Source organism: Battus philenor, unplaced genomic scaffold, assembly GCF_028537555.1.
Source record: "Battus philenor isolate CCGP_79_NKW_IND1 unplaced genomic scaffold, ilBatPhil1.0.hap1 SCAF_2, whole genome shotgun sequence".
Lineage (NCBI taxonomy): Eukaryota > Metazoa > Arthropoda > Insecta > Lepidoptera > Papilionidae > Battus > Battus philenor.
In genome coordinates this window covers 614,035-686,123 of record NW_027181682.1, presented here as the reverse complement: position 1 = coordinate 686,123, position 72,089 = coordinate 614,035, and the positions used below count along the sequence as shown (strand labels likewise).

General features: G+C 36.7%; 2 protein-coding genes and 3 non-coding genes across 5 annotated transcripts; 4 read left to right on the top strand and 1 right to left on the bottom strand.

Annotated features, from left to right (window-relative positions):
* The first annotated feature begins 36,942 nt into the window (after positions 1 to 36,942).
* On the top strand, positions 36,943 to 38,077 carry LOC137922293 (carbonyl reductase [NADPH] 3-like). Its single transcript, XM_068765266.1, has one exon. It carries the CDS (start codon positions 37,040 to 37,042, stop codon positions 37,904 to 37,906), a length of 867 nt encoding a protein of 288 aa, XP_068621367.1. The 5' UTR covers positions 36,943 to 37,039; the 3' UTR covers positions 37,907 to 38,077.
* A 4,339-nt stretch (positions 38,078 to 42,416) lies between these two features.
* LOC137922511 (carbonyl reductase [NADPH] 3-like) lies at positions 42,417 to 53,603 on the bottom strand. The gene is given in 4 exon segments (XM_068765544.1): positions 42,417 to 42,871; positions 42,874 to 43,238; positions 48,970 to 49,199; positions 53,514 to 53,603. Coding segments are annotated over 4 exon segments (1,119 nt in total). The 3' UTR covers positions 42,417 to 42,437.
* Positions 53,604 to 56,241: 2,638 nt separating this feature from the next.
* Positions 56,242 to 56,313, top strand: TRNAW-CCA (transfer RNA tryptophan (anticodon CCA)). Its single transcript has one exon. It is a non-coding gene; the product is annotated as a tRNA-Trp (tRNA).
* Positions 56,314 to 69,419: 13,106 nt separating this feature from the next.
* TRNAL-CAG (transfer RNA leucine (anticodon CAG)) lies at positions 69,420 to 69,503 on the top strand. The gene has a single exon. It is a non-coding gene; the product is annotated as a tRNA-Leu (tRNA).
* Positions 69,504 to 69,658: 155 nt separating this feature from the next.
* TRNAW-CCA (transfer RNA tryptophan (anticodon CCA)) lies at positions 69,659 to 69,730 on the top strand. The gene has a single exon. It is a non-coding gene; the product is annotated as a tRNA-Trp (tRNA).
* Positions 69,731 to 72,089: the final 2,359 nt, after the last annotated feature.

Here is a 72,089-nt window from a genome sequence, read left to right as displayed (position 1 = left end):
GTTTTGTTGTTTTTTGAGCTCATAGATATATTTTAATAGTAATGATACTTTTATGGAACATCAATTTAATTTTACTTCTTGTCCAATTGGGCTCATCTAGCATCCTTCTCATTACCTACAAAAGTAATAGATACAGATTACCCCAAGTTTTGTATGCAATATGTATGTACCGCCAGCAGCGCACGATGTTTGCTCTGCGTCGTGCCGTGTGCAACGAACATACTCGCTACCGTACAAATGAAGGCATCTTTATTAACGTCCGAAGCGAATTCCCCGAGCCGGGTCGTCCCCTAGACGAGCGACTCTGCGATTGCAAATCCAAAGTATGCGGGTGCTTAGTCAGGGACAGCCAGTCACACCCTCGCATCGCAGGATGTTACACAGAGGCATCCCGCACACACTTTGATACAAATAATATGCCACAGAGACATTACTTCTCGGCATTCCATGAATTTACCCGTACGAATGTCGGCTCCATCGCGTTGCAAGCAAAAGGGACTAGACAACGCTCCGCGTACCAGACTACAGAAGGCCTTCTTGTACAACCTTCACTGATTGGAATCCTCTCCCTACTTTACCAGTAACGAGTTAAAATAAGAAGAAAAAATTGAAAGAATCAAGAAAGAAAAATTTCCCGCGTAATAACTTGAATAACTTTTACTTATTTTAAAAAGCGACCCATTCAAAAAAGGCAAACCTTATCGGGATAAAATTCTTCAAGCGCCATTTTAAGTTAATTTAAGAGGGAGGCAAGTTTTAACAACCGTAGATAAAAAGTTACATCGGCACGACGCCGGGGCACGGGACAGGTCATCTTAATTAAAACGAAAGTCGAAAGATTCCTTTTGACCGAAAGTAATTTTTGACGTGCGCCGCCCGCGACCATTGCCAGGGACACGGGGGAGGATTTGAAAAACATTCGTTGAAATACTTCGGGGCCCAGAAAAGAGTTCTGCCGTCTGTCGAGACCGACCAGCCTGACTTCGTAAGTATGATTTATTCGTTTTACTTTCTGTTTCGGATCATTCACAGCGTCACTTGTGTACGTTCAGGGTAAAATGTCAGACAGACAGAAGCACAATCGGATAGAAACTAAATGGAATTAAAAATAAATAAAAGTCGTAAAAATCTATAGAACTTTTCAGAGATTATACAGCTTCAGAATAAATTGCTCTAACAACTACGTTGAGAATATTTGTGAAGTTGATTACAAAAACTTAAGCAATTACTGAGATTGCAATTTTTTACATAGCTTTGAGTCGAATATATATAATCAGATTCCTTCCAAGATTCATATCGATACCCTGAGAAGAAGAGCTTAAATCAAAATCAGTCAGGTGTGTTTTTTGGGCGACCACGTTTATGAAAACTTTTTACAGGATTTAACGTGTGCATAGAGCCTTGAGCCTTTACCGCGAACATATAGCGACGACCCGTATTCAAGTCTTGTCAGAGAGTCTACTGTGGTAAACTTAAGCTACATTTGTCGAAGTTGCTAACGGCACATAAAAGATTGAAAACTAAGTTAATCGGAATCTCCATTTCAGACTTTCCGTCCAAAAAACTTAGTTATATATTAAGCAAGAGAAATAATAAAAATGCTATTTGCACGGGTTTAAGTACAAGTTTTCTTGAACCTAGAAACGCATTTTAATAAAAAAAAATTAAAATATCATGACATCGAAGCCTTCTGATTATAATTTCCATCAATTAAAATTTCTCGCTCTGCCGACTTGGAAAAAGAATAATTAATTCAGAATTAGACAAACTTCACAAGGCTGCGAAGTGACCGCGTGCGCCGAACGGTTCACGAACATTTTGCCGAGCACCGTACGGAACACATTCGTAGTTCATAGTCAAAGGTTACTTGGAGCATGTCGTCGAACAAATCATCTAGCATATTGCCGAACAATTCTTTTGTGCAATTTCTCCGAGTGCTTTTTTTAGTGTGATTACAAGAAAGTCTACTGAGCATTTTTCTTATTAATTCATGAAATACAATGAACTTTACACGGAGCAAAGTGCAGAGTGCATTGTCTTGCAAGTCGTCGAACGATTATGCTAAGCACTCCGTATGAGGTGCACTCATGCTTCGCCGGGTGTGTCTTTTAGCTCTTATATTGAGATTATCATCGGACGACTCGCCTGATCCGTATCGAGTATGACCGAGCTTCTGTTGGAGCTTTTTCTCCGTATACAGCTGCCGCAACTTTTCCCAGACTTAGCAGCGAGTGGTTCAAGATATTTATTTCGAACTATTTAAATTGTGTTTGATGTAGCGCTAAAATGGTTCTAACAACTGTTGTGTCACTTAATCGACGCTTAATTAATTGTCTTCCGGAGCGCTGGGCGGGCGGGGCGTGGGCGGGCGGGGGCTGCGGACGCAAACAATGGGCCGCGCCGCGCGTCGCTCCGGTAATTGCCGCCGCAGATTTAAATGCAACTTCCTGTTCTTTATCACTTCGCCTCAATATTTCACTAGTTTGTTAATATGTCAATGACACGGTATTTTTTTACTTATTTCATATCAAACACATTGTGAGATGTATATTAATCAGATAACAATTTCAAACAGAATATTCTGGAAAATTATTCGCTGTATCCATTTGGATATATACTATACTTTCTTGTATATCAAATATTTATGTGAAGGCTAACAAAAATTTTAAAAATGAAAATCTTCGGCGATACCGCTATTGACCGAGAGAATTAAAAATTGCGTTAGTATGGCACTCGTGTATTTTTACGTTTCAAAACGCATGAACACTTAATATAAAATCTTATAATCTTGTACTTGTCACCAATGGAAACTAATTAAAGCATTTCTGTTAAGTCTATTCATGAACAGACAATTTGTAGGTGTGCTTGTATTTATATATCCAATGATCGCAAATTAGCTGTGTTAGCGATCGTAACAAAGAGAAATTACGAGAGGTTACTTCTATACCGGCCTCACTGAAACAAAGTCACACCGCACCCGGCGCGCCGTCAGTCGGGCTCGGCTCGCGTACTGCGAATGTCACGCAAAAAAACGACCGCGCACGGTTCTCTTTTTTGTGTAGAGTATATGGTTGGAAAGTGAAACTACCTTTTGTTTTGTTATATTAATTAAGCCGAAACGCTACTACGCTATGCGATTAAGTTAATATTTATTCATAATTAATGTATTCTCTAACATATATCTCAAGTTATACACCAAGCGCTATGATTTTTATGTAACTTTACATAAAATCCTTATAATATTCCTTTCTTCGATACAACATATACTTAGCTCGAAGCGTGGAAATGGCTCACAATATACAAAGCAATTGCTTATAGGTGTATTAGTTTTAAAACTGTGGACGAATAACTTATATGTCAGCTAAAAGCTCTAAAGCTTTACAACTACTTCGAATGAACTTATCTAAGTAGTGTATGTGACATTAATTTATTTCTTCTATAAGAATGCGAAAGACCAATAACTTCTGGTAATACAAAATCTGCAGGAACAGATAATTATCAATATTTAAGTTTTTCTTATCACATTAAGTTTATGTTATTTGTTATTTCCGAAATCAAAATAACTAATCTTTATATACACGTATAAGTAATGATCCTGTATGTAGTTAGATCTTGAAGAATAGCTTTAAAAAATCTCCTGATACCAAACTATTAAAAGAGATCTAAAGTAAACGGATGTTCTATTGATCACTCGTACTAATTTCAAAGAGAATTTTAATCCGCGGCCGGGTCGAATCTTCCAGCGGGGCCACGGGAACAGCCCGGACCCCGGGGCGTCACGTGAGCGACCCGCGCCGAGGTCGCAGGTCGGGCACAATTAATGACAGTACAAACGATCCCTTTGTCTGTACAAACAGCCGACCTCAAATTATTTCATAATAACACAATCTCAAATTACTAATTGGCGCGTCTGCACCGCAAAGGACGAAGCCCCAGACGTCGGCCGCTGACTTGTTAATACAATACTATGTTTGTTGCTGCCGCGCCGCGGGACATTACACGGCCCCGGTGCTTTATAGCATTTTGTATGAACATTTACTATACTAACAAACATACGAAAATTGCAGAAAAAGTTAATTATTTAACAAACATTGCAGACGGACTGAACTGAAATTATACATGACTTCTATATATCAACACTCGTTGTGTTTTCGGTTGGACAAACAAATCCGAAGAACATTTTACCATGTCCCGAACAGACGATACGCTTCTGGGATATCGTTTGTTGCTCTGATATAAGACAGGACAATCGAACAGCTATAGATAAATATTATTGTAGCGACGACCGCAACGCAACCGCACCGCAACCGCTCGTTCACGCCGGGTCCAATTACCGCCGTCCCGGGATGACCGCGAAGGCGTGATGAACGATTAGAACGGGGACGGGCAGCTGTTCGCAGGGATCAAGCGCGACGTGACTAATGATGGTCCCCGAGCAGCGCAAAGCGCCCCCACTACTATGTATGAATATTTTAACTCTTCGTCGAAAATTTAACAATAAGACCTGTACGCTGCAGATGTAAACCAAGTACTACATCGTCTATCTGGAGCTACAGCAAACAATTATTAAAAAATAAAACTGGGTGAATGTATAGATCATTTGCCGTAAATTAATATGTGGTACATCATAAAATTATTGGTTTCAAATACAATAAATAAAGTAATAATAATATATTAAGAAACAGTGTATTCAAAGTCCGCATTACTACATATTAAAATTAATTATTATTTACTATCTGTCCCTGTACTGTAATGTTTCAAAGTTTTCTAGTAATTGCTTCTTTGTAAATTTTAAGCAATGATCCAAATAAATGAGGTGTTTTTAAAAATGAACAAGCAAACCGCCCGCCGTAAAAGCATTTTCATTTATTCGATGACTAAATTAGTCAAAGATATTAAACAAATTGGATTCAATAACTTTGTTTTATTGGATACATTACGGAGTTCTCGGTTCGCAGATGCGAGCGCGGGGAGGCGCCGGAATGAACCGAAGCATCCAAATAAAAATTACAGATTCAAGACAGAACAGTTACAGGTGAACAAATAAGTTTAGTTCTACCGGCGAGTCTGGTTTCGTGCATGTTTAATTCTACGCTCTCGAAACGTGGGCTACTAGCACTTGTATCGAGGATATTCACTTAAAAGCTATATGTGTGTTTAAAGCTATACTTTTGTATTACAAAAATTACTAGCTCTTCCGTCAGATTTTATAGTGCCATAAAATCATAGACCTATCGCAGTCCAATCCAGTAATAAGCAACTAAAACGTATGTTTCAGAAGGATGAATTTATTTATTCACTAATTCAATTATATGTTTTTATTATCATGCTTCATGGAATACGATATTATTTTTAGTTTCATTACGTTTTTTACAATTTTTCTAGATTTTATTTTTGTTATTTTTCTGTCCAAAAGAACATTCTTCACATCTTTACGTCTATCTCTCCAGCTTAAAAGTAGAGTACGTCACTCATATTCTTTCTCCGTCTCGGAACACTCGTGCAGAGCAGGTTCTAATCTCTGACGTGAATCACATTGTTGTACTGTTTGTTGGCTCTTGTAAGAAGTGCATTGCTACCATAATTTTATTTTAAACGGGGATTATTCAATAGCCGCGACTGTCTCTCGGGGTTGGCCGGTGCGCGGTTCCTAATAATCCGCGTAATGATCGAATTGATCGCGACGATTTCTACGTTTAAGCTTGTTTGAGAAAACTGGCTAATTTTTAATTTAAATTGAAAAGGTTTTTTTAATCAATTTTTGTTTACAATTGAGTTTACGGAATTGCCTACTTTGTCTATATATAAATGCAATTTTTGTACCATATCTATTATTTACCACTAGGGGCAGTGGTAGCCTAGCGATAGAGCACTGAGAATTGCAATAGTAGATTGCGGATTCAATTCCCAGTATACAATGTTATATAATTCAAACTTTTTACATTAATTATATAGGGTTGCCACTGCTCACTAACAAGTTTTTAGAGGATGGACAGCAGCGTCCTCTGAGTTCTATAACACCACACTGTGATCGCCAACCTGTAAGCGTAACAATTATGGTATGTCCCCACCCTCCCTTATTCAGCATATAGACATCCCCAAAGATATCTTTGGGGATGTTTCTGTGCTGAAATAATGACCGCCTATTATTTTATTAACATTTTTGTAGTTTTGTATAACCTCAGCAGTTTGTAAGGTACCATAATAGCCATCATCATTTCAACCGCAGCAGATCCACTGCTGGGCATAGACCATCCTTATAAATTTTCATTACCTTAACAAGGTCCTCCTTCTGAGTGGACATTCCTTCCTACACTTGTCGGTGCTCCTGTACTATAAACTAACTACATTTTGTTTTTGTTTTTTCAAGTGGATACCAATGATAGTGTCAATGAAACTCCTTGCGAGAAATTTTCTAATCTCTTCGGAATGGCTACAAAAGAGAAATAGCTTAAAGATTTACACATACGCACATGCGCACACATACACGCGAGAACACGTTCACGCACACATTTTTAGATAAAATGAAATGTAAAGAAATATACGAACGCTTTGTAATTTATTTTGGTGCGCTATAGCATGGAGTTTTTTTCACGATTTGCCATAACGAGGACCTCGCAGAAGGCGCGGGTGCCCGCAGAAACAGTAGGCGCCGCGCCGGAAGCGCGCTCTGCTTTCGACTTTTTAATTGCGCGGGTGCGCCGGCAAAGTCACTTCCGGCGTGACGTCACGCCCTTGTTTATTTTAACGACGACTGTTTCTACTTAAACGAGTTAACAGGAGGAAACTTTTCTTTTCCAGTTCCAGAAGCTCTGCGTGCTATTACACCTCACACGTACAGGCCAAGTGTCCTCCGACTCCAACTCCATCTTCCAAGTCACGGAGACGAGACCGATTATGTTATTTTTTACTCGTTATTTGATGATTTTTTTATTTCAGACTGTTCACTTTATTTACTTATTCAATGTCTTAAATAATTAACTATTATTCACTTAAAATATTTTAATTTTGTTATAAGAGTAGAGTGATTAAATTTTCACTATAATGCTTTAAGTTAAACAGGATGATATAGGATGTTAAATATTTGACAGCTAGCTGAACAGCGAACTTTCAACGTTAGCAAAAATATGAAAAAAAAAAGTGGAAATGGTCGTGCCGTTATCGAGTTTTGCGCTTAGCATCATACTAAACAATTCATATTTATAGATCAATTAGATAAACCTTTTATGTAAAACTTAACTAACAATGAGCATCGCGGGATGCGGCCCTGTCAAATTTTAAAGTATCGCATAAAACGTCAGCCGTCAGACTTATTTTGACATTGAAATAATTAGATTAAGGAAATATAATGGATTCAGATCGCCATCTGAATGGAATAATAATTATATTGTATAAAAATAATTAATTTAGATAAGTAGTGGAAGGTTTAGATAACTCGGTGCGGCAAGCGCGACATAAAGCTCCGTGTCTGATTTTCTCAACATACCGGAAACCAGAGCTTTCCTAATCCAGTAGCTTAATCCCTTATGAATATATAAAAATTTTATTTAATGTTTTACCAGGAAGATGAGTCGAAATACAAGTTAATATTTTTGTGGAAATAACTTACTCGTCGTATTGTCGCAACTTTGCCGTCGCGGGCCGGAAGTGTCGCCGCTTGCCGTCATTTTCTTTGACTTAATCGCTTAGATAACAGCGAGCGCACGACGCTCAACACCGCGGGATGTTGTTATAACAAGGTTTAAGGCTTCACAAATGCAACACATTTACAAAATTAAACACTATAATGGTACTATAATAGAAAATAGAAATAAAGTTTTTTAAAGGAATCGTAATAAATGAAATATGTACGAATGAGTGTGGGGGCGTGTGTGTTTTGCGCGTCTGGGTGCGTAGTAAGCAGGGCCAGCTTGTTATCTAATATTTATTAAATACACGTTACTGTATTTACACACTCTAATTTACTGAATGTCGAAAAATACTCATATAAATTTATTAAAATAATATTGGTGTTGTTAAGACAATGTATATTAGGCATTAAAAAAAGATCAATTACGTACACTTTATACATAATCTACTGGTGTATGTTAACACCATCATGCACAGACAGATTTAATGCCTAATCTGCTGGAGAACCCTAAACTATATGTATACATATAAATTAATCGCTATTTCCATTGGCAACGCACATAACTTGAGAACCACTTCACCAGTTACATTCCTCTTTTACAAAAGTTGTCAAGTACTTTTTAAAAGGATCTTTTAAAACAATATTAGCTTAAAAATAAAACACGGAAACCATGTAGGGCTTGCATTTTCAATGTCGATAAATAACTCGCGTTGAGTGTTGGCATCGATCTTGAGAATCCATATTATTCACACGACCATGTCGCCTATTCCCGTGTTAGAAAAGCACTAAAATATTTATTTCCAAATCAGAAAATAGAACTAACAATATTATCAAAAGAATTTCGGTAAACACAACAGTATAAGAAAACTTTTTTTATTTATTTAGTTCAATATTAAATATTCATAGTTGAGACAACGCCTGTCACGTTTAGAAAATTTCTCTCGGAACCAAAAACGGACATCGTCTTTCGGGTCAACTAATTAATAATTAAACAAATTCGTAAATACGTCCGGTAAACTCATAAAGAATAAAGATAAAATTCATTTATTCAACATTGAAACATTTATTTTGACTATTTGATCGTCAACCTTTTTTTTGTAATGTATTTTACTTCTAGCTCTACTCTCTTTGCATGGTATTATGGTTATGAATAAGAAGCAAGAAGAAACTCCACAGAAGCAGGAAGAAAATTCACTCTATAGATGTAAAGTTACTAAAAGCGCGAAGCGTCCTATAAGTTATTAATTAGAAACTGCTGTATGTGGACAGCCGGGATCTTTAGGGGTGGCATGTGCTTTGCACTGAACGTCTAGCAGGTGATATGAAAATGGTGATGAATTATAAACGCGATGACAATAACATAACATCGCTTTCCATCATAAAGTATGCCGCGCAGCTATACCTACAATATCCTTTAAAGTCCAGTTTTATTTACTTATTTGGGAACGATTTATAGTGTGCGCCTCAACACGAAGCCACTTACTTCGGACTAAATTATAAATAAGTTAATAATTTTTAAGAAATAAAAGCTACAATTTGACCTTTGAACGGTAGGTTTATATAAGTCATGTACATGGGCACAGTACGGGCAAATTGCTGGCGTATTCCGGGCCCTGTAGGTCAAGTGATACCAAATAGAAATACGCGACAACACGGGAATAAAAATGTACGGCTGCCTCTGATACGGGACGATTTATTGCGTATCTACAATGCCATGTATTGCCTTACGAGCGCTCACGCTTTCGCTGCGAATTATTTTTTCTATTTCTCCTTCTTATCTTATTTTACACTACTCACTTATATGATGTACTTTATTTTTTAAAATATTAATATTTCGGAGACATAGCATCAATACTGTTTTATAAAAGCGCTATCAGCTTTGATGACTAATTAATTTCTAAATACGCTCCGGAAGTTCACAAGGACAAGTGGATTGGATTACCGCTACTGCACCTTTTGCTTATTCCTCATCAACAGTATTTCCATATCGTGAACCCTGAACATTGAAATTTAATATTCAGAGAGTAAAATAGTATGTATGTTTGTATAATGTATAACCCGTTTTAATATTTTTAACATTCAAGCATTTTTACGTCGCAATGACGTCGATTAAAAAATTAGAAATAATTAATTTACTTCACTAAGGATAATTTAAAGTTTCAGTTTGTACGTCATAATAGAACTAGAATAGAATAAGACTCCATATAAGTACATTCGTGTACTTAAAATCAAGTTATTAGCCACGCGTTGTAAACGCTTATTGAAACGCATGGATGATTTCTATAAATCACTTTTTTAAATGCTTTACAAGTAGTTAAATTCATTCTCAAGCTGTATTATTACTTAAAAACAGCGAAATAGCTGCATGGGTCAGTATTTAGCGATCACAATTGATTTATTTATATCATATAAAGAAGGCAATCGCATACAAATATTTTACTTTATTTTTATTATTTTTCAATGCGATAACTGTCGGCAGTATAAAAACTGCTGGGACAAATGTTTCATTTTAAAACTGGTTATATCACTATCGTATTAGACATATAAAATTGCTATAGTTGATGCATATATCTAAACATGATAAGTTAAGATTAAAATACATTATTTTAAATCTTTTATAGGCAAAGCTGACAAGGTCTACGATGGTATATGCCTGCCTAGAAGAAACCTAATCACTCTTGTCTTTAAGACTACCAAGTTAAAATTGGCTGGAAACAACGACGTTGAGAGGTTGTTTCACATCTTGGCTGTTCGTACTATGGAAGTAGTAGCAAAAGCAAAAGTAAGTTTGTTCTCTTAGATGACTTAGTAAGATTGCTGCATATTCCGAGCTGTGAAGCGGATGTTACAAAAACAGCTCAGAAACACCTGAACTTTTTGTTTGTCCTTATCCTCGTTTGTAACTGTGGCCGGTGCGCCATGATTTATTTGTGCGGAATGGCCGCTAAGCGCGCGCTGACTTTGCGTTTGGGCGGCGACCGCCCGGGAAGTGAATGCAAAAAAAGCTCGCGGGCGCTGGGCGGCGATTAAGTGCCCTCGATCAATCACTGCGCCCCCGGGACGACGCGCGCGACACCCGGCCACGCTCGCAGCTTCAGAACGGCTCTCACGCTTCACCGGACTCTGCTTAAATGTGTGACTCATTTACAACCTTAACTACTAAGTCGCTATTTATGAAAACATACAACAACTTTCAGTACTGTTCAACGCTACACAACAATACAAAGTATTATTACAAATTTACCCTACAAAACAAGTTGTGCCTGAAGGGTGTTTTGATTATCTGTGAGCTTTATTGTAATTTCAAATGTTAGGGAATAATTAATCTCAGAAACCGCGACTAAAACACTACACTACTATTCAGTAATATGAGTATCGGCACGAAATTTTATGTTTGTTGTCTTAATTAAGTTCAATCTGTAAATATAACCAAAAGAGAGATACACGCTAATTAAAGACAAAAAATATAGTAAATTATATATCTTCACTCGTCGATCAATTCATTGCGATGCAAGTTTCTAGCGCTCTATTGTCTTTTATTGTCCTGTTTATTTCGGATTTTTATTATCTAGTCAGCAAGTTTAGTTTTTGTTAAGTTATTTACAGCGCTCTAATGTATTACGGATGCAGTTAGTATAAATATTAAGTATTTGACTACAACAGAGACATATTTAAATTTCAGTAATATTTTTAAAATTTGGGAAAATGTGTACAGCGTTTTACTGGTTGCATGCCTAAATAAACTAAATAAAAGTCGCCGGCGCCCGAGGACGGCAACCGGGTAGCGCGGGCAGAGCGAGAACGAGTTTCTGCTCGGTCAGTAAAACCATTTTTGTCTTGTTGTTGCTCGACGAACTCTTTGCACGATTTGTGAAACACTTTTCTCGGAAAGCGAATCTTTTTGAACACTCGTCTAACACCAGATTTCTGTCAAAATTTATAAAATCACTCCACTCTCTTCTCCCTACGTATCTCTCGTTACTGATGATTGACCCTCTTGGGCAAGATTGTAATTCCCTGACGCGTCGTCACGTTTGTCTTCGGCAGCATGCATTGCTTTGGCTGCTGTGACGTCGACCTTTAGTTATTAAGACCTTTAACATCTCTCCTTAAAAACGAATATTTCAACAATCATCTAAATTATCAATAAACATAATGGCGTGGGCGGTGTCACGGTGCAACGAATTAATGTCTCAGTAAACTCGAGCGCGGCACGAAGTTCGAGTTACTTCGTTTCCTAAATTGAATTTCTAATCTCGTTTCAAGTTTTCCGAGTGTTTCGATTGCGATATTTTCTGATTTAAACTTTAAATACGCCCGGCTAATTATAACAAGAATCACTCAGTAATTAGTTCGGTTTGTTCATCGGAATATTTTTTTAAATTTAGCTCTCCGGTTGCCGCTTGCCATTCAGGTACCGATCGACTAAAGCTTTAACTAATTAAGTATAACTTTAGGTTACTTGTCTACCGTTCCACTGTTTACGTATTGCTTGCGATCGCTTTGTAAGGTATTTTAGTTTGACCTAGAAGCGCAAATAAGATCCGGTCAAACAGACGAAGACTAAGAGAGCTTATTAAAAGTCGGATGATGATTTTAAAAGTTTAAGTACAGTGTTGCAAATTGCAGCTTACGAGTGATATGCGATCTAATTAAACATATTATCGTTACATACAAGTTAAATCGGTCTTTGAGTATTTCTCTTAGCGCGTATAATGCAGTCGGTTTTGTTAAAAAAACTTTTTTAAATTTATGGTAATTGGACGATCACATCATCCTGAGTTTTAAGCAGATTGTTAAGAGTGTTTTTTTTTTAGGAAAAAGACCAATATTTAGCCACTTCCGCACATGCAGTAGTAGTGAGAAACACAGAGTGACTAAGTGCCTCACTCTGTGTTTGACACTAATCGGTGTAACATAACTCCTGAAGATAACCCCGTGGAGGGGTGAAACACGTGTTGAGTGATTTGACGGTGGCAGTTATGTAATTCGCATTGTTTATTTATTAGCGGGCTGGCGGGCGGTGCACTTTGTTGCACGACTACCACTGCATGTGCGGAAGTGGCTAGATATTGGTCCTTTTCTTACTTATGATGGACTTCCGCAAGGTAACGCCTGATTCCATTAAATATTTAAAAGTGTTTTTTTGTTTGTTAGGTAGTATTATGATTGTATGATAACGTAAATATATTCAAACAACGAGGAAAATTATGAAGGAGACTAAAATATACAAAAGATGATATATATATATGTGTGTGAAATTGAGAAAGAAATTCCGTGTACTTTTAAAAATTGCTATGAGCCGTACACAATTATTTTAGCAGTGGAGTTTTTATTCACAGCTGATCGTCGGTCTGGTTCGTGAGCGCGATCCGAGCAGTAAGACAAGTCGTTTGGGTTCGGCTTCTGCACGAATGCGACGGCGGCGAGCGCCCCGAATCCTAGCGCACCAGCTCAAATTTATCGCTGATCCGGAGCGGGGCCGACGCCGGTGTAATTCAGGGTTTACGGCGCGAGCGCGGCCATTCCCGGTGATCATAAATAATTCAAGTTAATTGCTTCAGCGAAATTTTAACAGCTACGTCTCTTATGCACCGCCACCCGTAGCGGTGCAGACCCATGCGAATGATGTAAGCGGTGGAATAAAAAATCTTCTCTATAATAGTCATAACAATACAAGATATAAATATAAATAAACGATACAAGAATAAGCGTGTTCAACGAGATGACCTTCATGTTGGAATCGTTTCATATGCGGGAGTGACGAAGTTCCGGTATCGAGGCTGCACCATAACGGATGACAACACCAGAGAAGAGGAGATCGATATCCGTATCCAGAACTCTCTGAGATGCAGTGCAGCACTTCACAAGGTTCTAGTGTCTAGGCTCCTAAGCACAAGTACAAAAGTCCGTATCTACAAAACATTAATACGACCAATATTCATGTATGGCTGTGAAGCTTGGACGCTAACTTTGAAAGAGGAACAAAAACTGCTAGTGACGGAACGCAAAATCATGCGGAAGATCTTGGGACCAGCGAGAAATCAAGACGGATCTTGAAGGCTCCGAAAGAATGCCGAAATTGAGACTTTAGTAGCACAGCCAAATATCATTGGCGAATATAAAGCTCAACGAATCCGCTGGCTTGGTCACTTGGAGCGAATGGGATCGGATCGGAGCGTGAAGGTAGCGTACCTGGAAAAACCGAAGGGTCGAAGACCAGTGGGTAGACCCAGGTATCGCTGGATCGGTCGCGTTGAGGCAGACTTGCGCGAATTGAATGTCAACCAATGGCAGACGATGGCGCAAGATAGAGGAAAGTGGAAGTCCCCCGCCTCGGAGGCCAAGACCCACTTTGGGTCACTGAGCTAGCGGAGTAGTAGTAGTAGTAGTAGTATAATAGTCATGATTATATCAGATAGTTACTTTCAAATTAATATAAAGCAATTCGTTTTGTATAGTTTCTAATATCTTTACAATTTCTGTCATTTATAGTGAAACGTACATTTTATATTGGTCCCTCTCAACGCGGTCCGCGGTCAATCTGGCTGGCAAGGCGCTGTATGTTATGAATCGAAAGCGAAATGAAGTATCAGGAAATCGTTGGAATCAGATGACATGGGAGTTTATATTAATTTTCCCAGCGCATATTCCCTCGTCTAACTATTCTTATCATTTTGTAACAACTTAGTTTGCTTTAAATTATTGGTTTAAGAAAAAGATTTTGACAATTTTGAAGGTTCAATCTTGTAAAACTACGTTGGTGTCGGATTTGTTATTTGATACCTCCAGATAATAATATTTTTAATATTTACTACGACAACAATATATATCAATTAATAAATTTGTTTAGGATATGCCGGTTAGTTTGAAAAGTTTTCCATTACCTTTTGAGAATGTTACTTTATATAATTCAGACAAGTTATCGGGGATTGAACCCGAGACATTCGAATGTAAACTACAGTCTATGTTTACAAACGTTTTGTTGAGACAGAAGAATTTTAAAATGACTTCCTTCTAAATAAATAGAGACACGATTTCGTTGAGTTCAGCGATCACCTCTATAAAAGTGGATTGGGAATTCGGACGCCGGCAATGCTCTTCCTTAGAAACGTTCTTTTCGTCTTTCTTGAAGCACATATGAATACATATGAACATATCATGAAAAACTGTATTTCTTCTCAGAAAAAATAAATAAGCCTAAAAATAGATTTATTTGAAAGCACCAACGCTAGTATTTCAATCCGAACCTGTCACAATATTCATAAATATATTCCAATAAATACTCCAATAAATTCGTCGGTCTGTCGGCGCCTTTGATGTTTCGATACACGCGCCGGCAGATCTCTCTCAGATACAACTTTTGGAGTCGAACGAATGTTTGCCGCAAGAATATTGGATACAAATTGTGTCGCTGCTTTTGTGTTTGTGCCGCGCCGAGCCGCGGGTCGTTTTCATCTGCTTATTATGTTTCTTGACGTCGATTTGCTTGGAATTGGGCTCTTCTTATATTTACCATTCCGTCTCCTAAGCCAAATATACAATCACTGAGAAACAGATTTATAAATAGAAATATATTGAAAAATAAGATCAATGCAATAGATCCTTTAACACTAAACTCATAGCAAAAATGGATTTTTAAAATAGATTGCCCTGTTTTTGGGACCTATCGTACCCCTTTTATATTGAGATCAGAGACTAATTATAATTTTTTTCAGTTTATATATTCTTATCACTCTCCTCTTCTGTATTACACAATCTCTATTAGTCTTTCCAAGTCCTTTTAATACATCAATACTAAAATTGCTACAAACTCCACAGGTTGACAAACTATATATAGACACGTCGGAGTGAACTAAGGGGAAAAAGAGATACAGCTACAAGCGGACGGTAAAAATCCTTGAACGTCCCAAATATGCCTCGTGCCTGAACACAGGGCGTGATTTAAGATGAATGTCACGAGGGTATTGAATGCTGCAGAGTCGAGGACCAATGTAGGACTAATGCCTTGCAGTGAGCATCTAACGGCTGACATAATAATGATATTTAATGGAATCAGACGTTACCTTGCGGAAGTCCATCCTAAGTAAGAAAAGGACCAATATTTAGCCACTTCCGCACATGCAGTCGTAGTCGTGCAACAAATGCACCGCCCGCCAGCCCGCTGATAAATGCGTATGCGGCAAACAATGCGAATCACACAACTGCCACCGCCAAATCACTCAACACGTGTTTACCCCTCCACGGGGCATCTTCAGGAGTTATGTTACACCGATTAGTGACAAACACAGAGTCTATTTATATAATAATGATGTCGATTGTTAATCTACGCCAGAAGAAACAGCAATCACACAAAGAAGATTGTGATTCAGACATTACTTTGTGATATGAAAGAAGTAAAATCCACAAAAGTATTCTTCTGGACGACTTCTAATAAACTAACTTAGTTTCTTCATAAATGAATTGACATAAATGTTATAGTACACTTTTAATTTTTCGCGCTACCCCTCCCCCTGCCTATCGGCCTCCCTCCCCCGCACACATCTGTTGCAATGACTGAGGGATCACATTTATTCTTCGTCTGACAAATGGCTCGGCGATTTGTATTCGGGCACACGGGGAGAGGCCAATGCGTGCGTCGCCTTCACTTTGGATCGAGGTCTTCCTCACAAGTTGCATACGATTACACATACATTACACATAATTATATAAGTTACATAAGTTGATCATACTTACGCAACTTTAGATACAATTTTTAATCTTATTTTTAAGTTAGTTACCTCACAAAACTTAGTCTCGTCAATATAAGATAAGCAAGTGTAAAAATTTTAATTTCTTAACAAACATCTTTCGGGGAATCTCTAGCTTTTAAGTTAAATCGCATATTTCTTAAATTAAATAATAATTAAAAAAAATTGAGTCGCCTTGCCCTTGAATAAAATATTGTAATACAAAATCCTACTAAAATAAACATAATCTACGAGTGGAATCAAATTATTAGTCTCAATATTTTACACCTTTAATAAGCAAATGCATCAGAATGTTTAATTACATATAATCTATTACTGAAATTAGCTTGGTGTATTTGCATCTGGTCTGAGCAGTTATAGCCCAGCGGTAGGGCACTACGACTTGCGATAGCAGTTCTGAGATTCGCTTCCCGGGATACAATTTAATATAATTCACACATTGTGCATTAATTATATAGGGTTGCCACTAGGTGAAATAAAAAAATATGAAAACAATGAAGCTCTTTATTGAATCGAAAATGCTTAACTTGTGTCGTTTAGTTATCGCCTTTGGCGTCTGTTTGGTCTCATAATATATGAGAGCGAAGTTCTTGGAGGCTGTACAGAGCTCATCAAATATTGATGGCATGCGTTCATGTACCCGCGCTCCGGACATTTCGCGCTGCGCTTTGATTTTATGAAACACGGGCGGCCAGTTCACTCACACACTCCGCCCTGCGTCGCAACAATATCTTTTGTCATTCATATACTCCGAGCGGCAACCTTATTTCGGGAATCACTGCATAGTTATCATCATACGGGTATATACATGTATATGGCATTTTAACATGTCTACAAATATACTGTAAAATATAATTAAACTAGCCATGTACAAGTTTCTTTTGTTAATAAATATATTATAGCTCCAAATTACCACGTAGTAAATCAAAAAAAATTAATCAAGAAAAAACCAAATAAAAAATGCGACAATAAAATATTTTTTTTTTACAAATTGGAAATCACCTGAGTTCTTGGCCTAAAATATTCACCCTTTTTTTGAAGGTTGTATCAAGCTTTAATATAAACTGGCAGACGAACTAGAGTGATACTACACGGCGATATATTTTCGTTAATAGGAGGAGTCGTTTAAAAGCGTTGTCATTCAAAAAACTAAGCTGCCATCGACAGCTCCATTCTCACAAAACTTCGTAAAAGATACCAGCTGTGCCGCAGTAAAAGCTTCGACAAGTTATTTTAACCTCTTGCCGAAATCACAGACGTCATATACAGTAAAGAGGGGTTTGTTGTTTTTGTCTCAGAAGTTGCATTGTAAAATTTGTTGTGAGACGGACGCCAGTAAAATCACAACTCAGCGAGATAATGGCGAGTGGCAGCGAGACGACAATAAAATCTCACACACTTTTTGTAGAACAGTCATTGTGATAGGATGCGTTGTACGACCATCTTTACGGACTCCCGTCATAGTTCGCTCTCAGCGCCACTTCGCGCAAATTCAGAACGAAATTCATCAGAGCCCTTAACTGACTCGACGTTAAGTTGGTTCACCTCAGAATCTTGATCCATCCATTCAATAACAAGTTTCTCCAAAGCGTAATCTTTCTTTCGCGTAACGTTACCAAAGTACATTAAAATTATATTAGAGAACGATAGTCAAGAGGCGTTGTTTGTTCTGTTTTCCTGAAGAATGGAGATATTATAAATCATAGCGCATCATAGCCCTGAGTCCACGACATCCGCAACATTCTTATCGAGTGTACTAACGGTAATAAAGCAGCTACTCTAAATCGTCCATAAACTATGCCACCGGCCAGTGAAAGTTCTGGTAAATAATCAATGACGATTCGAAATGATTTATGATTTTCGATCAGCACCGCGCGCCTGTCGGGGGTAGATAAGGCTACCCCTCTCCCGTGCGCGCTCGAACCCGAATTACAGCTCGCGCTTGCCTATGGCGCGTACGAAAGAGCGTGTTTATTTGATATTACGCATTTATGAAAAATAACACAGAGATCAGTGATAGCGAAACAAAACCTTTGAATATTCGGGCTACCTAATTCACAAATTCTTTTCTCCAAAAAGCGTAAAACCGTTTCATCAAGTAAATAAAAATTGAAAAATCCGTACGCATGACCGCGCACGATTTAAAACTAAAAAAAAATAGTGTTCGTTTATTCGTGCTTTCTCACGTGAGTTAGGAAAGAAAAGCCTAATTTGACAGCAACTAGAATCAAATTAGCCTTTCACATAGACATCATACAACTTTAACGTATGAATATTCCAAGCGCGTGCGAACCTTATCGAAGCTCGTACCAGCCAGGTTTACTCACGAATGTCTTCAATTCAGTAATTAAAGTAAAAAATATATTATAACGTAAATTTCCTTTGTTTTCAAATTGATGAATGTTTTCCATTTTCCATAATTCTTACGCGTACACATAATTGCCAAAAATCTATAATACAGAAATTCATATATTTGATACAAATAATAATGGCTTTCAAACTTTAAGGGTTTATATCAATTCTTAACGACATGTGTCTATTTAAATTTAAACTCGCCTACGCATCCAAATAAGGGGAAATATATTTCTGAAGACATTCTACCGCCCCCTATCTGTCAACTCTATAGGCAGCTCTCCTCATTTAAACTGTTTTTGCAAATATTAATTACACATAACATTCTGTAGTGTAATTAATAAATAATGATTAATTATTTCCTATTATATTTTATATATTTCATATTTTTATGTGTTATTTGAATATAAAGAAGTAGTTAGTCTCGTACTAAAATAAACAACGTATAGAGCTGTATAAACTATACATAATACGAACAATTTTAATGTGATTATTTCACTTGACTTCACGTAAAATCTTGTCTGTCAAAGAAGATCACAATATAAATCACAAGTCGTTCCTCGCGCTTGCCATCGCAATAAGTAAAAGCGCAGCAAATTCAACAGCAATGAGAGCAGTGAATTTCATTTATGTATTGCAATAAAAATTCGCAGCATTTTTAGTGGTAATTTTGAATATAAGGTAAATAAAAAGGAAATGCTCTGTAGGAGTGCAAAGAGTGGAATGTCTTTTTAAAAAAATGTTCATTTATATGCTCGCGTGTACAGCGAACAGATCGATCTCCGCGGGACGCTCCGTCCTCACGGCGCTCGTTACGGACGACAAAAAATAATAATGATTGATGAAGCACGACTTTAAATATCGCCATTTTTGTACCGATGGCGGAAGCGTAGCAATACGCTACGGATGTAGAACCGTAGCGGCTACGAATGTAGAGCCGGCAAAACAGCGAAAGTAAACAGACTAACTCGTGTTATTCCTCTTACTTCACGTAGCACCATTTCTAATATTAAAACCGCTATCCATGTTTTTCATGACACAAAGCCTCCAAACGTACCGGTGAAGTATTTTGGTTAATAGCACCATTCATTTTAATAGCTTCTCAGAAGATTCAGAGGAATGGTACCTGAATATACATGAACCAAGCGACGTCCTCACAGATACAACTTACAAATCCTTACATCAACCCACACACTCTTCAGAACGTGTAAGTCGAGTCACAACACGTAGACATAGGCGATGTGAACATAAAACCGGTACGTTAGACGATATTTTTATAATAAGCTGTTTCATTTCTGCTTCTATTTGGAGCCGACACGAGCTCTAAATAGGATCAGGTTGTTTGCACTAACTATTAAAGTTGCTCTAAGTTCGGTTAAAAGAAGCTTTTATGACGTACAGTTGTGAAGGACCCGCGGGCCCGGCTTCTTTTATAAACGACAGCACCTGCCGCGATCGGGCTAGACGGCTTATTCCGAGGCGGGGATCTCCGGGGAGAGCTTTTGTAAAGTCTTTGAGAAAGCATTTTAAACTCCGAACTTTTCCGCGTCGCGCCCGCACGATAAGGTCCGCACTCTAAGCCTTTTTGTTAAAATTTTCTCCAATTGTTTTCAATGAAGATTACTGTCTGTATAGAGTATAAGATAACACCTGAAAGTTTTTTATGTATTTAGTATTTATACATATATAAACGTTGTGTGTATGTTAATATGTATCATAATCATAGATTTAAGAAAAGTTTGGATGTTCACAAGATAAGCGCTTTAAAAAAAGAGGCCTGTTGTTTGGTTGCGTTGGCTTTCTTTGGTTGCCATTAGCCTATCTAACACAACTTAAAAGAAACTCTGCGATTGTGTAAACGATAACCACCAAAAAGACTAAAGTGATCTCAAGAGCCAGTTGCAATTTGCTGTCGAAGTAGAAAAGGTTGTAAAGATGCAACATGATAAAATTATTGGATTATATATTTAAATTACGTTTGTCGGGTGCAAAAAATTTATGTAAGACGTATGCATGAATAAAGTCAAGTTTTGCGAAACGTTATCAAACAATTATCTTTGTGCATCTTGCGAGTCTGAAAACTCATTTCTTTTTGCCTAATTGAACATTGGGCGGACGGCGAGAAAGGCTTTAAAGTTTTGAAGAAGTGGATCACCTCGCTGCGGCGGGAAGTCGGCCGGCGCTGAGTGGTCGGGAGGCAGCGCCGCGGGCGCGCCGGCCGCGCGGCTGCAGTCGCGGTCGCCGCGGCCACAATGCCGACTGCGGCCGAGCGCGGACAATGCCGCGGCGACCGCCTTTTAAAAATCTTTGTTTCATTCATTTAGCAAACGATGAATTGGATTCTATTTCAGAACAATGAGCGCTTGGCCGACGGGGCCGTGCGGCAGCATTCCGTTTTTTCGAGAACGACGGTATGCCGCGGCGCACCGCAGCTCGCGAAATAACCGAGCTCCGAGCTATTGGTTTACCGCGTGCGTCAATTACGCTGTAGTGAAGTCCGCCTCATTATGAAAATACAAAACTGGCGCACAAAACAGAGAAAAGTTTTACAGAGTCCTGAACATGGAACACCAAGAATTATGACCCAAGTGCTGAAGGTTGAAAACTGACTACGGACTGCTGAGCATCGCACGGCATCACAGCTCAAAGATACCGTAATCTGCAGTTCACGTTTAATACCATGTCTGTACGTTTTCTGTCTGTATATTTTTTAAGTTAAAAATATTTCGTTCATTTATATAAGGAACAATAAGCCAATACTTTCTGCGTATAAACTTAATTAGGTTTATATTTAAAAAAAATTATAACATTCATCTAAAGCTAGCTGAGCTGGCGATAGACCCTGTTAACTTTGAGAATTGTACTTTGAGAGAAAGATGTGTGGATGTGACCTGTAGTCTTCGTTGCACGGTATTTATGTACAAAGTTTTTAATGCTTATATTATACAGCGTCCGGAACGCTATGACTTCGAGCAACCCCCAACATCACTTCTTTCGACACAATACTATGAGTTCACTTTTTATTCCAACTCTCTACCCCATGTTTCCAAAATTCATAACAAGGTGTGATCACCACCCTTTTGCATTAAGCCCACAACGTAAAGTCTTGGATCCAAGTAGTAAGAAAAATTATATGCACACCGTTCGAGGTTAACCAGCACATAACCTATGCTACCCGAATCGCTTATTTACTCAACACCCGTGCTTACCGGAAAACACATGTAACGCTTCATCGGCTAAATCCGCATCTTAGCAATAACAATTTATGTGCAATTGAACTTACACTGAACTGTCTACTTATAAGTGTGTGTAGCCCTTTTAAATTTATTAAATTTTTTCAAGTAATTTTCTGCTTTTTGTGTTCACAACATCGTCTCAATTCTGTGTCTATTATTTATATTTAACAAATTATTTCTGGTTCCCCTAATCACGGCAAAAGTTTAGAACGACTTTATGAATTCGATCCAGATTTTTCATAAGTTCCTTAATACTTTATTAAAAGTTCTCAAAGGATTTTTTTATTTAAATTACTTTCGCAGAAACTTGAAAAATTAGCTAAAATAATGATTTTTGAGCATTTGCTGTGCTGTGAAGTTCGCGCGTTTTCTTCGCGGACAGTTCACGCGTTGCTATTTGTTTGATTATTAAAAGCTATATCGTATCGTCATATGTATCAGCAACAAAATTCATATCATAAATTTATTTTAAATTTATAAACAAAGTGATGCCTTTGTAACTTTACGTGAGTTTATTAGGAAAGCGACAGGTCAATAACTTCTGACAGTACAAATTCTGTCGGGACAGCTAGAAAATGAATAAAGCAATGAATATTTATCAAAGTAAAAAAATGACAGCCGCTCGGTTAAATGAGTGCTCGTATGATATCATCCTTTCATAAAAATTCATCTCGGCCCGAACACATTTGTTTATTATGTTAATTTGTTCTGTCTCTCGGCGTCTGAAATATATAAGGTTCGCTGTGTCGACGCGTCGCTGCTGCGATTATGAATATTTAATTTCTCCGGCGGCCGATAGCGAGCGACGAGCGCTGTCAAAACGTAACCTTCTCGAGAACTCCTCAAAAATATCGGAGGCCGCGCCGCGCGGCGGGGACCTGCGCCGGTAACGAGCGCTCGCTTATGGCACTTCAAATATAATGTCCCGCTGTACCGCCTTTTGTACACGACACACGCCGCGCGCTATCAATTGGCATGAGCTCCGTACCGGATTTAACGGAAATGTTATTGTTTATGTTTCGACGACCTTTAGTTTCATTTTTCACAAATCTCGGACGATGCAACGACCACAATCTAGAATAAGAACAAATCACTTATCTACAAGAACACATCGTTCTCGCCAATACGGACGGTACACACTTATATACGCCACGCAATGCTGCAATTCCTTTTGTCACTGCTGAAGCATTCCAAAATGGTAGCCATACTCGTATCCCAGCTCAAGCAACTGCTCAGACTAGGGTTGGCCTTTTGGAAAACTCTTGAATCGGAAAGCTAAATGAGTATCGATTCCTAAACAAGGTCTCTTCCGGAGGCCCTTGCGCCTTGTCACTCCGCAAACCATCCGACAGTAAATATATATGTAAAGGTCTAAGAAAGGAGAACTTGTCCTTAGGAATCGTTCCATGAAAGATACGGAGTCACATTTATTATCACAAGTAGTAGCTTGCGAGAGCCTTTGATCCGATCGATGATGTGATGTAGCCAGGAACACGATCGTCAAGAAGTAGAAAACAACTGAATCTTCTATCGTTCAGGAAAGATTGAACGTACTACCGGTTTTTCAACTCCTCGATTCGGATTGAACTGTCTACAATTAGCAGTGCTTAAATATTACTGCGATTACCAAATCGTATATATAAAAGCGATGGACTTATTTTAAAACGTTCTTACGTTCCACCAGGTTTACTTTGCTTTAATCTGTTTATTAATTACTTTTAATTATTACTATTATTATCTGTTTAGGATCCTTTGTCTCTGACAGAAGAGCTCAATTTATTAGAAACTGGAAACAAATTGCGCTTCCCTATCATAGGGTCTTTCAATTTAAAGCTACGAAGTTGTCCGCTCTGATCACACAAGATCTCTCAACAAATGAAGATTATTATGCGACCCCTGACACAAGCACCGTAATACGAGTAAATAGACAAACATTCGTATATATTATTAACACTAAAAAATCTGTTCCGCTGATAAAGAATTTTTAAACAGTTTTTTTATTATTTCAAATTTGCATCGCTGGGGTGTTTTCTTTGAAAAATGTTTTCTCGCGTTTACTGAGCGCAGATAGTTGGAAGAGAGATTGAAGCTATTTGATGCGGATCTTTCTTCCCCCGGCTGCGAGTTCCGACAGCTTTTTTATAGGTAAATACAGTTAAAATATACTCGTATAATTATAATTTTTGATTTACTATTTTATACATTAGTTGATACATTATTTTATTTGAAGTCGCTGCCCAAGCACTACAGACCGTTAAATGCCTTAAGATTTAGGACAATGTGTCAGGCGAAATCGAAAGATTCTGCAGTAGATTTTTTCTTGAAGAGGTCCGGTAATTTGAACGGAACGGTGTCAAGATTTCCGCAAAGTGTAAGAATTTTCATTTAATAAACTTTTTGAAATGACAATATTTTAATTTTGAAATATTAGAAAGTGTATTGTAAAATTGAACAAAGTGGTTCAGAAAAGATAGACGGACTTATCTGTATTTCAGTGCTAATTTTGTGTACCTCGCTATTTATTTACATTTATCATTTCGTCCCGTGACCTCATTTGATAGCAAAGTATATAATTGAATGCACGAGAGTCATAATAAACACTTGATAGTTGTTAACGAGGAGTAAATTAAAAATAAAAACTTTATTAAAAACTTGAAATTTAATCTTCGGTTCGCTGAATACCCGCTGCCCGGAGTTGTGCTTCTGTTGGGCGGGCGGCGTAGCGCGGCGCGCTATTCGCTATTCGAGCTCTTCTACTTTCGTTCGGATCTGAAAACTTGAAACATTTCATATTATTTATGTCTCTTAAATCTGCGCTGAAAGTGGATTCATTCCGCGCCGATTAACATAAATCTGTTTTCTTGTAAGGAAAGGTTATTCCGAGCATAGTACGAACCGCAACGAATCTGTCTTGTTCTTATAAGGTGAACTTACTAACACAAAGCATAGGGTGCGCGCGTGTTTTTTGCATTTTATCTTCTGCTTTATTAAACGTACGATGAATTACATCCTTGATTAATGCCAAATAAAATAAAATACTACAGACTTGAGAACAACAAGAGAACAAAACTGACCGGGGCTTGAATCTCTAACCTATTCTTAATTAGTTGATATATATTCTTTGTTTTTATTGATATATAGTCTTCCAAAAGTTTTAAGCCGCTAGATTATACTAATGGGTACACTACACCTACCTGAGAACAGGGACCTATTTACAGTAAGTTCTACCTCCACCGTCTCCGCGAGCAGTACTCTTTAGGCGAGTAGCCCGTGTGCGAGCGCACTGCCTGACTCTCCAAGCAGGTGATAGAGTTGTAAGACCCGCTCAGTTCCCGTACGTCACCGAGAACGTACTAACGAGTCAGTCCTCGAGGCACTGTGTGTTGTTAAGAAATAATTCGATATTACATAATTTTGAACGCAAACACTTCAATCCCAAGGTGCGCTATGATCTTTGAACCTTTGAACCTTAGTACACAAACGTTTTTCGATTTTTTTTTAAATGAAGCTGTTGCAGCTTCGTATTCAATGGCATATTCAGAGGCATTATTCGAATGAAATACAGTAAACAAATACTCAGTTCGAAAGAATTAGTTTGATCATTAGTGCTGCCCCCATGGGATCCGCAGCATCTCTAATCATCTGTAATTCCCCTCAACTTATTACTACCTTGTGATGCTCACAACGCATCAATAAGCTTTCGTGTCATTACGTTTTTGCGGTGCCAGGTATTTGAGAAGTGCGCAGTTGAATCAGCGGAGTGGGCACGGTCTGTCAAAAGCTGTACCGAACGCGATGACACACGGAGCACACGCAGAGCACACGCAGCCGTTTAAGTGGCTCATGAATAATTCATCGCACAAGGAAACGTAATGGATAAAGAACAAGTTCACCTTTGTTTTCGCGCCCCCCCCTCCGCCCCGCCCCTCTCTCCGCCGCGCCCCGCAGACCTCATTAGCATTGCATGAGGGCTAAGGATTGATCTCACCTCATCCGGTTCATTCACGGGCCCGCGGGCGCGTGTACAGCGTATCGAATTTCATTGAAATCGAATCGAACGAATTAATGCCGGAGCAAATGGAAAAAACTCAAATGACATATGTAATAAAGCGACAAGAATATTGTGAGGAATGCCGTCTTCAATTCTGTGGAAGCGGAAACGAATAAAGGTTTTTATTGTTGGCTTATCTTAAAATTAATCACCAGTTTTTCTCTGGACGTCCTCTGTCAGACAAGGACTTCCGCTTTAGATTTAGTAAGTTTGAGGCTCATTTGCCTTTACAATAATACATGAAAGTTATTATGTAAGTACCAAAACAGGGTGCTTACTAAGCCATGTACCACAGTAGAATTTAATTGTTTGGTTATCAGTAAGAGGCTCGCACGCAGCGATAATCGGACAAAACAGGCACGCATCGGGAAGTGTTATTAATAGTTTAATATGTAAGGTGAGAGTGTCTTATGTGTGTTTAACAAGAAAGCCACGAGTAAATACAACAATAAAAAATAGTACAAGCAGCTTAACAAGGTCTTTATATTCTCATAAGCGCAGGACATGAACTATTCATTTAACTTTTTATATTAATTCAAATATATTTAACGGATTTTATTTACGTCATCATAAGACTACAAGTTTATAAAGTGAAAAGAAAATGGATACCATCTCATTAATTATTATCTATATATCGGAGAAAACGCTGGTGAATTTTATAAATAAGTGATGACAGCATCCACGTAATTTTGGTAAGTACATCACACGCCTAATACAATAAAGTTTCTAGAATATTCCTAATTTGAGTAACAGCGTGACGCGGGGTTGAGAAAACCAAACGCTGCGATAGTTGACATTTAGGAACGCTGGTTCGTTGTCACGTATACCCGTCAAGGAGACTGACGAATGTTCCTCTGCCGTAAACAAATAATTTTAATCGCTGTATATTACACGGCCGCGCTTTCGTTTACTATAAATCCTTAAATCAAGTGCTATAAAAATTTACAAAACTTCTATTCCATTGTAAAGGATTTTTAATTAATAATAAGGTTAAATGTCTGAATTATTATGTCAAATATAATTATTCTTCTTCTTTTCAGACGATGGAGGCTTTGCTAGTCTAAGGCCTTCCCAAAAAATCGCCGCAGCGACCGCCCTCGCGCTGCTCGCATCCAGCTAATGGATTGTATGATGTCTAATAATATAATTATATTTGCCCCGCCGTCATCGTTTCAGCTGAAATATATCTATAGAGAGATATACATAATCGCCACGCTTGGCAAGTGGATCCAGAGGATGCAGCTGCTGGTAGTGAATTTTGTAGCATGATAAATAACTTAACATTATTATCATTTTAATTGTATGAGGTTTTAAGGTTTTCAATAACACCTGTGGACAAGTAATTCGCGTCCAGTGTCTTTCGACAAGATCGTATATAACATTCGTTCTCTTACTGTTCTCCTCATTGATGATAAGATCTCGCAGGCTTTGTGATATTATTTCTGATGCTTATTAGAACAGGTAGGGAAATGATTTTTATTTTCTATAAGTAATGTATGTGGGAGTGAATCACGCAGGCGAATAATAGATGTAAATCTTTTTTCAAACACTTTAATTTTTTCACGTCTTACATAGTTCACATCAACCGCACGACCGCCATCTTACACGAGAATGCCCAAATCCATTCATACTCTTCATTCATTCATCAATCAACCGCTCACTTCCTTTACTCTTACGTTCCGTTCCCACACTCGGTCATCCTGACTCATTGACTGTCCTCAGTCAAACGTCTTACTCTTATACTATTACAAAAATAAATTTAACAAGTTACAGTATACATCTGCTAAAGTGTAAAAAACTAATCTTAAATTATACAACTTCTACAAAATAAATGAAAATAAATGATAACCATCAATGAGGTTACAATTAGATAATTGGCCACCTTTTCATAAAATCTGCAACGGAAAGAGTTTTATTTGGTCCTTCATCGGTAGTATTTATCTTTTCAACTTCGTATCTGTCTTTGCATATAACTCTTGATACACGATATGGCCCCAGAAACTTTGGTTTTAATTTCATAGCTGTTCCGAATTGTGTTCTCTTGATAGCTACTAAATCACCCTTCTTATAAATGATACTCTTCTTTCTCTTCTTATTAAAGTTTCTCCTGTTCTCTTCTTGAATTTGAAAAATTTGTTCCTTTGCCTTTTGTCTCTTTTCTTCTCTATTTTCCATAAAAATATCTCTTCCTTCTTGTAAAAGAAGTTCGCGAAGCTTTATATCTTCTTTGATTTTCATCCTACTTCCAATCATCAACTCGTACGGAGTGCATCCTATACTTCTCTGGAAGGTGCTGTTTAAGTAACGCTGCACTCTATTCACATGCCGATACCACAGGTCTGGTTGCTCAATGCACAACTTTGTGAGGACTGATATGATGGTTCTATGGATTCGCTCGACTTGGCCGTTTCCTCTTGGTACGCCTGTTGTAATCTTGATGTGCTCAATCCCCTCTTCTTCACAGTATTGTTCAAATTCCTGGCCTGTGAAAGCTGTACCACGGTCACTTATAATCCTACTAGGGTTGCCAAAATGCTGCTGATGGATTTTTAATTTGTCTATTGCCTCTTTGCTTGTCGTACTCTTTGTAGGAAAAATCCAGACAAATTTTGTGAAGGCATCCACAATAGTCAATAAATGGTTATACATCTTCTTAGTTTCCGTCATAGGTCCAACATGATCAATATGAATTGTATGTAGAGGTACATCTTCTTTTTCTATAGGATTCAAAAAACCTTCCTGCTTACCTTCCTTCCTGGTAGCCAGTATAGAAGGGATACATGTCACAATGTAGTCTTCAATTTTCTTGGGCAAGTCTTTAATATAATAGTCTTTATTAATCAAATCTGACATCTTTCTTTTACTAAAATGTCCAATTCCATGTACTCTTCTTAATATCTCTGTTTCCATATTCTTAGGTATTACAAGTAATCTTTGTGCAGTTTTGTAGAGTAAACCATTTTCTACGAAATAATCTGAATATGACTCCAGTTTCAGAATGTCCATGATAGCTTTTAGTCCTTCATCATTTTCTTGTGCTATTTTAATCTGTTCGTGCATCTGCCTTGTAATTATCCCTACATATGGTGGGTTTCGACTTAATGCATCAACGTGTCTCATTTGAGAGCCAGATCTATGCTCTACCGTGTAGTTGTATTCTTGGAGTAATAAAACCCATCGTGCCACTCGTGTCACCAAGTCCTTCTTACACAAAGTCATTTGAAAGGCTGCACAGTCAGTCACTATCTTAAAAGGTATACCAAATAAGTATTTTCTAAATTTTTTCACACCTTCAATGACTGCTAGTGCTTCCAGTTCATAACTTGTGTATTTCTTTTCACTCTCTGTTGTCTTTCTACTAGAATAATAAACAGGATGTAACTGTCCGTCATCTGAACTCCTCTGCATGAGTATAGCTGAGTGTGCATATTTAGATGCATCTGTGTGTAGTTCTGTAGGTAAATCCGGATGATAAATCTTTAGTACAGGTTGCTGACATAATCTTTGCTTCAGGATGCAAAAAGCTTCTCTCTCTATGTCGGTGAATTGGAATGTTTCATTTTTTCTCAGTAGATTCGTCAGAGGTGATGCTATTGCGGCATAGTCTTGAATGTACTTCCTGGAATATGAGGTTAAACCAACGAATGAATGCAGTTGTTTTAATGTTTTAGGCTCGGGGAAATTCATGACTGCGTCAACTTTATCAGACGTAGGTCTCACTGTCCCGTCTTCAATAGTGTGCCCCAGGTAGTCCACACATGTTGTCAACAACTCACATTTTTTCCAGTTAATTTCAAGCCCATATTCACTAGCTGTGTTAAGAACTTCTTTTAATCTTTGTAACCCTTCCTCGTTATTTTCCGATAATATTAATAGATCGTCAATAAATATTAATAAATGTCCTTTGGCAACCAAGTCTCGGAAAATTATATTAATATATCGTGTAAAATATTTGGGACAAATCGATAACCCAAATGGAGCCCTTAAAAATTCATATTGTCCTGCATGAGTGACAAAAGAAGTATACTTAATAGACTGCTCATCTACTTTTAGGTGAAAAAATGCATTCTTCAGATCAAGCTTTGAGAAAACTTTGGCCTTAGCTAGCTTATCGATGTGGTCATCTATTACAGGAAGTGGAAATTCATCTTTCACCATCTTACTGTTGATTTTACGGTAGTCTACACAAATCCTTACACCACCATCCTTTTTCTTTACAAGAACAAGTGGGCTACAGTATTCAGAGAAACTAGGTCGTATTATTCCATTATCTAACCACTCGCTAACTTGTTTGTCAACTTCTTTTTCCTCCATCAATGACAATCTTCTCGGACGCTGCGCCACAGGGATATCATCGGTTAATATGATTTTCATTTCGATTGGAGCTTCTTTCATTTTGGTCGGAACATAACTACTCACCAAATGCTCAACTTTTTTTTTCAACCGCGGATCTGTAACCAAACAATTAGGTTGCCCTATCTCGCTAATCGCACAAATTTTATTTAACCATGAATTACTATCAGGTGACATTACTAGTACTGATCCCTTATTGATGATTATCACTGCATTAGATAAAAAATCTTGACCTAAAAGTAAATCGTATGGCATAACGTCGTTAGGCACAATGTGAAACACAGTTTCAAAACGTTGTCCATCTAGTTCAATAATAGTAACAAATCTTCCGCACGAACTTACGCGCTTTTCACCAAGTCCAGTTAAAGTCACATTTTCACGCTGATACGTCGTTATTCCCAGATCAAAATATAGTTTTGAAGAAATTAAGTTTAAATCGCTACCACTATCAACTAAACAGTTTATATTTCTGCCGCAAATATTAACAATTTTAACAGATTTATTCCTCGTAGCGTTGTTGTTTACATTCGAGTTGACAGCTGTCATGACGTCACTAAACAATGTCTGCTCGTTGCCGCTCATAGGTTGTCGTTTACGGTCACCATTGTTGCTTAGATTGTTTCCGCCATACTCATTCATTTTCTGTGACGTCACGTAGAACTGTTTTCTAGAATGAGCGTTTGTTGCACCTGACCCGCTAGCGCCATTTTGCGTTTGCTGCTGCCTATTGCACTGCATACCTTTGTGCCCAAACTCGTTACAACGAAAACATTTTAGACCTTTGTTTCGATGAGGGCACGCATCAGACGTATGGTTCATTTCTCCACAGTTAAAACAACGCACAGGCCGCCTGTTCTGGGTCTTATCACGGTGATTCGCACTACTAGAACTTACACTGGATCTTCGGTGTAAATTCTCCTTGTATTTTTCATACAATTTAAGCTTCTCTTTTAATTCAGTATAAGTACTTACGCCGTATAACAAAATTTTGTTACTTTCGTGATCTGTGATGCCTTCTATTATGTATTGTATTGCGATATAATCCGCTAACTTTCCTCGTCTGCCTAATGCCTTCATTTCCAACATATAATCATAGCAATTTTCGTCTTTTTGCTTCTTACGTTTGCTCATGATTTCGTGAATTTCTTTTGCATTTATAGTTTCCGGAAATTCTTTTCCTATAGCCGTCTTGAGTTCATCGTATGTTTTAAATGTTTTCTCGGAGCGCAACCACGCCGCTGCAGTCGAGATCAACGTCCGTCTTGCTAATAGTAATTTTTGAGCCGATGTTAAATAAAAGATTTCTGCGTTGTCCTCGATGTCTTGCGTCCATTTTGAAACTGGGTAAGTTGGGTCGGTTCCCGAGAATTTCTTTATGGAATCTTCCATGTATAGCAGGTTATGCTGTAATTTGCCTCTGGAGTCTCCTTCGCTCCCGTCTTCGGATGTCATTCTTCTTTATATTTAAATGGGTCGTACTCGTGGTGATTTCTTCGTTATGGAAAATGCGTCGTGTATTAGTCGTCTTCGTGTGGATGATGTGTGGCTAACTGCTGCTCGTTACAAACCTCGTTGATGTCGTTATGCGATGGGGGTTGAGGAATAAAATACCGAAATATCGGCCGTCGTCGTCGTTAATATAACCTCAATCGCCTCGCCGTCGTTGAGTATTCTTACGCCGTACGCGCACTCCTGGTGTTTTTTTCTATCCCGGACGAGCCCCCAAATTGTGGGAGTGAATCACGCAGGCGAATAATAGATGTAAATCTTTTTTCAAACACTTTAATTTTTTCACGTCTTACATAGTTCACATCAACCGCACGACCGCCATCTTACACGAGAATGCCCAAATCCATTCATACTCTTCATTCATTCATCAATCAACCGCTCACTTCCTTTACTCTTACGTTCCGTTCCCACATGTATGATAAAATAAAGATGTTTTCATTATTTTTCTCTCAATTTTATTCTCCTTGCTCGTAGCTTAACGAAAATTTCCAGAAAATTCAACGGTTTTTTCAATCGAGTTTTGTGCTAAGCGACCTATTTGACGATTGTTTTTCTATGCAGATAAATGAGTATAAACAACAAAGATGCGTTGTTTGAGTCATTAAATTTTTAATTTACACAAAAATATATTTTAAATTTGAACAGTAGTCTCTTATTATCAGTTGATTTGCTATGCCAGTGGTCGTCAACCTTGTCAGCAAATAAAATTAATTCACGTATGTCTAGTATACAAATAATTTGTTCTGTCATTGACATCAATATGATATTTGTGTTGCAAAAGAGATCTGTTCGTGTATCCATCACTCACCGTCGCCATTAGCCAAATTTCATCCACTGTAAGGCCTATGCCTCCCCCATAAATTGCCACGATAAGCAGTCTTCCGCTACCCGCAGCGGCATATTAACTTTGTCGTCATATGCAAAAGTTTAATGATTGCATAAGTACCGACTAAATAATAAGAAGTTAATTTAAAAGTTTAAAGTCGTCCCTTAGTGAGAATTGCTATTAAAATTCTGTTAATAAATTTCCAGAAAAATAAAAAAGCTCACCACAAAACGAACAAATGATTACCATGTTATAGAAAGAAATAGCTGCGCTGATAGCATTGATACTGCAAGAAGTTATTAGACTGTTGCATTTCAATAAAAAAAATCTAAATACCTTTATTCAAGTAAGCAATTACATATGATTTTGAATTGTTGATTATTTTAACATTATAAGTAGAAAAACAACACCGACTTAGATCTTTGATTATTAAATATTTAAAGGCAAATAGCGACAGTTTAACAACCGCTGACCTGCACGAATGTATCTCTGGCAGCGTTATCGGGCGCGTGCCTCTCACGGACGTCATTTACTTCGATACACTGTTCCAATATAATATGAATACTCCCATTGTGTTAATATTGCCATAGTACTTATTTGTCCAGTAATCTTGTGTGTAATGAGATGTATTTCATTTTACTTAAAATTTAAATTGAGTCCGTTAATTTTGTTTACAGAGATATCTATTAAATTAGATTTGATAATAGTTATTTTAAAAATTTGACAAGAAAATAAATAATACTAAGATAAAAAATGTAACCTACAATGACTCGCAATTAAAGTTATAGATAAAAAATCAACATACTGATAAAACCGTGACAATTCACTAGATATAAGTCTTCACAGAGCTTTGTTCGAAGTTTCGCCGCGAGATCTAATTATAAATGAGGAGATCAGCAGAAGAACAAAGATCACAGACGCAGCTCAAAGACTTGCCCGTTTGAAGTGGCAGTGAGTGTAGCCGTCAGCTGCTAGAAGCGATAGGTTCTCGAGTGGCCACCGCGGCCCGGTAGACGCGACGTGGGCAGGTCCGCTACCAGATGGACCGACAATATAGTTATCATCGGGAGAAATCACTGCGTGTGGGCAGCGCAGAACCGGTCATAGTGGCGCTTTTCGGAAGTGGCCTTACAGTGGGCATCCATTGGGTGAATAGAAAAATACATCTTCACATATTTACTTATATATATGCCGGCATTCAGCGTCTTTCGACAACCTTAATAATGTTAAGTAAGGAAAGAACCAATATACGAGTATAGCTCCCTCCGCACATGCAATCGTAGTCGTGCAATAAAGTGCACCGCCTGCCAGCTCGCTGATAAATGTGCATGCGGCAAATATTGCGAATTACACAACTGCCACCGCTAAATCACTCAACACGTGTTTCACCCCTTCACGAGGCTCTTCAGGAGTAATGTTACACCGATTAGTGCCAAACACATAGTGCCCTAATGGGCCTATCGGCCGCATTGTTTGCCGCTTGCGCATTTATCAGTGGGCTAGCGGGCGGTGCACTTTATTGCACGACTACGACTGCATGTGCGGAGGTAGCTATATATTGATCCTCTTCTTACTTAGGATGGACGCAAAATAACGCTTGATTTCATTAATTATTTAATAAGGTTGTCTATCTACCTTGTGTGTAGACGACCTGCACTACGGTTGCCGGTCCGTGATCATTTCAATAATATCAGTTGTCATACTCTCGTTAGACTACCGATCACCTCATTCATAATTCGATCTCGTAAAGAAATCTTGGAAATATTAGCCCTTTCCATGTAATATCCCTATTTGGTATCTATCACAGAGGATGCCATCGCCTGATCATACCATACGTTGCTGAAGTTTCTTCCGTCACTTCTTCTCCCAGCGCTAACTCTTTAATGTGGTATTTGTATTATTAGGTGGTAATAGCAACCGACAAAGTCGAGATCGACAACCGATGCCGTGCTCCTCTTATGTGGACCCTTGAGCCTATTCAATCCACGGAGCGTCAATCGAAGCGATCGAAGAGCTCGGTGACCTCAGTTCATTCAGTGTAAAGTGTTTAGTGGCCTAAGCTGCGACTCTTCCGGGAGCCTTCAACCTTTGCTATCTTAAGAGTGATCTTTCATGAGAGGGGGTTAGGTGTCTTCTGCACCTTGCTGCTTCGTACCTTCGAAATCTGCAAAGGCCATTTTGGCAGTAGTGAGTGTCCGGTCCATCGAAAACTCCACCCCATGGCTAGTTCAGTGAACAGCTTTCAAATAATGCCCGAAGAGAGAGACTACGCTTCTGTGTCGTAAGGCGGCATTGGTAACACATATTAATCGAAAACCTTCGTTTTTACGCATTGCGGAGTAATAGGCGGCAGCCTACGGAGCGATTCCAAATGAATTTAATTTAAATTTTGAACTTTCTCTCAAAGTTTAACTTATATGGTTGGACTGTTTACCCCAGGTATGAGTTCAAAAACTTCAAATTGGATCGAGCCTGCTATTGTGTGAGTGGGCACAACATGGGAGTTGCACATAGTTTTTGAACTATCCATGTTTATTTCTAGGGTCACCAGTAATAACAGACTGTATTAAATTACCCTAATTATACAGAAAAAAAATAGCGTTATAACAACAAAATAAAAACGAATTAATGAATAATCAAATTAATGTATCTAATTCTTTAGAAATTAAATGCAAATAACACAAAATTTACACATTGATAACAGTATGTATTTTATTTCACTTAAATAAAGTAAAAATTTTGGTTATTAAAATAATATAAAAGATGATTATACATCTTTGTAGGAGGCCTAACGGGGCGTCTATGGGTTGAAACGACGGTATACACGCACACATGTAAGAAGAATAGAAATAGAAGAACATACGAATTACCAGCAAGTAAATAAAATTTACAATTAACCAACAGATAATAATTTGGCCACAAATAATTTAAAACTATGGACATATGTTTTATGAATTAATATTAAAATAGAAAGTACGAAATAAAATGGTGCTCCAAAGTGCTGTATTTCAGTTTAAAATTTATTAGTTTATTTATTATAAAATATTTGTGTTAACATTAAATATTTAAATTTCGAATCTGACTTTATAAAATATAACAAAGTATTCATTTTAAATAAATAGATATGTGTTAATAAATCAATATACATTTGCGAGCAAATTGAATACACAATAATAAGTAGCATTGTTTTTTTTTTAACAAATTAAATAATGTACTAGTGGAAAATGTCGAAGTAGAAAACTCACATTTTCGTCGGGTATTCTAAGATTGCGAAAAATCACTTTTCTCCCCGCAAATATCTCACACGTGGATTCCTTACAATCGTCAGAGAATGCAATGGATCTTAGAGATTTACGCGCAGCAACGAAGCGCAAGTGGGATTTTCTCGCTTTTGACAGCACCTGAACGTCTTTCGTCCCACGTAACAATGTTCCAATTGTTTGATAAAAACGTATTACTTTTTATATGGCGACGGCGTTCGAGCGATGTCAAAGTGTAGTTCTTTTATATATTATGATTATTTTAATTTCACTTATTTTATTATGCATTCCTGTGCACTTTTCTACATTTTAATATTTGTTACTTATTGCTACATGCACGGGAAGTCACTTTATTCAACCTGCATTAGCTTAACGCGTATACTGGAATTTTTATAAGTTTTTTTATAAGTAATTTATATAAGAATAAAAAAGACAGCCGAACTCTAGAAGAGCTGATGCATTTAGTAAAAAAACCGACCGCAAGCGTCTAAGAGGTTGTGGTCCCTTTAGTTCTTCGTCATTATATCAGCCGAAAGACACTCACAGCAATGCATAAGCCTTTTCCAAATATAACCACGAAGACCGGTCATATACTTACCCGCGTCCGACTTCTTTCCGCGCGCGAGCTGGTCGGACCAGATCGGCTCGTCACTCGAAACTTCTCGAATCTTTATTCTGTGCTCTGCGATGCCCAAGATATAAACTTTTGAAAACATTAGTTGCCTTCAGAAAATAGGTGAAAGGTAGTTAAATAACTTGCTGGACATTTTTGCATACCTACTTTGTATCGATTTAAAATAAATACATTTTATATTTGTTTTAACAAATTGTGTTTGTGATACACTTAAGGACCATATCTGTAAACTTTGTCAACTAATGATCTGAATACATAATTAAACAGTAACGTCGAAAAAGGGACGTTAAATATAAAAAAACGATAAGCCGGCACACGTTCAGTGTTTATCGCCGTCGCCGCCGCCGCTATATATTGCGGTGCAGACACGATTATCGTTATAACTGTGGCTCGCGCTTCATTAATTCAGTTGTCACTTGTCTCACGCCGGGTAACGTCATGTCGACCAGAGTGGCCGTGGTCACCGGCTCCAACAAGGGCATCGGCTTCGCCATCGTAGAGGGACTGTGCCGGAGGTTCAAAGGCGTGGTGTACTTAACCTCCAGGGATGAAACCAGAGGACGAGCTGCCGTCGCAGAGCTGAATAAGCGCGGACTGAAGCCGGAGTACCACCAGCTGGATGTAGTTGACAGGAACAGTGTCGCCCGTTTCGGAGAACACTTGAAACAACAACACGGCGGCATCGATATTCTTATAAACAACGCAGCCATCGCAAACAGCGTTGAGCTGTACAATTCCTACGAAGAGAACAAGGAAATTGTTGAAATCAATTACAAAAGCATTCTCCTGATGCAAGAATACATCTTCCCGTTAGTGAGGAACAACGGGAGGATACTAAACATATCTAGTGACTGCGGACATCTGTCCAATTTGCGAAATAATTATTGGATAGACAGGCTGAGCGATAAAAATTTGACAATGCAAGATATTAACGAATTTGTCGAGTGGTTCCTGGAGAGCTGCAGAACCGGGAGCTTTAAGAGAGAGGATTTCGCAGATGAAGGTACCATAGCTGCGTATAGAGTCGCGAAGGTGGCGCTGAGCGCTGCTACGATGCTGCAGCAGAAGGAGTTAGAGGAACGAAACATTTCTGTCAACTCCATGCACCCCGGTCTAGTCCGCACCGACATGACTGGTGGAGTGGGATTCTACAGTGCTGCAGAAGCAGCGGATACTCCTCTGTACCTCGTGCTGGACGCCCCACAATCCTTGAAGGGAGCATACATTTGGTACGACCGCAAAGTTCTAGACTGGTATGACTACAAAGCAGATTATTATTTTAAAACATCCGCCCTACAAGCTTGATTAAATATTTTAATGTAATATCGCGCGTTGTCTGTTTAACTGAAGAAATATTGTTTTTATTGTATTTTTATGTGTTCTATAATAATGATTAATATATCTATTTCAAGAAATGGTTGTTTCTTCGTAATATCACTACAAATCTTTATAATATATGGATTGCAATTTTGTCAAGTTGTGTATCAATTATTCAAATAACTCATAAGTAAAAAGAGGCTTATCAATATTATCAAAGATTACGTGAGTAAACAATTTTAGATTTATACCCACTTAACACGTTCACTGCGGCTTGAGGTCGATTCAGCCTCATGGTAAACTTTGCACTAGTGCGGCGCGTAAAACTCGTGTTTTCTCTCTAGTGCGGCGGCTGTTTACACTCAACCGTATGAGGTATGACAAAGACAAATATAGCTTTCTTTATGTCTGCGAAGCATTGACTCAATATTGTAAAAAATATTGATGAACATGAGGCAGAAAAGGCCTCAACCGCACTACTAGGAAGTTCAGCTTGAGGCTGATTCGACCTCAGCCGCACCAGCTGAAAGTTCTTCAAAATTAGGCCGCAGTGAACGTGTTAAACTTTATAACTTGCAGTGCGGCAGTGTTTTAAAATACAAAACAGTTAAAACAGAAACATTAATTAAGAGCGGTATACGAGTGTTTTCAAATCCAGCGTTTATGTCAGCGGCAGATATGGAAGGTGCCCCGCGTCGCGCCCGCTGCAGGCGTACATCGGGGAGCACATGAATGGCGGCGTCTGTTCAGTTGTGCGAGCCGCGTATTCCTTTTAACAAACGCACCACTCTTACCACTTAAATAACAAATAAAACTCGTAACTGTGTAAGAATTCATTTTCGAAGTTTTAATATACGTTTAATACGGTTGCTTTTAAAAACTACATAAAAGTTCTATCCAACTTTATACACTCTCATAACATATTTCCGTGTGATTGTTCTGAATTATCATGCAAACAAAAGGTATTAAAACAATCCTTTTAAAATATTAATAATATTGATTAATAAAGCTTTGGAACGTATTCCCCAACTTTTATATTTAGTATAAAATTATTTGAGAGTTCAAACCACTTTGTTTACAAATTTAAATTTAAACTCGAAGTATATTTATTCAATTAGGTATTTACAAGAGCTTTTGATTGGTCAATTATTTTAACATTTTACGTAAGCCGGTCAGAAACTCAACGATTGCTCTTTTAAATGAAATTATAATACCAATCAAGTAAATGAGTCAATAAATCAAGATCCACTCGTTTCGATCAAAGGAAAACTTTTCTAAAAAGAATATAATTAAATATTTCATCATCTTGATGAAAACCAGAAACAATTTTCTATAAACATCACGTCATAGCTAAACGTAATATGTATAACCTCTTTTGTTATAAAGGTTGTGTTAAGAGAATCTCTAATTTATTTATAACCTGCTACCAAGGTAGACTTAACTTATAACAAATTGTTAGCTTGTTGCAGTCTAAAACAAGATATATATAGGGCGATTGTTTATAGGTGTAACAAGGGATGTGAGTATCGCTCATTTGGCCGCAAAAACCTTTAAATTTTTCACTTTTATTTCCAGTCACCCGTATAAAGATTCCTCTGAAATAAGTTACACGAATTATTACTTTCCCCCGAAATGCGACTGGCCAATAACTCTTCGCAGTATAAAGTCTGCAGGGACAGATAGTAAACAGTATTCTTTTTTAAGAATGGAATAATTCGTATATTAAAAAAAGCTTTTTTTATTGTGTTGGATAGTGTGTACTTTACAACAGGTGGCAGCAAATGAGGTACACATTTACCCCTTTATAGTGTTGATTCCTTATTAAAATACAGATATTAGGAATCTACTTTATTTTTTAGGAAAACACAAATTATTATACAACATAAATTTGTTTTGACAAGTAAAACGAACTGACTTAACAAACGTCATGTGAACCAAAGAGGCCAGGCGTCCACAATAGCTTTTACTATCTATAACCAATCACCCCGTATAGATGAAAAAATATTTCAGAGTCATAACTATTTAAATTGATTTATTACTCTAATAAGAATATCGGTTATATACTTAAATCAAGCAATTTACAAGTAAAATAAATGTGCAATATTACTGTATTTTAAAAATAGCATATTTGTTTAAACGTAAACTTTGCTATTTGAAATTAGTACGCGTTTTTGAACTAAAATTAAAATTCATTATCTATTTTATAATATGTCATGCGAATAAAGCAAATTGAATCAGAGAAACCGAGACAAAAATAAATGACACAATATAATATGGTTTTTTGTTTTAATCTAACAGATCCAGCGACGTAAGAACTAAATTGCTTCTCCGCTTTTGTTTGAATGTTTCGATAGTCGTAAAAAATATCGACAGGTTTGTTGAATTATGTACAGTGTTATAATCTAAAGCCAGTTTCGGAATTAGAGATCATATATTCTCAACGTCTACAAATAACAGACGGTGAACACGACATGACTATCACAAGTTATTTTTTGATAAAACAACAATAAATAAAATAACGTTAATTAAAACTGTTTTTATAAAGTAATCGCGCGCATCTCAATCTCATAAAAAGCTCCGTAATAACTGAAACGTTGCGAAACCGAAAAAATATTGACTCTTTCAATAGAAATTTTTAGTGTGAATATCCTTGTTTTTTTATTTAATTGACTCATTTACAATGTTTACTTGTATATATAAAAAAAGAACAAAAACTCAATTTGAAAGATACTAGATGAATCAAAATGAGCTATCGCTTTCCTTGCATTGGTAAATATAAACTTAAAGTGCACGGTTCCAAAAGCGCCTTGATACAGCCCAGATAAGGTATGATTCCCATAATAAACTCCATTGATTTTTTTGCGATTGCTTTCATATATTCTTAACTTAGTTGTTAGAACAATACATTTCCAGGTTTTATTTTTACTTTAAAATCCTTAACACCAGTATTTTTCAAACCTTTTATGTGCCATGTCCCCCTATATAATATATATTTTTTTATATTAAAGCAAAGAGGTTAAACTCGTGTCGAGTCCACTTTTGTATTGCACCCCTTAACAATCAAATTGCCCCCTTGCGCAACGTGGATTCCAGCGTTGGGAATCACTACTTTTTTGTTTAATAAATTTGTAAAACTTTAGAAGTTTTTTTTCTTTTAACAATAATTGTGTATTTTTTTATTCTGTGATGTAACTTCTTGATCAACTTTTAGACGATATTTAGATTTAAATCATATTATATGTGATATGCGGATTGGAGGCGCGGTCGCGTACGATAGGTCTAACAAGAAGGCTCCAGGTCACCCAGAGAGTGATGGAGAGTGATATCCGAGGAGTTCCGCAGAAGAACCAAAGTCAAGAACATAGCTCGCACATCACTCTTGTAGCTGATAGCCATTGGAACCGAAAGGTCCTCGAGTGCCGACGACATAGTTAAGACATAGGGCATCTTGGCGATTTTCGGGGATGGCTTCTGCTTTGCAGAAGAAGAAGAAGAATTGGGTGTTCATATTATACTTGTTTGTGTGTCCACACCATGTACACGAAGATTGATGTAAAAGCAGTTACTTTTCTTCCTAAAATGACATTCAACGAAGTAATCAGAGAAAAATATAAATAAGTTCCATAGAATTTTGTGACAAAAATGCTATAAATACTGATTTCACTTGCTTGCATCTAAATAAACTAAAATTGTTTAACTCTTTATTGTACATCAAACCACAGAAGTAAATAAAACATGCAAAATAAGCTTAAAACGTACAAACGGTGGACTACGCAAAAGATTTCTTTCAAACAAATATAAGATGGACTTATTTACTAAGGAAAAGTAGAACAGGCGATTATCAAGTGATAAAAGCAGTAGGAAATACCAAAATACCAAGTACTTAAATAATATAATGCAGAATACTTATAATATTTTTGTGCCTGCCAAGCGATGTCTTCCAGCCGCGGAAGGAGACCCAAGTGACGGTAACATGACAATGAAATGCTCTCAACATATGACACCTTCATACGAGGAATAGTAAACATACGATTGAAACTGTAGACGACAATTTCGTGTGGAAATCGTAATTTAGAATTCATGACATGGTATTATGTAATTGTTAAAACAAATAATACCTTATGATCATAAAAGTAAGATCGAATTTATATTAAAGACATGTAACAGGTGTTTGATTGTTGTGACAGTTATACCATTCTCTTTATTCCATTGATATATGATTAGAAGAAATGTAAAATATTCATCTCATATTAAATTACACAAATAAAATAACGCCAGAGAACAAGTAATTAAAAAACTAAGTATATTTGAAATTTACAAAAAACACTAACTGGGTCGGAGGACTATGGTGCGTGGCAGCCTTAATATGCTACGTTCACAGAACGCAGACTGAACCGGAAGGACCTTTTGACGAGTACATGGAGGAGAGGAAGTTTCCCGCGGTGCAGCCAATTATTATAACATTCATTGATATTAACAATATAGCAGTCGCTGATGTAGCAAGCATTATTTTAACGCACTATTTCATTAGTAACTCGCGTTTGAAATAATAATCGGCAGTGTGATCGAACCAATCCAGAACCCTTCCGTCGTGCCAGACGTAGCAACCCTTGAGGCTTGCGGGAGCCTCCAGGACAAGGTACAGCGGAGTCTCAGCCGCCTCATCGGCGCTAAAGAAGCCAAATTCTTGAGTCATATCTGTACGAACTAAGCCAGGCTGCATGGAATTAACTGCTATGTTTCGCTTCTCTAGCTCTTTCTGTTGCAGTACAGTGAGAGCACTCAGGGCTACCTTGGAAACTTTATGAGCAGCTAGTGTTCCATCATCTACGATATCTTCGTTGTATACATTCCCGTTTCTAGGTCTTTCTAAGAACCATTCGTCGAATTCATTGACGTTATCTAAAGTGAAGTTTCTGTTTGTTAGTCTATCGATCCCCGTTTTATTTTTATATTGAAGAGATGTCCACAATTGCTGGATATATTGAGTATTCTGCCGTTGTTTCGTATCAATGTAAATATAACATCCTGTATAGTGAGTATGCTTTTGTAGCTCGTTTCAATAATCTTTGTATTTTCTTCGTATGTGTCGTACATCTCATTAATGTCACCCACTGCTGCGTTGTTAACGAGGATATCTAGTCCGCCATGTGGTCCAAGTTCGTTCAATTCAGCCACTGCAGCCTTTCCTCTGCCTTCGTCTCTTGACGTCAAATAAACGACTCCGTCGAATCTCTTGCACAGACCTTTGACGATGCTGAAACCAAATCTCTTATTGGAGCCAGTCACGACAGCGACCTTGGCTGATTTGTTACTTCTACTGATGTTTTATGACAAACTAATGTATCGTTTAAAGTTATCGACGTCTTCGATAAGAGTGCAAAATAAAAAAAATAGATAAGAAACGACGCTGCCACATGCATGTTTTGAAACAGACAATCAGTGTTTCATATTGTAACCAAATGAATCGTGCAAATTATAATTCTTTACATACTTATTTGGGTATTTTTCATTCACACTCACATTCGCTTATGAATATATCTTCAAACCCTATAAACCTTTATTACTTCACACTTCAAGTATCCCAACACCTTTTTGTGTAACTTATGTACTCAGGAATCAATCTTCTCAAAATGACGTTTGACCATCAAATGATATGCTACAGCTAGCACTTGTACCGACCCAAGAAAATCACCAATATGATTCTGCGATCTCACCAAACTCCTTGCTTTACTCCACGATGCCAAGGATAGGAATGTCTCCAGAAATATATAGCGTAAATGAAGGCTATTATCTGTCCAAGGGATTTTGACCCTGAACAAGGTGGAAAAAAATACGATGACATGGAGAAATGTAATCATATTGTGAATGTTCTTTCTTCATTAAGCGGGTAATCTGAATTTGTAAATATTTATTTGATGCAAGTGCTATTCGTGGGTTTTTTTTTAATAAATAAATAGGTAATAGAACAAATTAAGATTTTTAATTAAATGCTATTTGAAAAAAATCCAACAAATAAAAAAATTACAGCGAAAGGCTCCAGTATTGTTAAAATTACATTTAAAATATAGAAATTGTCTGAAATATTTAATTAGTTCAGTGAATTGTTGAATGCCGGTGTTATTGTGTAATTGATTCGAATTATTTATTGTATGAAAATAACTTTTACATTGGTTTTTGGTTACGAGATCAATTTTAATAATTTTTTGTAGGTCTCGTTCCTTTGAGCCCGCACAGACTTGATGTACGCCACGCTGACCGGGGTGGCCAATCGGGTTGATTTCTATGCGTGAGCATAGAATAGAATATAGTCAAATGTTATTTAATTGTTTGTAAAATATCCTTAAGTACTGCATTGGGTGTAATATGACAAACCAAGTTATATTTTAGCTTTTTTTTCGTATCTTGTAAGGCTATCATATCCCACATACGTAAGTTTTTGCGATTTTGTTACCAGATATGTTTTTAATTATCTTTTTTGTACGGTAAAAGATTATTTACGCCATATTTTATCACATGACCGATAAATTGCCCGATTGATACTTTTGAAGATATACGTAATTAGTTCATATAACTTGTAATGCTAATAGTGTATTTAATTTTATTTATATATCAAAGCGTAATCAAACCGTCATAAAGTTCACTCGATGCCCACTACATTGCGTGAAATTTTTTGCGGTGTATAAACTGAAATAAGTGAACAAAACATGAAACCAGTAATACATTAGGAGTGGTATATTTTGCAAGTAGATAGGTATTTTTACACTTACTGTAATTAAACACTGTTTTGTGAAGTAAATGGCTATTCTATAAGAAATACTTGTAATGACCAAAATTTAATGGGTTTTTAGTTTGGCGAACGATATCGTGAAAGGTTCCCATAGTCGCGCCGCTTGTGAATTGATCTTTGTGGCTTCCTTTATCAACCCACGCCAACAACCCACGCATTTTAGGTATTACTCCAAATGCGAAGTCTGTTAATAAGGGTATTGTTATCTCTTTGCTTAGACCCTTCGCTGACGGTTACTTTTTGTACAGATACACAGTGGCGTACCTAGAACTTTTGCCGCCCGGGGCGATCTCCAGTTTGCCGCCCTTTCTATTATAAGTCAATCAAATAGTGGTTTTTATAAATTAATAAATAATTAACACATATATAAATTATTAAGTTATTTAATCAATATTAATTAATACACAGAGTAAATTTTTTTAGACATATTTGTATGCACTCGTAAATATATTATATTTATATAATATCTACTCTTCTAGCTTTCATAATAAAAAAATCGTGTATAATGCTCTCAAAATTTATATTATTTGTAATTTCTTGTTCTATTGACAATATTGCAAGAATTTGTAGTCTTAATTGACTCATTGTAGAACGAAGATAATTTATTATGAACTTCAATTTTGAGAAGTTTCTATCGCAACTGGCGACTCTGATTGAAATTGTTAAAAAAATTCTTAACAAAATTACAATGTTGGGAACAGAATTTTTCAACCTATACTGCTGAATAAATTTTAGCCGATTGAGAGGACCCTACTCCCCGTTTTTCTAATGTTTTGCCTCTCTTTTTTAGTGTAGGTACAGCCATAAAAACCTGGATCCTTTTTCTTTTAATATGGAACTGTTCTTTATCAATGTCAATCAAGTCATTTATTTGACATTCGAATTCTTCATTTAGTAGGTTACACGGTATTATACACGAATATTTTTTTACAAGGCCATGCAACTGATCGAAGCATTCTTTTATTTCCTTTATAATTCTGTCCATAGATGAAAACATTTCTCTTCGTACTTCTTCTTGTAAGGATAGTCCCACGTCTTCACATCGAATTTTCCCCACTCATATTTTTTCTCCTTCTAACTCGACGCTCAGTCGATATCTCCAACTCTTCACAAATTATTTTGGCTGCTATAACAGCGTTTTGTACTAGCGTATCTCTTTGTTCCATGTAATGTGTTTGCAAAGAGTTTTATATGGCATTGGTGGACATTTAACCCTTTTACTTGCAGGTATTTTTGAGCGTCCTTGATTTCCAAAAGGACTGGTTCCCATAAATGAAGGTACATAGAAAAGAAAAAGATTGCATAAAATTGAATAATATTCCAGCATCTGTTCTCGTTTTACTATTTTCTTCTTCTAATAATCATAATAATCATTTATTATTCAAGAAAGAAAATAAATTTAAAATGAATAAGTTGCTTTTTACAACTATAAGTAAATATAAAAAATGCCGCCCCAAGGTAAGTGCCGCCCGGTGCGGACCGCACCCACCGCCGCCCCCCCCTAGGTACGCCACTGCAGATACAGTAACAACGCTATCGTGCCATGTATCGTGTGCCCACGCCCACGATTCAGTTGCGATGCAAACACAACTTAAAAGATAAACTCCGTTTAGGCAACATTTTTACTCACGTTGTCTTTAGTACTGATTTAGCGGGTGTAGCCGAAGCGCGAACAAAAGAAAGTAGAGTTATTATTGGATGCATCCCTTAAATAAGAGTGTGTAATAGCTACATTACGTCATCATCAGCGGCGCAAGCGGTGAATTTCACTGAAGTATAGTTATTAACATACACCGGGCGAAAGAGAGCTCTTCATTACTTCTCGATTTGTGATTGAATCACGTTGGTGTCACCAATGTGGGATCCTTCTCGCCACTGTTAGGTCTTGCATGTAATAATAACCCAAAGTCCTAAGTTCGACCAATAAATATCGTCAGCCAATCACAAATCTTTGGCCCGATGTATTTTGTAACAATAATATATGTATGTATCCCCTCGGGGAAAACCCTTCTTTAAAACCCTCCATTTTTTTTTTCTATCCTTGGCAACTTGGATCCACCCTCGATCTGCTGGAGTCACGATCTCGTCAGCCCATCTGGCATTAGGTCTGCCTTTCTCTCTGTGTCCAACTGTTATTAGAGCACTTGTCCGATGTTTTATGCAAGAAGAATGTAGCAGAACAGTCAATTTTTATAAATACAACTCTAGCAAATAACGTTCGTTGGTTAACCAAATGGCCTCGTGACATATAGAGATACAAATAAAATCATTAGATAATTAAATAAAGCATTACTGTTTTTGAATTCTCGGAGGCTTTCTCGTATTTTCACATTGGTTTCATATTATTACGTGTTTTCTTAGGATAATTGTAACAGAAATATTACATATACACTTGTACAGTTATTTTAGGTTATATGTACTGCTTGATATGTGTGTTTAAGGTAAATAATCTAAAGGTCTTTCTGTTTTGATTGAAACACTTAATTGTGCGAAAATGCATTATGTAATAATATTGCTATATAAAAAGCCGCCATAAGTGAAAGTTCCCGCGGACGTCGTCACAACGCTTAACCGTTTGCTTGTCTCCCCCACTCGTCTCGCTCACTCGCACGGCGTGCACTATACGCGCTCTTGCTTGCGCCTTGCCAGGTAGCCAAGGCGCAGGAAGTGCGTCCGCGGCCGTTGCAGTTCTCGGAGAGTCGGATTTGAACCAGGGATCGATGCGCAACCGCTCGTAGGCGCATTATTCAATTTACGCGTACAATAATTATGTTAATTTTACAATAAACGTTTTTCGACATCACAATTATTATTCTCGTCCGCAAATTACTATGATACAAGCTGTCGAGACCAAAGGTTATGAAGTTACATATTAATTTACTCTCGTTAATTTACAAGCGCCTGCTCATATTTAATAGCAATTTTTATTTGCTACAACAATTATATTTTTAGAGTAAAGATATTTTCAGTGCTATTTTAAATTAAAGTTAAGAAATGTTTCGATTAGTTAAATAAATGTTGTGTATTTCAGAGTCGGGACCGCAGGTTATTAAGTAAGGAATTAATTTTCAAGCGTTAATTGACTAAAGTCGGTTCATATTTTATAGCAGTTTCTATTATTCGTGAAAAGAATGATGTTTTAAGTAAAGACAATATAAAACGTCTTAAGTATTCTATTATATTTTTTTTCGTTCTCTGAAAATGTTTCAACTAGCTAAATGAATCACTAAACATTTAACACAAACAAATTCCACAGAAACTAAAGTAACTAATCTGATCATATGCAGAACCACAACATTTATACTCCTGAATAAATGCCAACTCGTTTCAACACTGATTGCGGAAACAATTATACAGTGTCTAAAGTTCCGGACCATTAGGTTATACAAGTGGGTACTTTACACTTGCCAGAGGGCTGGGACCTACTACGACAGGTCTTGCCTGCACTGTCTCTGACAGCAGTACCGACCGTACTACCTGACTCTCGAAGCAGGTGATGGAATTATAAGGCACACTGACTTCCCGTACGTCAAGAACCCACTAACGATTCAATCTTCGCTCGGGATGCCAGGTAAGCTTGCTCCCATATTATGGTACAGGATAGGGTACAGGAGTTATTAGCATACACACTTCCTGATTTCCTTCACTGGTTCTCGCCTACACTACACCCGGCTGCGGTGACTATTACACCTCATACTGAGCAGGCAAGTACCCGCGCTGGCCGGAGCCGCTAACTCGCCGGTTAATGGTTTTTTTTTTAATAAATTTAATTTAATAAATAATAAATAAATATTTTTAAAGGGTATCATTCATCGATTAAATGGGGACAAACCGTTATTTCAGAGGACATTAGTTCTTTATGAAGGATCGTGCATAAGATGAATACTTTTAATCACTCAAGGTCATTTGCAGTGATCACTTGCATGTCATTAGTTTATTCTCCAGAAGAATCTCATGATTCTTATCCAGTTGAATCTCATGATTTTTCTTGGAGTGCATATTTCGATAGAAACAAGAATCAAACTGAAATCTCCGATGACAGGGATAGGTACATTAGGTTCCAAACTTACCTTGCTCTCAGAAGTCGTGCTCACGACAAATTTAGACGAACTTTTTTTACTACATATATGTAAGATAATTTTTTTAAAGCACGACAAAACAATAACAAAAGGCATATTAGCAAACATAATTCTACTTAAAGTTATGAGTCTTTCTTTAATCTGCAGTAAAGTCGTAATAGTCTAGAACTTTGCGATCGTACCAAATGTATGCTCCCTTCAAGGATTGTGGGGCGTCCAGCACGAGGTACAGAGGAGTCTCCGCTGCTTCTGCAGCACTGTAGAATCCCACTCCACCGGTCATGTCGGTGCGGACTAGACCGGGGTGCATGGAGTTGACAGAAATGTTTCGTTCCTCTAACTCCTTCTGCTGCAGCATCGTAGCAGCGCTCAGCGCTACCTTGGCCACTTTGTACGCCGCCAATTTACCATACTGATGTTAATCAGTATGCTTATGTTGGATTGAATAATATACTTTTTTCAATAATATTAGTTTTTAATATCTCCAGTGGCAGATCTAAAATTATTTGTGAAAATTTATTGCACATACATGTAGATTGTGCCATAAACGATTTATTTAATTTTTGAACACGTAAACTAGGAGTTGCTAACAAAATGCTTGTGCTAGGAGACGCTATTATAAATAAAAGTGCATATTTGATTGTTTGATCAAGGCAAATACTATTCTAATTTTAAAAGGTTGTGATGAATTTATAAATCGATGAATGTGTGTGTTGTTGAGCATGTTTATCAACGTTAAGCTATAAGGTTTTAGCCGAGTATTTTGATTAATTAACATAGCAATTAATGAAGGCGGTGCCGTGCATTCAGGAGGCTGGCGCGGCGCCAGTCGCCGCTGCGAGCTCGGCGGGCCCCGCCGCACAACAGCGAATTCAATTAAACCACTCAGCTCATTATTCTGCGAACAATTGGTGTAATGGCCAGACTTGAGACTTAGTGCCCCCTTGTTGTTATTTCAGCGTGGCGGGGAGAACTTATTTTCTTAACGGGCTGGAGTCCGCTTCGACTTATAAACTTATTTTCTTAACGGGCCGAGCTGCTCCGGTGCTGCGGCGTGTTTATTATTTGCTGTTAATTCTTAAGAATAGAAGAAATTGATACGCAATCATCATATTTCGCATCATATTTCTCACCCACGGAAATTTATCGGAACGGAACAACCGTGGTCACACGACTAGTAAACTAAGTATCTATTTATTTTATTCCCATGCGCGTTCAAAATTGGCAAAAATTTCGGCTAATAGTTGATAAACAAAAAAATACAATGTAACGCTCGTGATTTATTTGCATCAAATGTAAATAACATTTGAAATTAGGCATTGAAATGTATATACACTGTAGAATAAAAAAAAATCACACTACATATTTTTCTATAAACACTCACATAAAATAGCCTCTGAAATTTTCATTTCAGCATTACATGTTATAAAATCTAATTTAATAAAAGAGTAGCAAAATTTCAACATTTTTACTACGAGATTATCTCGGAACGTAAACTTTGCACAACACCGTACTTTGAAACTGTTGATATATGTGTCTTAAATTGTTGATGTAGAACAACTTATTAATTATGCCATATACGTCGCGGGAGTTGGCAGAAACATACTACCGTTCCAGGGTAAAAGTATAACATTTGCTAGTATATGTATGTTATATATTGAAAATACGCTGCTAGTAATTTTGGCTGTGTGCACATCGAAATTAAGTCCGGATGTCCACAAGCTAATGATTTTACTCTGGCAGATCGCATCCCAGCTACAACGATGACGTTTGCAAGAAATGGGATGGGTATACCGAATAGGAATATATATTTGCGAGGACTACTCGGCGGTCGGGAGCGACGGAGGCCAACCTTGACCGCCCTCGCATGTGTCCGATGGAAGCTTGATGTGAGGTAACTTACAAGTAACGAAGCTTAGCTAGTATGAAAACTTATGGAAGCTAAATTTGAAAGCTTAAATACAAAATAGATCAGCGGTACCCTAGTGATAGAGGACTAAGACATGTGATCATAGGTCTCTGTTTCGATTCCTGGGATACAACCTTGTAAAATTGACGCTTTGTGCATTAATTATATGGGATTTTGTTTGCTCACAAACAAATTTCGAGAAGATGGGCAGCAGCATCTTCTGCGTACCATAATGCCAGACTGCGATCTCCAACTCGCCTGCCAATATAAACGTCTCTGCGGCGAGGCCTCTGTCTTGCAGCGGACGTCTCTGAAGGTTAAATAATAAACGATTAGAGAATTGCAAATTAAATATCTGAAAGAATATCAGGCAAGCCTAACTTACGAATCAGATGCAATTAACCAACCCGGTGCCTATGCCAGGATGACATTACGTTTTATAGTTTTTTAACCCTATTTGAAAATAATATGTTTACTAGTAATAATACTCAGGTAAAATCAGATAAAACACTCGTGAAGTAGACATTTTTAGTACACGTTCACTCAATTACATTTTTTAGATGTTGTATTGACAGCCAAATGAAAATTTCGGGAATTGTTTTATAAGTGCTTTTGGTTTTTTTTTTCTAGATTCCTTTATATGAGAGTTATACGGAGAAAAAATCGAAATCACGTTTGTTTTACTATTAAAAATATTCATCGCCATATTGTTTCAAATCTCATAAACTATACACGATACAAAAGCAACAATGTGCAGTTACTTTGAGTCAATAAAAATAGCTGTTTCGTTCTTTTAATTTAACTAAGCTATATCTCAGATTTCAGGACAAATACAAAATTTTGCAATTTATGTTTAGTAAGGTTAAAACTGACTAATTTACTTAAAATTATATATACGTCTAGTTTTTGTAATCAATGTAAGGTTCGTCTGAAGCAATACACGCTAATGTATAACGCGTCGGTATAGGCTTGTATAATGGATACATAAATTTAAATTTATATATCCATTATACCCATATGTACCTGTTACCGCCGCACGGGTGAAGTCGCCGTGGCTGGCGGGCGGCCAAACTAATTCTAAGGCAACGCGATTTCTGATATTTGGTCCAATTTTATTTTGTACTGTCAATAAACATGACAAACTTTGATTGTACCGGTATTCTATTCCAGATAAAGAATTGATTTGGGTACCTTCTAAGAAGCTTCAACTGGCTTGTGATTTAAAACCGTGAGACTGTAAAACAGGATATCATAATTTGTATTTTATGTTAACATTCTACATTTAATTATTTTCTTTCTCTATATTCTCCATACTCAGTAGTCATTTTTCACTTGTCCTCAGTCCACTGATCCTATCTTTCCTTCTCAATACCTTTCATTATTTTTTTTTCCTTTCTCAATATCTTGTATTTTTTTTAAATGGAATAAAATATAAAACTAATAATAAACTGTGATATAGATAATAAGAAGACAAAATGATATTATTAATATCGAACTAGGTAAAAAAATTTAAGGTCAAAAATAAACAAACAAAATCAAATTAAAACGTAAATGTAGGATCCTGAAGAAGAGGCGACATACGTCGCCTCTTCTGCAAACAACAATCAAAACAATGCTCATCTCTCATCAAACAATCCTATATAACATATCAAAATTAACTATTTGTCACTTTATAACCAGCGATCTAGCTGTAAGATTAGACAGCCAACTGTAGGTAAGTATGCATTATAACATTTAAACCATCTCTTCAAACCACCTTTGAAAAAGTATTTTGCGATTAGTCCAGTTTGACTTTATTTTAGAATTTACTTCTGTTATTTTATTTAGACTGTATAACGACTAATTAATCGAAAAGTTTTTCTTGAGCTACAACATAAGCTGAACAAATCACTGCACTTCGGTTTGAGTGTCAACATGGCTTTTCAAAGTTATAGGTCAATAAACCCATTACGTGTTACACGCTGAAAACATAGCAGACTAATATTTCAGTCCTGGATAGCAATACTTCATCGTAAACATATCGTATTGTAAGTAATGGTATATTCGTATATAAAGATTGTCTATTCATTGCCTTTCGTAATAGTTTATATCAACTTTGGTGCCAATAAAAAGAGCAATGGATAGCAAAAAGTTTTTATGGTCGAAGTTATTCACTTAACAATTTTGGCTTGCTGCCAAAAGGTTCCCAATTCTTGTGGAACCTAACCGTGATCCTAGCAGATGTATTGCTCAACCTGTACACCTTTGTAGCGACCAACGCAATATTATATTAAACTTTATTGTTTTGAAGATACGATCAAAATAATATATATGTACATATATATGTGTGTGTGTGTGTGTGTGTATAAATGGATGGATGAATCGTGTTTTAATAATTGTGCGTAAAAGTGTCGAATACACGCATATATACTATCTTACACCTTCCTTTACTCAGTTTTAAATATTAAATTAAAAGTATACGGGAGGGAAACTTCGATAGAAGACCTCACCTTGTTTCAACACAGTGTCTACGAGGAATGAGATGGAAAACGCATGTAAAAGCGGGAATTCCACAGAAATATAGTTCTTTATTTACATCCGTATTATGAGAGCAATATTAACTCATTGTCAGAGACGCATCGAAAAACGGGAATTCCAGAGAAATAAATTATTTATCAACGTCGGTATAAAAACGGGCGAAGCTCGGAGTAATATACACACTTCTTCTTCACGACCTACCGGCCCTAGGAAGAATCCCAAACGTATACTGTCCAAAGTAACTTTAAACATAAAGTAATCATGAACAGAACTAAAATAATTGCGGTGGCGCCCCTGTACGCGAAGCTCACGCGCCATGTTGTTATTTCTCTTCTGCGCTTCTCTCTCGCGCATGCGCAGCAAGCGGAGCGGCGCGTAGGTATAGCCCATTCTATACAAAAGTATATCAAACAATGCTTATTAATGGGCACATCTTGTGTGAAATTTTCAAAAAATCGTTTTTTTTATTTTCAAATTTCGGTAGGTTATACCTTTAAAAATAACATACTAAAATTTTGAATCGATATCTTAAATAGTTTTTGAGATACAGACATTTAAAAGAGTAGCCGATCGGCAGTTAGTTAGTTGCATTGGCTACGGGACATACCTGAGCTACTGTTCGGAGTCTACCGTCTTTTCCAACCTTTGCAAATAGGATTCCGGTTTTTATTGTGAGCCTCCAGGTTTACAGAAATATTTAAATATAATTATTTCGGTATATTTTTCGTTTACTGCCACGTCACGTATTTTCGGAGCCAGATACATTTAGTTTTATTCTGACCGTTGTATCGAGTACTTCGTAAGCGCATTTTATTTAATTTAAAATGAGTAAACAATCTTCCTATTTAGATCAAAAGGGAACTCACGATGTTCCCAGATACCGATCAAAAACAAAAAAAAACGAAAATTTACCGGAAACATAACAACATACATTTGAGCAATCTACGGCAAATACAAGTACGTCCGCAGAGAAACTATTGCATAATAATGATGAGAATATTGTGATTGACCCATCCCGTGGATATTGTATTCTATAGTTTGTCTCAGTTTTTAGTGCAATCAGCAATTTAGTGATGTGCAAAACTTGTCACAAGGAAATTACTTTTAATCAAGCAAGTCCACGAGGCCTGGGGTTTAAAATAGCTGTCATTTGTGAATGTGGTAATTCGTACATTAATTCTGGACCAATGATCGATAATGCATTTGAAATAAATAGACTTCTTGTTGCTGTGATGCGTCTTTTGGGCGGCGGAATAAATGGGATCGGTCGGGGTAATGGGTCGGAATCTTTTTTGCGGACTAATGGATCTAGCAAGCAAATTTTACCATCAAACTTTTGATGGATGTTTTAAAAATTTGTGGACAGCTTCTTCAGCTCAACAAGCCCTTTTAAGGAAGAGAAAGGTGAATTATATGGGCCTGGAGTAGCAGATTAGCTGTAAGTATGACTTTAATCCATTTATAACAGTGAAAACGATAATTTTATCTTTAAACGTGTTTTTCTCGAAACAGCATATTTCGAATTTGCTGGAGTGATTACTCGGAGACATATGATCCGATCGCTATCAATTTTTTTTTACATCTTCTCTATTAAGTTCTCCATACGATGACCCTCCAGTTTTTTGATCTAATCAAAAATCGGATTTTGGTAGGCCAAAAACGACCAAAATTTTGCATAAAATTTAACTTCTTTTTTTCAACATGGCGCCATTTTGTCAATTTTTGATTTTTTGGTTCGTCCGAGGGTCATCGTACAGACAATATGTTTTTGTTTAACGAGAATTTTTTTTTAGGTTTTATCAACGGAGAAGGCTGCAATCACTCCAGCAGTGCAGGACCTTTTTTTTTGGCGCCGCCGGAGATCGCGTGTTATTTCCAAAAAATTTAATATATTATTCCAAAAATTTTACTGTGTATTTTTAAAACATGTATAAATATACCCTCATTGATCCACTAGTTTTTTTTTTTTAATTCTCAAACATCGCCTTTTTTTTGGCTGTCACACTAGGTGTGCCCCTTGAAGCAGTCAGGTACTTACAGTGGGTCAAAATGTGAGAAATTTGTGTTTTTAGATTAATTTGTGGAGTTCATATATACATCTAACATTGTTAAATTCAATTTAAAAAGAATGCCTGTTGAGTTTTAAACCAATTAATGACCAACTGTTCGGGCTGACGTTCGGAATTTTCGTTCGTTCGCCTAATTGAATAAAAATATTCTGAATTTAAATATAAAATTTAAAAATAGAAACCATAAGCTATCTGTTTATTCTAAACTTATTGTGTGAAGGTTTTTTTCATAAACAATGTATTCGTGGATCGAATGAAAGGTAAGCAGAACGAGTTTAAAATATTCAAATGTATCCGGTGTTATTTTAATAATATTATGAAATAAATAATTTATTAATTTAACAATAAACATAAAAAAATATCTGTTAACAGAGTGTTTGTTTAAAGGTGTAAATGCTTTAAAGGGTTTAGTTTAGTTTTACGTTTAGTTCATTTGAATAGATCATGTTTTTAAGATTTTCATCTTTTTCTAGCGACCATGTATAAAGTCATCATTCTGAAAGTGTTTTGGAATACCAGAGGATAACAATTTGTATTAATACAGAACTAGAAAATACAGATAGTAAACAATAAGTGATTTAAATAAGTAGTAATACTAATTTTGAAAATGGTTTTTCTTTTATTACTAATTACTAAGTTAATTATTATTTCTGAAACCAAAACGAGCACTCATGAATTGACAGTGAATGAGCTGTACATTCACCCCTTTGAACTATTTACACCTTTTCTTTTAATAACAATTAAAAAATAATGAAAATCTTTTTTATTTGTTTGAAATAATCATTTATAGTTTGTTCTATTTTATATATAAAACATGTATACCATAGACTTTATCAATATTGTAATAAATCAAAGTTGAAAAAAGCAGATTGTATGATTAATGTAAACTTTTAATATTATCAAAAGTAAACAGGCAAAGGTGGTCTAGTATGATATTAATTTTTATCGTCATATATAAGGACTCCGTGGCGCAACGGTAGCGCGTCTGACTCCAGATCAGAAGGTTGCGTGTTCAAATCACGTCGGGGTCAAACTATGTACGGACTAACGTTATGTTTACAATTTTTATATTATCTATTTTTTAAATTATTCTATAAGATATTTGATCAGTATTTTTTTTAAACTAAAATCATCCAAGATAGATTTTTTGAAATGATGCATATTTACTTACTGTGTTGACGTGAACATGTCAGCCGTATGACGCCCACTGCTGATCATTGGCCTGCCTCGAAGATTTTCTATAGGACAGCTCAGAAGCGGCTTCCGTCTAGCTTTTCCCACAACCTTGACAAGGTCCTCTTTTCTACCTTAAGTAAAATAATTAAATGGTAATAATTGTTTACTCACTTATAATTTTATTTTTTTTCGATAAGGTTGTGTACCTTCATTAAGCAGCACTATATTTTGTGATTACTTATAATCAATTATGTAATTATTATAAGTGCTTTAAGTGTTACTGGTGTGTTTTTCTAAAGAATAAACAGCATAAACACATTATAGGCATAAACTACAAGTACAGCGCTTTAGTATATTTTTTCACCTAAAAATTGTCACGACGTGTTTGTAGACCCGCTACGAAGCGACGTACCGTAGCGAGGCATCCCGCTACGACGTCGGAGCACGTAGCGAGCTACGGCGTAACTTGACACCTCCAGCGCACCGCTCGGCCCTTTGGGACAAAGTGCTCTGGTTACACAACAATAAACGACATTCACTTTAGAATTTTATTTAAAACTATTGTTTATATAACACATACGATTAGCGGTTAAAGGTGAGTTACCACATGAGCAAGTCTTTGTTCCTTTATAGTAGTGTATATAATGATAGCCAAGATTTATCGACACGATTTGTATTAGCATGTTTACAGACGCTATTAACAATAATTACTCCAACATAAAGGCAGCCGCTGTATCACTGGAGGTAATGCTTTCGAGATGTGGCGCTTAAAGATGTTCCAAATTCCGTGAAATAAAAATTGAAAACTTCAATTAAAACTTCGAAATATCTTTATTCGTGTAGACACGAACATGCGCTTTTAAATTGTCGATTATTTGAACATAATAGTAAAGTTTTATCTGCTCGGAATGCTGCTTGCTCTGTTGACGAGAGCCAGTCAGGAGAAATCAACAACGGTTCCTTTCATTTCCATTCATTTAATTACATACATACATTTAAGATTATGAAGACAGTATTTAGGCGATACGAGTTTATTTTTATCTCTAGTATTTGTTATGTTTTTGTCATTATGTTTCATATAAAATTTTAACTATGACTTTAAAATATATTGCAAGGCAACCTTTAGAATACCAATATTTTTAAAATCAACATTATTTCACATCAACTAGTTCACTTTGAAGCATCTCAAAATTAAGAAAAACCTTCAGGTTTTGTAAAGAAAGGTTGGCACTATATTTAAGTAGGATACTAGTGACTTCAGTGGTTTAATTTAAAACAATTTTTTTGGATAGATCTCGGCTGCATCGATTTAAAGGTCAAGTAGCATTGCAGCGTCTTCTGGTAAAACGCATCAGCGCAGTTATGACCTATTTACCGTTTTCCTGGAGTCCCTCACATTATAGCAGGAAAATATATTTTAATTTTTAGGTTTTTGTTGAATAGATGATGTGAGTCGGTGACGTCTCGGTCGGTGATGTCGATGTCGGAGATGATGAAGTTACTTTATCCCGAACTAGATGGCGCTGGCTATATTTTGCATCACGATATCGTTCGAACCCCGCCAGTATCGTGGTGCCTTATACAAATATTGATTAAACTTAGAAGCGTTGTTAAAGTTACTTCTGCTGCTTATTCTCCCGGAGCCTACGCTTGTAGAAGTGCTAATAATGTTATCCGGGATGCAGGCAACCGACCAAGGCAAGGTTTGGGGCTCTCAGATGTTCTTGAGTCGGAATGCTATGAATTTCCAACAGAACTTAAGTGTTTTTCCTAATTATTTCATTGGCTAGTTGATTGGTGCTTCAGCAGACTTCATACTATCGAAAGTTATAAGCCTGCCCGGCCGGAAATGGTAAAAATAAAATAAAATTATTATTATGCCATTGGCATATTTTTTTATATATTTAGAACGTTATCAATGTTGAAATCTTATATTTTCACCAGGAAAACAATAAAAGGAGAATTCAAGAAAAAAATTTTTCGTTATTTTTAAAATAAATCAACGTTAATAATTAAAATCAATGTCATTTTTGTATTAAAATACGTTTACGATAGGTGAAAAAATTCAATATTTCAGACGGTGTTTAATAAACGGCAGGCACAAATTTTATTTTCCTCTAACATAAACGCTTTATAATTTCCAGTCAAGCAATAGTGTATTTATAAAAAAAAATATTAAAATTCCTTCAGTTGTTATGAACAAAACTCCCGCGTGGGGTGGGTTGAAATGGCGGACGGGTTGCCAGTCGCTGGCAGCGCTCATATTTGACGTAACAAAGGAAGCAGAGCTCCGATCCAGTTTGATATCACAAAGGATTACCGCCCACTGTATCGGTCCGTCAAAATGTGGCGTAAACACTGTGCGGCCGACCTCTTAATTAAATAGAAAATTTCGGCGGATGAAAACTCAATCACGGTGCCGTAGAGGAGAAAGCTACGCGGACTTTTGGCGTAGTACGCTACGAGTTCAATCTATTTTGTCAGTTTAATACAACAGTTAAAACAATCATTCAGAAAGAACTAATCCACTTACTACATCAAGCACATTCTCTCTATATAGCTAAAGATGCACAGGTTGTACAGCAGGTAGAAGTGAAAGCCTACGAGTATATGGAATCTATCATGAGCCTGTACGCACCGTATAAAGTATATTGAAGAGGAAAAGATGTACATGGCTGTGACTAAGATCATGGAAATTATAATCATCAGTCGTCGGACGTCCCCTGTTGAAGAAAGACCTCCCAGACCGGTAGGGAGCGGCCTGCACCCACCGTTTTCTAAGAGACGCCCACCATCGGCTTTTCATCTGCCCTTCTTGGGGGAGGACATTGAACTCCAAATTGCTCAATTCGTTTCCAAAGAGCGACCTCTCGCTTCCTAAAACACGAACAGCGTAGGCGATTAGAGAGAGAATCCGGGTCCTCTTGCAGATTGCCGAATGACCCGTGCTGACGTCCAAGCCACATACACAAAACTATACTATACACTTCAACATGGTACAGCTGCTAATTTCATGCAAACTTCATCGTTCAACTTGAGTACGAGGGCCCAGTAATATTTTCTCAAAGTCCACGGAGCCTTCTACGCGTGAATTAAATATATATGAATCTGTAATAGACCTCAGACTAACGGCAACAATTTCTACAAAAAACAATTGTAGTCTTTTAAGTAAACGTGAATGAAATCTTAACAATTATTTTTGTTTTGTACTGAGACACATGAATAAAGACTCGGTTAATTATTGTTAACTGCAGTGGTGAGAATATTTGTGTTATAATTAGAAAAGCCTAGCTGCGGATAGGAAAATACATGATAAATGTATACATGAACACAAAATATATATTATCAATAGCCAAAGAGTTGCTACGTTAGTATTCGTAGCAAGAAGTTACCGACCGTTGTGCATTGCAAACAAAAGTACGTGCGAGCGTCCGCGGCGAGCTACATCCTGCAATTTACTTGGAACGAACAACAGCGGTCAATTCGTCACTAACGACAATATTGTTATGAAATCGAGCCCCTGAGACTTGTTAGCGTATATATACAATATCACGTTCGGTTCAAATATCACACCTACATATCGGCATCTGAAATTAAACGAAAATATATCGCTACCTGCACATATATAACTGCTACGGATTTAAAAATTGTACCTTTATAAGGTTGATCAAGGTCGAATAGATCAAGAATCCTAGAAATACAAGACAGTTAAATTCAAACTAGGATCACAACCATCAGATCGAGTGGAGATGTAAAATTTTAAGGTCACATAAGACGGATTTAAACTTGAACAACCGAGGATATATATCAACCAGATTTTTAGATGAAATTCGACACTACATTTAATACCAATTTTCACTCAGCGCTCGATGATGCCAAAGATAAGAACAGGAAGCGCAGAATATTGTACACTTCACTATTTGCAGAAAGGTCTGTAGGCGATGTTTCTTCCACGTTGTAACATTATACAAAATTGTTGACAGATTATGCTGGACTAATTATCATGGAGGGCCGCAGCCTCTTTTTTTGATACCATAATGATCAATAGAGTTCTTCTATCATAAATCGGGACCTCGTAGTCGAAGGTGGGTGCCCGAAACTCGCCTAAACTCTAGCGACTTTAATGCCGTCGACGGATAGATGTGGCCAAACGACTTATACCCTTGTACAGCATTACAACTCCCTTTCGTTACTATTAATTCATCTACATTCACGGGCGAATCACTGAGAGTTTTATATATTTAGTCATTCACTGTACCTTGGACAGCAATAAAGTCTCCATAGAATAATTTTTCTTAGGCATATTATGTCCAAAAATATGTGAAGTCATCTTAGAGATTCGTCACTTGATATTGGCATTCTGTAGAATGCTTGCACTAGAGAGGATTATCTATAAATATAAATGTTTTTCTGTATGTCCTTTATACAGTCGTAAACTATGCATTTGATCATGTGACGATCTTTAGCAAAGTTTCTGTGCATGAGCCCAAAAAGTTTCTGAGTTTTTTTTTAAATCAATGTGATGACTTAAAATGAGTTGAATGATTGTGTAATGTATTTTCTTTAAATTTATTTTAGTTGGTGGTATAGCAACGGGCAAGGTATAGTTAGTTTATTATAAAAAATGGTTTGTATAGAGTTTAACGCGCACATCAAGTGGGTTTTAGTTTTTAATAATTACACATAAGTCTGTTCACAACCCAGAAAGCTATATACCTAGTTCTGCTAAATAATTGCTAATTTCATTTCCATAAAGCGTAAATATGGCTTTAGTTGTCTTGTCAGCAAATTCTTGTTAAACTTCGCAAACCGCGTTCACGCCGCGCGTGTCCAAACCTGTTCTTCAAATCCCACGCGGAGTATTCGATGCGCGAACGTTACTTTATCCTTTTACTTTTTTTCTCTCTGCTGCTGATAATTCGGCGCCGGATTAGTATGCGGCTTACCAACGACCTTGATAACCGAAATTCGAGCCCCGAAGCCGCGGATCGGAATATTAACTACATTTTACAAAGTCAACTTTGTCGCACGTGATTTAACTTTTAAAGCTTTCATTCGTAGCTAAGCGAGTTTGCGCGTGTGTTCATTAACAAGATGGAACGTTTTTGATAGTCTAATATCTCCCGGAAACAGAAATGATATATATTAATCGAGCTTACACTTTTATTAAAATAAACGTATAATATAAATGTTGTTATATTTTTAAAATTGGAATGAAAACAACTAAATGTGAGGGTAGTTCAACGTTAGTTTACCAAGTCATTCAAGTGTAAAATGGTGTATATATAATCATCATAGATACCTACTATGTATTGATTTTCTAAATAAATTCATTATCAACTTCTTTATTTCAGCCATTAAATTTCCGCTGCTGGACAAAGATCTGCTCTCTCACAGATTACTATTAGAAACGATTGGAATCTGCCTTGTAGGTGTACACCTTACGATACGCTTGATGGTACCGTGGTCTCTATGCCAGAACCTTAAAGGTCACATAGTTTTACAGAACAATCATACAGTCTACAATAAACAACAATAAGATTCATAAAGTAAATAAAAATAGGACAAACCGTCGGTTAAGATTCCCGAGAAATAATGAATTAGATTAAAAGCCTCTAGAGGCAAAATAAAGTGAAAAACCAAAACCAAAAGGAAAAGCTGTGTCTATTAAAATATGAGGCAAAAATATGTATGTAATGTCGAATATAATAGTGAAAAATTTGTAAAAATATTTAAAATGTTAATAATTAAAACTAATGAGCTAATAAATGTAATAAACTAGAGACTGTTTTAACTAATAAAAACTGTGACTTCGGAATGTAGATAGAAGATATGTAAGTGAGAAAAAAGGTTTTGTAATGTATAAAAGGATGATAAATAAGAAAATGCGAAGGAATGAAGGAGAACGTATGATGAAAATAAAAAAAAAATATTTACCCGAATCTGTAATGTCCCCGCCCCAAACATGGCAGGGAGGTAGGAGCGGTCCCCATAAAAAGGGCCATAAAAAAACCTTTAATAAGGCGGGATCACTTCGAAAGGCTCTACCATTTTTGCATGCCAATCTCATCTATACAAGTTACTTGCTTATAGATAATTGTAATGTACGTTGCGTAAAGGTCAACTCTGATTCTTACGTTTAGCTTAACTGTACCTCATCCTATTTACTTCTTCCTTTGATCACCCTTGCACTTATTCCTTCAATTTAATATTAAGTGTCATTATCTTGGAATAACAATTTTGGTTGCCGAAAGTTTTACTCTGGGCTAGATATTAGCTTCGTTTCCATTAAGTTGCACCGTCTGTTCCCATCTTAAGCACAGTGGAGCGACTTATAAAGTTAAGTGTCGAGTGTATTTGGTCCCACTACTTGATATCACATACTACTTGTCCAATTACTATAAGTTATTCAAGGTTATATGCACCGGTTCCTGTCTGAACAAACTCCAATAGTTGACACAGTTAGATGGCGTAAAACTTCGTTTTGATCTTCCATTAAAACTGCATCTATACTATTTCAATCAGACTGAATTTTTTAAAAGAATATGGGTTTGATTAATTGAACATTGGTATTTTAAATATTTAACTACACATAAACCTTATACACAACGCCACGCAATAATTAAAATAACAGAAAACTTGGAATCTCTCAGATGTAAGAGTCGATATCGTTTCCATACTCGTGTTTTCCGCTCACATTAGCGACTTTAGAAACAAAGCTTCGAAGTTTGAAACCTATACCACTTAACCTCTAGCAAACTTTCGCTCGATCAAAAACATAATAGTTATTAAACTTTATAAGAAACTTGTGCACGACCTGCACTCCGGCTTAATTGGAGAGAGAAACGCGAAACTTTATCCGATCCTCCAAATACGTTGCGTTCTATTTTTAAACCTTATTTATTATACATGTTGTAGAAATAACATCTGTTGTGATTTGAAAGGGATGTTATTTAAAAACTATAGAACATTATGTATGAAAAACAGTTGACAATATCAGAACCTATTGATCATCTATGTCTACGCGTGCGCGTTCTACAATTGTAATGATGTTGGTTACTGTAAATATTAAGTTTTATTTTTTTTGTATTTTCGCCATCGTAGAATGTAACAAATGTTTACAAAAGTAAAATGTTTTCGTTCCGTTCACATTACTCGAGAGCACGTTAGATAATCATGGAATAAACAGCGCTACGTTACTACGACCACGGGCAAAGAGGACACGGATAAAATTAATCAAACCCACGGGAAGCTCGCGCACAATATTTATTTATTGGGTATCTTGTATAGTACGAGCACGACCTGCAAATGCGACTCTATTGATGTTTTACTACCTTTCTTCGTCGTAATTCAAGAAAAATATTTTATGTTTAAATTTAATGCGACAAGTTTTTAACAATTTATGAATTTTTATATAATGTCTTCCGAGTGTAGATGAACAAAACTAAATAACAAACATACATATATCACTTCGCTTCACCCTTGTTTACGTAATTGTGTACTCTGTTGGATGACGTCATCATCATCAAGATTATTTCAGCAGCTAGATGTCCACTAGTAGACATAGAATTTGGATAGGATCCAATGGTAATATAACAATTTTTCATACAAAATATTCTGTATTTTCAAAATAACATCGCACACGCTTCAAATCATAACACATTTTATTTCTCCGAGAACTAGAAGTAAATCGAGATCATCTATAAAGGCATATATCAATTTAAAGCCACGAGGGTTCCAAATACAAAAGAATAAACCACAGCAAACTCGGCTTTTGTATGAACACCCATAAATTGTCTTTACGTAATGTATATAAATAATAATCTCCAAGCTTCATTACCGTTTAGTCTTTGAAAGGCTTATAAAGGCTGTCTTTGTCACTGCTCTGTCAAATGTTAATTATGTTTATAAAAATGTTAATTATGTTTTTAATTATTTGACACACTTTCGGAATAAAAATCCTTAGTAGGTTTCATAGAGAAGCTACATACCTACTGATGACTCGCGGGCGCCGACCGTCGGCGCGCTTTGAGCTAAGTCGAAGCACTTTGACCAACTAACGACTCGCTTTCAATTGCTGCCCGCACACCCCGCTCGACATACGGCTCCTGGAGGGATGTCGCCGCAAATACTGTGTTTTTTGTTACGCCAGCACTACAACCGGTGAGTGTACAGCTTAGAAAGAACTGAGCCGAGAACTCATCGACACTGTGGGGATCTCTCATTACCAGGCTGTTAACACGTTCACTGCGGCTTGAGGTCGATTCAGCCTCATGGTAGACTTTGCACTGGTGCGGTGCGTAAAACTCGTGTTTTCTCTCTAGTGCGGCGGCTGTTTACACTCAACCGTATGAGGTATGACAAAGACAAATATAGCTTTCTTTATGTCTGCGAAGCATTGACTCAATATTGTAAAAGAATATTGATGAACATGAGGCAGAAAAGGCCTTAACCGTACTACTAGGAAGTTCAGCTTGTGGCTGATTCGACCTCAGCCGCACCAACTGAAAGTTCTTCAAAATTGGGCCCGCAGTGAACGTGTTAAGGCGATGGTACAGAATGAAAAATCATGGAGCACTGCTATAACCTTTTACGAAAAAGTGATGTCGCAGAAGGAGGCTGCGGAGAGGGGAAGAGAAAGAACATCTGAGGTCCTCTTCCGCAGTAAGAATATCAGAGTAGAAATATCATTTGGTTTACAACATGCAAGAGCTCTCACGAATGCCGTCGGGAAAACTCAAAGCAATTCATATCTTTGAATATTAATACAGCTGTAATTATTTCTCGGATGCAACCACAAGAACCTGTGCAAGAAACCGCATTCAATTTAATACTATTATTCAGTAATGCATTCCCCGTACCCTGCAGTCGCGTCCGACTGCCAACAAAATGGTAATCGAAATGAATAATTAACACATAAACATGACAAGTTTTTTTTTCATCATTGGCTTCGTGCCATAATGTTGGCCAGTGATACCACTACACAAAAAGAGGTTGCATTTCAAATATAATTAAAAACTAATTTGCAGGCGGCGCAGTGGAAATGATATTGTGTTGGTGCATTTAAAATTTTAAAGTAAAAGGTCACCAAATTATATTTGTTAAGTCAATGTCCATAATCCTGGATGCATCCTTCACGTTTTCGAAAAGGAGTGATTGCAGAATGATTCACCACTGACAAGTCTGCCAAGAGCGCAATTAAAACAAATAGTCAAGTCATTCTTCATGTTGAGTTACGTTGAGTTATGTTAGTTTCGTGGGGGTTCGTTTTTATAAGTTTAAGATACGCTGCCTCTTGAGGAAGGTCTGAGTTAGGAGGGACTTCTATCCACTATAATTCCATCGATGGTCCCCGTCGGCGCTATGTAGAAGACTCTGGAATCCTCATTAGAAACTTTTCATTGTGCGTTTGTTTTCGGGCGTAACACGGCGAAAATATTTTTTAAAAAAATAGTATTGTTCGGTGTGTTTAGTGAATGTTAACGAATTAAAATAATGAAAGACGAATAAGCGTACGAATTAGTGATATTATTTTGAACCGTTTAATGTGCAGCCGCTTGTTCGGCAATCGACCGCAAATTATTTTCAATTGAAAACTCCGCGCCACCTGACGAGCCGGCGAGTTGTTTTAAAATCGAGCCAAAAACAATTCGGAATGCGTTTGTAAGGCGTCCGAGAAGTGCACACGCTTGGAACGGAGCCAAATTGTTTTCACTGGTGGTTTTTTTATTATTGTAATAATTAATATCTTCATTGTAGAAATTAAAAGCAGATTATTACCTATTTGTAATTACTAAACAAACACGAGGCGGTAGACGGTGCGAGTTGGCCCTCCACTAAATAGACCGTTGACGTAGTTAAAGTAGCAAGAAATCGCCGGTGGAGCGCAGCGACTGGACATCGTGGGGAAACAACATAGTGCACTATACATACATACATGAATGATATAGTAAGCGAAAAAAGAATAGTCTAATCAGAAGAAAAATATATAAAAAAAAATCAATGTCGGGTACACAAATAAATAAAATCGGGAGTGTCTGTTTCTAATATTACAATAACAGCCTTTTAATACATTCATATGAATATACATATATGTGGGATTGTCAAACAATAAAGGCGGCGGTCCCGGAAACAAGTCCTTATTTTTTTATTATCATCTTTTCCACTGGATATTTCTCGTGACATTACGTCGACTTGACGGGTAAACGCCATAAAAGAAAATTGTCAAATAAAGTACGTTTAAGAAATTATAAGTAATAAATAAATAATAACTTAATCCACGTGTATACATGTCTGTTTCTTTAAGTTAATCTCTGAAAGGGCGGATTCGCGTTTGACTGGATTTAACTGGCAGATCACTGTTGTAATTAGGAGTTAATTTAGGCCACTTTTATTTAAAAAAAATTAAACGAAAAAGTATATAAATAAACTTATTAATTCAATTGTAAAATTCCACACGAACAGAGTCGTGGGTACAGTTAGTCCAACATACAAACGTGTAGAAAAATGCGTGATCTATTGAATAATTTATGTTAACTGCGGCAGAAGTACAGGCGAACTGAAAGCTCGATGGCTGCGCTGAAACATATTCAAGTATTTAATGACTGGGGCCGACGTTACCGCGGTAGCTTTCGTTTTTAACGACTTTAATGAGTAAAATAATTACAATTGCAGGGTTTTTTTTAAATTGGTCTATCTTGTTCACCGACGCGGAAATAGTAGCCAAAACATGTCAGTACTGCATTATCTCTCTCTCTCTCTCTTTCCCTTGAAATTTATTATTCCCATCTGACGGTGGGGTGTTCTCTTAGTTTTCAGCTTCCACTTCGCTCTATCCGACGTCACATTTTCGGAAACATTGCAGAGCTGCATGTCTTTTTTGACCACATCCATCCATCTAGTATTCAGTCGTCCTCTGGGTCAGGAACTTGTTATGTTAAAATTGTATTGCGTTGCCTAAGTACTCTAGGAGTCTTATTATAAGGTTTAAAAATTAAAACATATTTCACTTCTGGGTACGAGTCTGTCCATTTATTTATTTGTTTAATATGACCGGTTTAAATATTTTACATCTTTCGTCTTCAGACATCCTTAATAAGGTCGTCTGTCCAGCATACATGAGGATGTTCTTTGTTGGATTTAAAATATTATACCATAGCCGAGTCGTTGATAACAATGATAGATGTCAAAACTATTGCCACCTATGTCACGAGTCGAGAGTCCTACCACGGTATATGAAGGGGCCTAAATTTCCAAGAAGGCTTCACAATCATCGGACACGGTTTCATCACCTCTGCTATAATATTCGTAGGTTAGAATGGGGTCTTGAAAATGAAAATCGCACAGGGTCACGATGAATTAATATTTATCACAAAGAAAGAACACTTAGACGTAATATCTTAAATGAGAGTGATTAGATACTGAATTACGACGTAACTTGCTATAATGAACGGACAGCCTTTACTAAAGGGTACATCATCGGATAACGGAAAACAATCACTTCCAATGTGTTACTTTTTGTCTTGGAGAGCAATGTGTACTTATATCAATTTAACTATCTGTGGGTAACACCACAAATGTCGTTTAAATTTAAGAGTAACAAGAATGACATCAGAACGTCAATGTGACAATGACATAATAAGTAAGCATCGGTCGAATTAATTGCGGTCTGCGAATATTATTATAATCAATTGGAGCACTCCACAATCTCCACAAATCTATAGAGATTATTTCTGTACAAAAATATCAATACATTACACTGCTGCTTCAATCGCACAAGCGGCTGTATGTTAAATATTTAATGGAATCAGGCGTTACCTCGCGGAAGTCCATCCTAAGTAAGAAAAGGATCAATATTTAGCCACTTCCGCACATGCAATGGTAGTCATACAATAAAATGCACCGCCCGCCAGCCCGCTGATAAATGCGTATGCGGCAAACAATGTGCCGCCAAATCACTCAACACGTGTTTCACCCCTCCACGGGGCATCTTCAGAAGTTATGTAATTAATTACATGATGCCAAATATTGGTCCTTTTCTTACTTAGACAGTATGTCACTTATATTTATATTTAAAACATATTTTGCAATTTTTTAAAAATCCGAACGACCGTTTAAAATCATATTTAAGACATTTTTTTTAATAGCGCATACTCAATCTGACTATATGCTAATGTTTTGTGTAGAGTATGTCTGGGAAAAGTCATTTTCCAATGAAATCACTCCCTTTTCACACGGGACTACATCCAGGAGCTACATACATGAAGTTCATGCAGGTTCAGGATGTCATGTAAATATATTTAGCAGGTTGTGGGATCGACAACATGAAGTACAAAGTATATGTGCGTGTATTCGTTCGAGTTTCGCCTGTATTTATACTGATGCAAATGTGCAACTTTATTTCTATGAAATTCCCCATTCATGATGACGAAATGTTGATCCGATAATACCGATGGAAATAAAGAATAACATATCTGTGACATTTCCCTTTTCGATGCGCCACTAATGATGATGTTGCATCTACCAGGTAAAAAACAATGCATTGCTTAACGTACAGTTACAATAACAAACTAGGACATAATCTTGATCCTTTGTTAAACTAATCAATGCGAAGGCTGCCATCATGCGGTTGAATTATGCGACAATTCGTAAGTAATTCCCGACAAATTATTGTAATAACGGTTTTAATTACGCACCTCTCCAGCTGAACTCCACTCCGAGACAACGCGTCTCTCTAATTACTCAAATATTTTCCCCGCGCTCCGGTGCCAATTAGCAGGCGAGCTTTTAATGTTTTATCGGTTATTTTAAATTTTAATTTGTTGTTGTTTAATTAGCGTTTTAAGGTCACCTTCATGGCGTAATTATTTCAATGTTTCATTAACGGTTTTATATTTTTATTTAGTCTTGTTTGAAAGCTTAAATTCATATAATAATCTTATTATTTTAATGGTTATACTATGTCAGGATGGCCGAGCGGTCTAAGGCGCTGCGTTCAGGTCGCAGTCCACTTCTGTGGGCGTGGGTTCGAATCCCACTTCTGACAAAAATAATTACTTTTAGTTTATATTTTTGTACTCAACGCTAATTTGTTATTTTCAATGTAAAATAAAGTTTTTTTAAAACTTACAGCTAAAAATTTTGTTTGCCATGTTATTTAAAAGAATAGATATATTTCTAACTTTTAACACTCAGTACAAGGACTCCGTGGCGCAACGGTAGCGCGTCTGACTCCAGATCAGAAGGTTGCGTGTTCAATTCACGTCGGGGTCAAAAGTACATTTTATCTATTTTTAAATTTGCCACAAATACTTTTACGTAATCAGAGTTTAAATGATATATATAAATTTGTAAAGAAACATATAATATATATGATAACTTCTTACCACCCAAAACTTATTTACATGTTTGTACGATTCATTGTTTTACTAATATATATTATTACTCACTAAGGATCTAATTGTATAAATGAAGATAAAATCCAAAACAGTCCAATTTGATACAAATGGTCCCGAGATTTAAATACTCTGTTGTTGCAAGCCTTACATATAAATTCACAACAAAATTATGCGGCGCTTATTGGATTTTGACAAGAGAGTTACCTACCAGAAAATTCCAGCAAGCGTGGTCAATAGATATGAGACAAATTTAAAATATTTTGAATAATCGTTTAGGTTTTATGTAACTTTGAGTTATAGATAAGTAAATCTAGAAGAGAGCTAAAAAAAAAGACTTCACGTTTGATTCGTACCACAGAACTATATTAAACTCTGACGGTAGAGTCTCGAAGGCTCTTTTAATGGGCACCTGGTCACCGGCTGTGTAGAGCAGGAGAACATCGCCTCACTGAGTAAAGAGAAGTGTCGCCAGAGCTTTTCGAATAAATAAATAAAATCTTGGTTCGAAACTTTTCTCTAATATTCTATCATGTTCCTGAAACCTAAAGAATATTTTTACAGCTGGCGTTTCCTTAAAAATAAATTCCTATGATAATAAAAAAAGAAGCGTAGGGAGAAATATCTTCTTGTTGAGAAATATGTTCTCGTACTTTGATTGGTCAGGTTGCTATGCAACAATTGTTCTCGAAAACAATAAGCCAGCTACAGAAGAGTGGTATACAAATATTAGTTTGCTTGTTATTCCAAAACAAAGTCGAATAGAAATAATAAACAAGATTGATAAAATATCTACGATATCAGAAAAGTTAATTAGGCGCGATATAGATAGTAAAAAATAAACAAGAATTAAGACTAAATAAATTGTTAAACAAATGATAAAAATAATAAACTCGAAAGTTGTAGTAGAACTATAGAAGGAAAGCTTAGGAAGTGAGGCGATGTATGGAGAGGAATGAAAGATATTGTGAAGGACGAAAGATGAGCTTTTTCCAAGCTAGAATTAAAATTATTTTATAAATAAACAAAGACTATTCCTCCATGTTGGAGGTTGAACGAGAGGCCCCAAAAACGGGGTAATAATAAAATAACAACTTCTAGAAGAAGAAGAATGATTAAAACTTGCAGTTTATTACATAGTAAAGCATCATAAATCTTTAATTTCAAAATTTAATAAATAATGATACAAGGACTTATAGCTGATAGCTGTTGAGCTTTTTGGGTCTTAAATGGAGATCATAGATTAAAAAGCGCAGCGAAGAACGTCCGCTTGCAAGAGGAAACTCACATGGTGATGCGAGCCGCTTCTAACCAGTCCTTTTGGAAATCTAGATGGGAGGCCTTTGTATGACTAACATTCATGATGAATAATACAAATTAAAAGTAAACAATTGTTATTTTATCACCACCTAATGACAAAGGGCGTACTCTACGGACTTCGTTAATTGATATTATAATAATAACAAATAACTTATTCGAAACTATTTAAGTAATTATAAGGTGAACGATCTATCAATTAGTTGACCCTTAGGACCTTTATCGTCTCCTACAAAGATATCTATAGGGGATATATCAGAATCGCCACGCTTGGCAGAGCAGGTTGACGGTCGCAGTGTGATATTATAGTACGCAGAAGAAGCTGCTGCCCATCCTGTGGAAACTTGTTTGTGAGCAGTGGCAATCCTATATAATTAATTTGCAGTGTGTGAATTATATAAGATTGCATCTCGGGAATCGAATCGACTGTCCTCAGTGCGGATATAGATATGTAGTCAAAAAGTATGCTATTATACCAGAGTAGCAAAACTTGTAAAGTAAGCTGCCATTGAAGATATGAAAAGATAGTCACAAATGTCTACATGTGTGTGCTTATACAGGTTGATTGTTTAATGGTATGAATTTATAACTCTTTTGTCAGAAAAATGTTTCAATTCTTTTACACACATTTCCAAACGGCTGTATAAAATGCGAAATGCCTGTAACTTCTGGCAGTATAAAGTCTATAATAATTAATTTAAAGTAATCCGTATTTTAAAAACAGTGTTTCTTACTATACAATAAGTGCGTTATTGATTATTTCTGAAACCATTTATTATGATAGCGTGAATCACATATTAACTGAGAGCAAATTAGATATTCATTTATACCTTCAAAGCCTTCACACTTATAATCAATCATTCTGTACATATCCTTCTAGAAGTTGTGTAGAATGAACATTGCATAACTGTCAAAAATCA

Bases quoted from the DNA above. Each gene is read 5' to 3' on its own strand.
- LOC137922293 (XM_068765266.1), top strand. From the start codon at position 37,040: ATGTCGACCAGAGTGGCCGTGGTCACCGGCTCCAACAAGGGCATCGGC.